The sequence below is a fragment of the Nyctibius grandis genome, chromosome 10 (genome assembly GCF_013368605.1).
Source record: "Nyctibius grandis isolate bNycGra1 chromosome 10, bNycGra1.pri, whole genome shotgun sequence".
Taxonomy (NCBI): domain Eukaryota; kingdom Metazoa; phylum Chordata; class Aves; order Nyctibiiformes; family Nyctibiidae; genus Nyctibius; species Nyctibius grandis.
Genome location: NC_090667.1, coordinates 16709535 through 16778645, shown reverse-complemented (window position 1 = coordinate 16778645; position 69111 = coordinate 16709535). Strand labels below are relative to the sequence as shown.

The 69111-nt window shown below is 49.6% G+C and overlaps 4 protein-coding genes across 4 annotated transcripts; 2 read left to right on the top strand and 2 right to left on the bottom strand.

Moving 5' to 3' along the window:
* The first annotated feature begins 2312 nt into the window (after positions 1–2312).
* Positions 2313–12211, top strand: LOC137668042 (endothelin receptor type B-like). The gene is made up of 8 exons (XM_068409335.1): positions 2313–2362; positions 5647–6174; positions 7927–8039; positions 8499–8703; positions 9421–9570; positions 10337–10470; positions 11125–11233; positions 12062–12211. The coding sequence occupies exons 1-8, from the start codon at positions 2348–2350 to the stop codon at positions 12209–12211; spliced, it is 1404 nt and encodes a 467-aa protein (XP_068265436.1). The 5' UTR covers positions 2313–2347.
* Positions 12212–17025: 4814 nt separating this feature from the next.
* On the bottom strand, positions 17026–23735 carry LOC137668195 (DNA-directed RNA polymerases I and III subunit RPAC2-like). The gene is made up of 5 exons (XM_068409529.1): positions 23628–23735; positions 19800–19897; positions 18238–18314; positions 17566–17648; positions 17026–17225 (listed from the first exon to the last, which is right to left on the bottom strand). Exons 1-5 carry the CDS (start codon positions 23664–23666, stop codon positions 17178–17180), a joined length of 345 nt encoding a protein of 114 aa, XP_068265630.1. The 5' UTR covers positions 23667–23735; the 3' UTR covers positions 17026–17177.
* A 4-nt stretch (positions 23736–23739) lies between these two features.
* Positions 23740–39395, top strand: VAMP7 (vesicle associated membrane protein 7). Its single transcript, XM_068409527.1, has 8 exons — positions 23740–23860; positions 31218–31376; positions 32276–32333; positions 32925–33062; positions 35108–35198; positions 35766–35833; positions 36900–36992; positions 37388–39395. The coding sequence occupies exons 2-8, from the start codon at positions 31231–31233 to the stop codon at positions 37454–37456; spliced, it is 663 nt and encodes a 220-aa protein (XP_068265628.1). The 5' UTR covers positions 23740–23860; positions 31218–31230; the 3' UTR covers positions 37457–39395.
* A 3112-nt stretch (positions 39396–42507) lies between these two features.
* Positions 42508–65023, bottom strand: LOC137668127 (SLAIN motif-containing protein-like). The gene is made up of 8 exons (XM_068409427.1): positions 64956–65023; positions 61988–62715; positions 52007–52143; positions 46495–46635; positions 44595–44912; positions 44226–44363; positions 43751–44069; positions 42508–42565 (listed from the first exon to the last, which is right to left on the bottom strand). Exons 2-8 carry the CDS (start codon positions 62695–62697, stop codon positions 42508–42510), a joined length of 1821 nt encoding a protein of 606 aa, XP_068265528.1. The 5' UTR covers positions 62698–62715; positions 64956–65023.
* Positions 65024–69111: the final 4088 nt, after the last annotated feature.

Below are 69111 nucleotides of genomic sequence, written 5' to 3'. Positions count from 1 at the left end.
CGAATCTTAGCTCCAGGCTGCAAATCAATCCATCAGGCTTAAAGGTAGCATGAAGACAAAGTATCAGTCTCCTTCTCATCTGATATATCAATGAGGAGTTGGTGTTTTTCTGAGCTATGGCTCTTGACATGTCATCTTTAAGATGGAAAGATCGTCTGTGCAAAATGGACCCCATGAAGCTGTTGCTTGCCTGCACGATGCTGCATTGCTGGTTGCTGCAGGATTGTACCACGGCTTAATTCAGGAGCAGCTTCTTCATTCTGACAATTTAAGTGACCCTTGACATCAGCCCTGGAACTGAATTGTGTTTGAAGGACACTAGCTGACTGTACAAGAAGATTGCTGTTCTCCTGGGGGTCTCCGAAGGGGGCTGGAGCTGCCCGCTGTCTCCAGCAGAACAGACAGACCCATTCATCCCTCTGTCACATGCAGAAACATGACTGTCCCAGAATAGGACTGCAGGATACCTCCTCAGCGGGGTCGGGAGGAGAGGTGCCGTGCGGACGCGTGTGCTCCAGGAAGGGAGCCAAGGAGAAGCTGCAGCTCTCCAAAAGGAGGCTTCGACCCAGGGATGAGCTATTTGAGGTGCAGATTTCCTGATCTCTCTGGGGAGTGTAAGAGTGCAGAGGGGCAGAGTCACTCGGAACAATGGAGGTCATCTCCCGATGCCCTTCAAAGATACCAGCCGGTAATGGACTTGTTCGCTCCCACCCTGGCCCAGACCAAAGCCTCAGTGTCACAGGCACCCATCAGGGTATAGAAACACTGCACTGAGGTCCAGCAAAAAGACAACTTGAGTAGAAAGGAACAAACATCTTATCTGACATTTCCAATGCCAGGCACACTCTACTGGCAATTACATTTTGAAGACTGGTAATCAAAAACGTAGTAAGAAAAGAGGTTAGACCAGATCATGGCTTGCAGATAAAACAATACACAAATACCATGATACAACTGAGAAAAGTTCAGAGATGGACAACGCGGGTGGGCAAGGCTGCGAGATCGCTTCCTACAAGAGATCTACATTATTCCTCCCCAGGGGCAAGACTTGGTGCTTCCCTCTGTTGAACTTCAGGAGGTTCCTGTCAGCCCCTTTCTCCAGCCTGTTCAGGACCCTCTGGACAGCAGCATGACCCTCTAGTATGTCAGAGAATCAGAGAATCACAGAATGGTTTGGGTTGGAAGGGACCTTAAAGATCACCTAGTTCCAGCCCCCCTGACATGGGCATGGACACCTTCCACTAGACCAGGTTGCTCAAAGCTTCATCCAACCTGACCTTAAACACAACATGATCTCCTTCCATTTGAGATGCCTTCAGTTGGGGAAGGGGCCTGAACCTATTCTTGCTGTCCTTGTTTTGGGGCTAAAAGGGCAAGGGGATTCCTGCATCGAAGTGAAACCACCTTGACTTAGCATAGCTGCACCATGCCAACGTGTTTGTGAGCCATCGAGGACCCCAGAGCAAGGGGATTCGGTGTTTGTGTAAACAAACAGCCTGCCACACACCAAATGAATCTCCCGTTCCTGAGAACAGTGGGTCCACTGCATGGTGAGGAAAGAAACTTTCCTCTCCAAGCAGGTGAGCCGAGGAGGTTGGGAGAGGCTTTGACCCCCTAGGGAAAGAGGCTGATCTGAAACCTGTTCCCAGCCTGCTTCACTAGACCAAGGCTCAGGGAGACCATGTTAGAGGGGCAAGTGAGGCTTGTCCTTCCCCAGCACCTCCGTAAGGGCTTCTTACACTCTTTCCTCTCGGCTAGAAGGAAACTGTCAGGCCCATCTGCCTTGCTTGGACTCGTCTTGCTCCTGAACACCTCCTCAAAAGCTCCAGGTGGAGCAGGTGGCTTTGTACACCTTGGGCAGAGGACTTTGATGTCACTTTTCCCCAAAGATGGTCTGGGCTGCATCTTCCTTCGCCAAAGCCCAGCCACGAGGCTCCTCTGAGCCCATCTACAAGGTGTCGAGCCGGCACGCTGCTCTGCAGTCAGCAGCCTCCCCCCCGCTCCCTCCCTCCCCTCAAGCTTTATTTGTTTATTATTTTCATCTCCTTCCCAAAGCCGTACCGCGTTCCTCCTGCTTCGCCCTCCTCCTCCTCCATCCCAGTCCCTATTGGCTGCAGGGCTGCACTCGGGGGGAGCCCTGGCATCGTCTATATAACCAACCCCTCCGCTCAGAGAGACCTCGGCAAGTCACCAGAGGGGAGGGACATTCCCCGGAGCACCAGCCCGCGCACAACAGCCAACTCCAGGATCTACAACGCTGCAGCTCTCCCAGGGCCCACAGGACATGCCCAGCTGCCCATGGAGCTGTGAGAGGGAAAGACACTGATCCCGGGAGCATCCCAAGTTCATGGTTACGAGGAAGGTAACTTAACTCCAATGAAAAGCTTTGCTGTTCCGTGCACTAATTTGCAAACAAAATGATTTCCAGCTCCGGGGTGAGTTTTTGCACGTTTTTCAGATCCCCCCCCACCGGCCCCCACGCTGGGGGAGGCATTGAAGGGACCACGATGCCTGAGCAACGTCTGACTGGTGGGCAGGGAGAAGAAATCCAACACAGCCCTGGGGGAAGGTCCCTCTGCTTGTGGGCCAGGCTGGGTTCAGGCCAGGGAAGCAGCTGGGGACGCGGCCTCTTCTCCCAGGCAACTAGCGATAGGACAAGAGGACACAGCCTCAAGCTTCACCAGGGGAGGTTCAGGTTGGACATTAGGAAGCATTTCTTCTCAGCAAGGGTCATTAGCCATTGGAAGGGGCTGCCCAGGGAGGTGGTGGAGTCACCATCTCTGGAGGGGTTTAAGAAAAGCCTGGCCATGGCACTTAGTGCCATGGTCTAGTTGCCATGGTGGTGTCAGGGCAATGGTTGGACTCGATGATCCCAGAGGGCTCTTCCAACCTCATTGATTCTGGGATTCTGTGATTCTGTGGTGTTATCATCTGCCTTCCTCTCCCCTTTCCCCCTCCCGTGGCATTTTTGCTGCAAGAGATGTTTACCCGCAGAAAAGGTCCGGTTTGCGTTGGGCGAGGTTGGTCTGGCAGTGGAGCTGCTCTGGAAGGCAGCCTGCCCTGCTGCAGGCAGGAGAGCGGGCAGCGTGCCGTGGAGGGGAGAGGCTGGCTCGAGGTGACGACTCTGCCTGGGCTGTGGTGGGCTCTCCTGGGCTCCCAGGCAAGTGGCGTCCTGAGCCCCCAGCCCGCACGTGGCACCTTCCAGGCAGGCACAGGCTGTGCAGGGTTGTGGCAGTGGTTTTCAGTCTCCTCTCCTCCCTGGGAATCATTCTCTGATGTCTGTGTCACGACTCCAGTGGTCTCAGCTGCGATTCGGACTCAGCACAGCGTAAAGGACATTGCCACTTCCATGTACCTCATTTATCTGCTATCTGAAGAGCCCCAGCTGGGCAGATGGGACGGGGATGGCCCCTTCAGGCACCAGGTCACTTCCCCATGATCAGCAACATGAGCAAAGCTCAGAGGATTTTGGGTCAAGCAATGCTGGCACTGAACAAGCTCCTTGGTGTTCCCATGCCTCAGTTTCCCCCCAATGAGAAAAGGTTATGCTTTCAAGCCCTCTGAGATGTGAGAGGCAGCATGGAGGGCAAGAAGTAAACGGGCTGTTGAGCAGGAGAAAACAATGCTTCCCTTTTAACAAGCTGCTGGATTTTAAGGCAAGATGGGGGAGAAATGCTTTTTTTTCCCCCAGTGCTTTGCAGCTGCACTGTGGAGGGGACGGGCAGGATGCAGTGAGTGTGTCCTGTGATCCTCCCTCACATGAGCTCTTCTGCCCGGTCCCCAGGCGCTGAACAGCCGCACCAGGCTCTATAGTCAGGGAGAGCGTCTGGTTCCCCTCTGTCAGCTCCTGACTCCAGGAGCAACCACCTACCTCCAGCCCCAAGAAGCCCCGAGGGGCAGACATTCATCTGGGCCACCCAAAGCTGCTCCCTGTGAGCTGCCCAGACCCTCAGGGACCCCAGGCAGGACTTGTGAGTGGGATCTACCCTCTCCTACGAGCTGCAATCCTGTGGGCATCACAGGGAGGAGAGGAGGGCGTTGGGGGGGACTCACCCATGAGGCAGCTGCCCCTGGGGTAGCTTGGGGCAGGATGGGGAGCTGAGGACCTTGGCAAGGGTGCAGGCTCAAGTCCCTGCACCAAGGGTTTGTGCCCACTTCTCCAGCGAGGCAGGTTTGTGCTGACTGTGACCCTGTCTGGGGCACAGAGGGTGCTGGGGCACAGGCTGATGGGGGGCTCACACCTTCTACTCCCTCTCTGTGCTCACTTCCCACTGGTGGCCATATCTGAATCATCCAGAAGCCCCTTCTCCAAGCTCACATCATGCCAGGACAGTGCTAGAGCCACCCTCAGCTTCCTCACACAGTTGTGGAGTGGCAGCTGAGCTAGTCCAGCCTGAGGTGTTGGAGCGAGTCCGGAGGAGGGCGACCAAGCTGGGGAACGGTCTGGAGGGTCTGACCTACGAGGAACGGCTGAGGGAGCTGGGGGTGTTTAGCCTGGAGAAGAGGAGGCTCAGAGGTGACCTTGGTGCAGTCTACAACTACCTGAAGGGAGGTTGTAGCAGAGTGGGAGTCGGCCTCTTCTCCCAGGCAACCAGAGATAGGACAAGAGGACACAGCCTCAAGCTTCGCCAGGGGAGGTTCAGGTTGGCCATTAGGAAGCATTTCTTCTCAGCAAGGGTCATTAGCCATTGGAAGGGGCTGCCCAGGGAGGTGGTGGAGTCACCATCTCTGGAGGTGTTTAAGAAAAGCCTGGCCATGGCACTTAGTGCCATGGTCTAGTTGCCATGGTGGTGTCAGGGCAATGGTTGGACTCGATGATCCCAGAGGGCTCTTCCAACCTGGTTGATTCTGTCATTCTGTGAAGGCATCGCCTGAGATTTGCAAAGCAGAACCCCCTCCGGTGATATTTATTAGTAGTGCTCCAGCCTTGGTGAGCTTGAGAGACCTTTTACTGTGCTCAGCAGTGAAAACTGCAAACGGCACAGGGAGATTTATATCCTGGAATATCGAGTTGAAGGGGCACGGTGGATCTGGAAAGGAAGTGGTTCAATTAACAACGATGAGGATGGAGCAGGAGGGGCTGTTCTGCTCACACATAAATTGGAATAAGATGTCAGGTGTCGATAGAGCATTTCTGGAAAAAACCTTGTAGTATTTTCCCATCACAGTTCCCAGCAAGACTGTGCTGAGTCTTTTCGTTGTGTACAGAAAGACGGCGTAGGGCAGCCATGGGATCTGCTGGACAGGGGGATGTTAGTGTGGCTCCAGTTTGCCCATGGCACAAACTGGAAGAAAAGAGGCATAAGAGGCATAAGAGACTGCTTGTTTTCCTCTGAGGTTGTGTTTCTGTAGAGGCATGCTTAATTTTGGCAGCAGAGACTCCCACCCACGGGGGCCAGCTGCTGTGACTAGATGGGATCTAACCTGGCATTATTTCTGACTACTCTGATGATGGCCTTTCTCCAGCAACTGCTTTCATTCAGTCCCGTCTTGTTCCTCCTTCCTCTGCCAACTGAGTTTCAATTTCAATTTCAATCAATCAGGTTGGAAGAGCCCTCTGGGATCATCGAGTCCAACCATTGCCCTGACACCACCATGTCAACTAGATCATGGAGTTCTCTCCTTTGTCCCTTTCTGCATCTACAGGTCCAACCAAGACCCAGGCCAGGGCATCCCATGAGCACTGTGAGGACTTCTGCACCCAGCTCTGCCATTCGGTCCTCAATGGCGAGGATCCCAGCTCCCACCACTCTCACCATTTTCCTGACTTGCCTCTTCTCCGGGGCACACAGCCAGACCCCAAGGGCTTTCCAGGAGAGCACCATCCCCTTGGAGGTGCTTAGCCAAGAGCAGGCTTACAGTCTGGTCCAGCCCAGCCTGTTCCAGGATGCCCAGTTGTCGAACCGCTCGGAGAACCTCCCCGGGAGCACCAGCTCGGAGCCACCCTTGCTGCCCGTGTGTGTGAAGCCTGCAGATATCAGACACATCTTCAAGTACATCAACACCATCGTGTCCTGCACCATCTTCATAGTAGGTATCATCGGGAACTCCACGCTCCTGAGGATCATTTACAAGAACAAGTGCATGAGGAACGGGCCGAACGTCCTCATCGCCAGCTTGGCGCTCGGAGACCTCCTCTACATCCTCATTGCTCTGCCCATCAACGTGTACAAGGTAGGGTCCATACGGCACGAGCGCTGGTGCAGCCTGGCGATTGCAGGGGTGGCATCTGCTCCCTCCTGCCCCGGTGCCCTGGGGAATATCTACCCTCTGCTCTTTACCACAGGCTCCACTTTTGCAGGGGAGAGGGGAAGGGTGTTTCTGCTCTCGAAAGGATGAGAAAAACACAAACAGACAAAAAGCTCCGAGTACATTCACAGAATCACAGAATGTTGGGGATTGGAAGGGACCTCGAAAGATCATCTAGTCCAATCCCCCTGCCGGAGCAGGATTACCTAGATCATGTCACACAGGAACGCGTCCAGGCGGGTTTTGAATGTCTCCAGAGAAGGAGACTCCACAACCTCTCTGGGCAGCCTCTGCCAGTGTTCGGTCACCCTCACTGGAAAGAAGTTCTCCTCATATTTATGTGGAACCTCCTGTGTTCCAGCTTGCACCCATTGCCCCTTGTCCTGTCAAGGGATGTCACTGAGAAGAGCCTGGCTCCATCCTCATGACACTTGCCCTTTACATATTTATAAACATTAATGAGGTCACCCCTCAGTCTCCTCCAAGCTAAAGAGACCCAGCTCCCTCAGCCTCTCCTCATAAGGGAGATGTTCCACCCCCTTAATCATCTTCGTGGCTCTGCGCTGGACTCTCTCTAGCAGTTCCCTGTCCTTCTTGAACTGAGGGGCCCAGAACTGGACACAATATTCCAGATGCGGCCTCACCAGGGCAGAGTAGAGGGGGAGGAGAACCTCTCTTGACCTATAACCAGCCCCCTTCTAATACACCCCAGGATGCCATTGGCCTTCTTGGCCACAAGGGCACATTGCTGGCTCATGGCCATCCTGCTGTCCACTAGGACCCCCAGGTCCCTTTCCCCTACGCTGCTCTCCAACAGGTCTGTCCCCAACTTGTACTGGTACATGGGGTTGTTCTTGCCCAGATGCAGGACTCTACACTTGCCCTTGTTATATCTCATTAAGTTTCTCCCCGCCCAACTCTCCAGCCTGTCCAGGTCTCTCTGAATGGCTGCGCAGCCTTCCGGTGTGTCAGCCACTCCTCCCAGTTTGGTGTCATCAGCGAACTTGCTGACAGTGCACTCTATTCCCTCATCCAAGTCATTAATGAATATATTGAATAGAACTGGTCCCAGTACCGACCCTTGAGGGACTCCACTAGATACAGGCCTCCAACTGGACTCTGTCCCATTGACCACCACTCTCTGGCTTCTTTCCCTAAGCCAGTTCACAATCCACCTCACTACCCTATTATGTTATGACACCTGTGAGATGTGTCTGGGCTGTTGCAGCTCGCTCTTGCCCACTGCTTGAGATGGGTTTTGGTGGGCTGGAGGCAGAGGTTTCTGTGAAGGGTTGGAAGGGATGCCATGGGGTGAAGGACTTGGAGCTCAGCCAGGTTGGTTTGTCAAAGGGAAGCTTTACTCTGAAATTGAGTGTCAGAGGGGTCCTGGATTGAGCAGGCTGGGTGGCAGGGAGAGAAGGCAGGGAAATTGGAAGTGGGAAGGAGGTCCATGTAATCTGACAGTGAGAACAACCAGATGTGGCTGGCAGGGGGTCTCAAATCACTGCGATCAGATACGCTTTAAGCTCACACTGCGTAACCCCAGCGGAGGTGGCCTCAGAGTGCTTTCAACTGCTCTTTGTGGGCTTCTCACACCTTGTGGGTAACCACCTGCTGTGGTGGGAAGCCGGACATGCTTCTCTGAAGCAGCCTGTTAACCCTGCGGTTCTTCCCCAGCTCTTGGCAAAGGACTGGCCCTTCGGTGTGCAGGTGTGCAAGCTGGTCCCCTTCATCCAGAAGGCCTCGGTGGGCATCACAGTCCTCAGCCTTTGTGCTCTCAGCATCGACAGGTAAGAGACAACTTCTGCAGCTGCACTGCTCAGCCTGACCCGTGTTTGACTGTAGCATGTCCCTTCATTGTAACCGAGAGGCAGACTGCGGGGCAGATCGGTCCCAGGCCAAGTTCAGAGATGGGGACAGGGTGATGTCATGGAGAGTTGAAATCCAACAGGAATTGACTGTGGTGACAGAGTTTAAATCCTGCTGGAAAAGGTTGAGGGGAGGATCATGATATGCTGGGATGGTGGGGAAGAGTGGCACCTCCCCAATGGCAGGTAGACATTGGCCAAGGATAGCTACCATCACATTCATCCCTGATTCTCATCTTTCCCATTCCACTGAAGGAGAAGGTTCAGGGGTGGAGGAAGGGGCCCTTGGGGTCAACTCTAATCTGCACCTTCTCAGCCCCTTCCTGACCGTTGCTTTTCTCATTCCGCTCTGCTCCTGTTGCGTTCCCACGCGTTGGGCAGGTACCGAGCAGTGGCGTCTTGGAGTCGGATCCAGGGCATCGGCATCCCCATGTGGAAGGCAGTGGAGGTGATGCTGATCTGGGCAGTGGCCATTGTGCTTGCAGTCCCCGAAGCTATAGCCTTTGACATGGTGGAGCTCAGCTACTGGGAACGGCACCTCTGGGTGTGCATGCTTGCCTCCGAACAGAAATCCAGCTTCATGATGGTACGTACTCCATCCCACCAGCTTCATGATTCTTGGACTGTAAACCAGCCTTTACTTCTTCAGGTTAAACATGTGCGCCAGCCTTGGGGGAAGATAATCCCATGTGCACTTAGCACAGGAGCTGTTACACCTTTGCGCATCAGAAGTGTCTGATACAGGCCAGCATTGGTGTCAGGGATCACAGAATCCCAGAATCAATGAGGTTGGAAGAGCCCCCTGGGGTCATCGAGTCCAACCATTGCCCTGACACCACCATGGCAACTAGACCAGGGCACTAAGTGCCATGTCCAGGCTTTTCTTAAACCCCTCCAGAGATGGGGACTCCACCACCTCCCTGGGCAGCCCCTTCCAATGGCTAATGACCCTTGCTGAGAAGAAATGCTTCCTAATGTCCAACCTGAACCTCCCCTGGCGAAGCTTGAGGCTGTGTCCTCTTGTCCTATCGCTGGTTGCCTGGGAGAAGAGGCCAACTCCCACTCTGCTACAACCTCCCTTCAGGTAGTTGCAGAGAGTGATAAGGTCTCCCCTCAGCCTCCCCCTCTCCAGGCTAAACAACACGAGCTCCCCCAGACGCTCCCCACAGGACATACCCTCTAGACCCTTCACCAGCTTCATTGCCCTCCTCTGGACTCGCTCCAGCACCTCAATGTCCCTCCTGAAGTGCCCCAGTTACCCCCCCTTTCCCCAGTTTCCAGTTGCTCTTTCTTTTACGTGCAGTTCTACCGTGATGTGAAGGACTGGTGGCTTTTTGGCTTCTATTTCTGCCTCCCCTTGGTATGCACTGGCATCTTCTACACCCTCATGTCATGCGAGATGTTGAGCAAGAGAAATGGCATGAGAATTGCTCTGAATGACCACATGAAACGGGTAAGCAAACCAGGAGGGCAGAAACTCTTGTACTTCCCAAAAGAGGAGGGAGTGCTGCCGAAGGGGAGCACACACACGTGTCCCCGTGAAGGACACGCAGGAGCTGACATAGCCCCACAGCGGATACTGGCGCAGGGGTGCAGGCGCATGGATGAAACCAGGGAGATGGGCCCTCAGCTCTACCATCTCCAGTCTCAGGGACAACCCAAACCACTAGCCTTATGGCCACGGACCAGCTTGATTTTCATTTTCTATGGTCATTTATCTCTGGCTGTACTGTGCCAGCCCAGATCACATCAAACCGGACCAAACACTGAATGTGCCATATCACAGACAAAAGGTGCAGGGAAAAGAAGAGTTTACTGTCCCCTCCCACACTTTGAGGAATGATCCCTTGAGGCAGACCAGCTGGTTGTCACAATGACATAGTGTGAAGGGTGGATGGACGAGGCCCCCATGTCCCAGGGAGCATCACCCCAGCAAAGTCACCACGAGCAATGATGGGAAGGGGGGTGAAGGAGTCTGGTCCATATTGTGCTGCTGGTACCCTGCCCCTTTCTGCAGCCTGGATCTCAGAGTCCTCATGATGCAGAAGCTGGGACCTGCAGGTTGTGGTTTGGACTCAAAAGGGGTGCCCAGCCCTCATCAGATTACAGAAATTACTTGAAGGGCCCTTGCTCAGCATGGGGAGATGGTGCTTTGCCCCACCTGCTCTGCAGTGCTCAGCCAGACCACCCCTTCTCCCCTGCCCACCCTCTCTTTGCAGCGCCGGGAGGTGGCCAAGACCGTGTTCTGCCTCGTGGTGATCTTCGCGCTCTGCTGGCTGCCGCTCCACCTCAGCCGCATCCTCAAAAAGACCATCTACGACCAGACGGACCCCAACAGATGTGAACTGCTCAGGTAGGGGCAGCAGCAGGAGAAGGCAGCGTGGTGGGAGCCCCTGCGGGCACCGGCAGAGGCTCTGCTGGGCTCGTTATGGGCTGGTGGAGTCGCCTTCCAAACACCTTGTTCCAACAGCTGCTTTTCTAGCTGGCATTGCTCTCCTGATAGGCACAGAGAAAGGGTGTGGGGGACCATAAGAAGAGAAGAAATTAAATTTTGAAATGCCTCTATAAAGTTATATTAGGGTCAAAGAGGTCTCCTGGGTAGAGAAATATTCCCTGCAGGGCTAATTAGGGACTGCAGCACGTCTAGGGGCTGTGCACACTTTCTGCCATGTGGTAGGTGCCCGTCTTCCCCTCTCCTCTCTACCCACCATGCCAAAACCCAGTTCAGGCCAGACACTGCTACTGTGCTCCAGTTTGAGAACATCAAGGTCACCAGGGGAAATCAGATCTCACGCTTTTGGTTTCCTCAGGAAATGCTCTTCGCAAGGAAAGCTTTGGGCAATTGCCCAGCTGCAGGAGGGACTGTTTCGTGCCCACCTCTGTGTTATCAGGCACTGGCCCCCCATGGAAGCAGCTTCCCGGGCCAGGCAGTTTGGAAACCCTCCCTCAGGTCTCTGCTCAGTGAGCTTCCAACACGTCCACCCTCTTCTCTCCCCTCCTGCCTCAGCTTCCTCCTGGTGATGGATTACTTCGGGATCAACATGGCCTCCCTCAACTCCTGCATCAACCCTGTGGCCCTCTACTTCGTCAGCCGGAAATTCAAGAACTGCTTCCAGGTAGGGTTGTCCCCTCCAGAGCTCCTGGCTACAGTGACCCTTCCCAGACGTTGGCCCCAGGGGCACGAGCTCCCACGGACCAGGCACGGTGCAGCCAGAGGCACCCCCGTTGCAGTGGGCTTCTGTGCTTACGAGATGAGGGGAAAGGTGGAGAGTGGTTTGGCAAACACACCCAGCAAGCAGCAGCAGGACAGGTCTGGACCTCACAGCTCCTGGCTCCCAGGCAAATGCCCCATCAGGGACACGCCGGGGCTGCCAGCAGCCCACAGGGTTCCCATATTTGCTCATATACTGATCATATTTCTCCTCCCAAATTTTCCCCCTGCTTGGTGCCTCTCTTCCGAGCTTCAAGTACACCAGAGCTTGCTGCCCTGCTACGGGGAGGCTTTTGCCAGTGCAGGACCTAGGATGAGCCAAAAAAGTCCCTGTTGTTCTGGATCAGAAGCATCCCCGTGAACCATTAGACCAGGGACTGGGGCTGCTTTAAACTTTGAGCCCAAGTTATTCGGAGATGATATTCAGGAGTAGTGGAGTCCTGAGAAAGGAAGGGGATGGGATGGGATGGGATGGGATGGGATGGGATGGGATGGGATGGGATGGGATGGGATGGGATGGGTTCTCCCAGATCTCTGCTGGGAGATCTTCAGGATCATCCTGGAGATCTCCCAGCAGATCTGCAGGACAGCAAGGCTCAGAAGTGCAGGCTGTGATTCCCAGCCTGGCACTGTGCAGGTTGACTTGCCACCATGAGTGAGGGAATATTTCCTCCTCCTTTACCCTGTAGCCCACGCTTGTAACCTCTCTCTTCACCCTCTTGTCTCCTCGCAGTCCTGCCTGTGCTGCTGGTGCCAGAGACCGGCTCTGAGCATCACGCCGACAGACGAGAAGGGCTCTGTTGGGAAGTGGAAAGCCAACGGGCAGGACCTTGGGCTGGACCGGAGCAGCTCCCGCTTGAGTAACAAGTACAGCTCTTCCTAAAGCCACACCACCACGGGGCCGAGAGGAGAAGGCACTGTGCCAAGACGGCAGGACCCCTCCATTTCTCTCGCACAGCCGTTTCCTGGCTGGGCCTGAATTGTTTTTGCCTTCATGTCATAACTCACCTGGAAGGAGCCACAGCATTTCACGGACCCCTGGGACTAGCTCTGAACGACGCCAATCTGTCCCCCGGTCCGAGTCACCTCTGGAGGAGGGGGAAGGGGATTCAGATCCTTGTAGGATTTTTCATTTCCTTGCAGGAAAACCAAGTGACTTATGGCCGTTCATCTCGGGTAGAAATGTGGGGTGGGGAGATGTGTGTGAAAAGGGAAGGAAGGTTGAGATGTGGTCACTTTGAGATGGACGTGGGGTGAGGAGGAGAGGGAGACAACCATGTGTGACAATTTCCAGCTGAAAAAGCCAAAGAAAAGCTTTGATAACATCCCTTATCATCTCCCTGGGACAGTTTGTCCCCGGGCAGACAGCCACGATAACATCCAGGCACCATGTATGTCTGGAAGACCATCAATGGCATGAAATCTCCTCCTGCTCATGGCAGGGAGAGATGGGCAGTAACTTGGCTTCATTGTCTGACCAACCTGACCCGGGGAGCCCTAAAAGCCCCTCTCCTCTTCACCTTTTCCTGGGCAATCCGCCCCAGGCTCCCCAGCCAGGGATGACGTTCACCCCAGCTGTGTATGGCACAGGAAAGCGACTGTACGTGGCTGCAGGGCTTAGGGGACCAGCTACCCTGGGCAGAAGCCAGTGACAGCATCCAGCCAAATCAGCGGCTCCAGCTTCCCCCTCCCCAGGGCAGGTGAGCTGCTGGCTCACCGGGCACCGTTGCTGGCCCAAGGGACTGTCCTTCCAGGGAAGAGTTTGTAAGCCCAGGAAGGAGAAGGCAGAGATGGCTCAAATCCGGACGAGGCTGGGACCAAGGAACCAGCCCTCACCTTTCCAACTCCCTGCGTAACCTGGGAGCAGCTGATTCTCTCCCTGACATAGGATGCAAGGGAGAAGATCCAGATGTGCCCTGCTAGAAAAGCATCCAGCCTTCAACCCATGGTCTTCAGCAGCTGGGAAGTCCACAGCCCCCTTCAGCTGCTGGCTCCTGGGAGGGGGATCACCTGCGAGACCACAGCTCTGAAGGGAAAAAAGGGGTGCCCTGCATTTTGATGCCTGTAATTCATCTTCCCTCTGCCAACAAGGCCGAGCCCCAGCGGGGCAGTGGGGTTGGACCCCGATGTGTCCTGGCCACAGCACCATGACAGCGAGGTTCATGCCATTTGTAAGGGAGACAGAGATGCTCGTCCTCATGGTCAAACTAAGGCAGAAAAGGCAACGGGGAAGGTCCCATCTCAGCGGAAAGAGCTGCTGGAGCTGACCGAAATATGGCAAAGAGCTTTCACAAATTTACTATTTAAAATAACTAACCCCCGAGTGCTTTTCCAGCATGTTTTTCTAAAAAAAATCATGCTTGCACCTCTTGCCAAAACTTTTAAGAAAACCGATATGAGAAAGTTTTATTTATCAAGTTTTGATGATTTTTCTGCTGTTTTTTCCTCTCTCGTTTACCTCTCTCTCTTTCTTCTTTTCCCTTTTCATCTTGTCATGGAAAAAAAAAAAAGGAGAGAGGAAAAAAGGGAGAAAAAGCCTGCAAATAAAGCCAAACCTTTTCCAGGCGTTGGGGTTTTTTTAGCTTAGCTTTCACTGAAATAGGAAATGTTTTACAAACAAATCACATTTCTGAAAAACAAATGGGTTTTAACAAAAGCAGAAAGACTGAGCTGCACTTCTGGGTGACAGTGAGTGCAGCCTCCTTCGGTACAGCTTCCCCCTTGTGTTTTCCTCCCAGATGCCTCCTATTAAAACCAACATCACAAAATTTGACCAAGTGTGAGAGAGGAGGAAGAGGAGAAGAGAGCTGAGATATCAGCAGGAAACAGTTCCCTTTTAAAGCTCTTCTATCGCACTGGCATCCAAATGGCACTTTCCCAGCCCTAGAAGGACTCCCTTAGGCTACAACAAAGACCAGGACCAGCAAGGTTCAGCTCAAAGGGAAAGTAACTATCAGAAAAGGAGCGGCCTGGTTTTAGCTGCTCATGGAAATGCAAATGCAAAGACAGCTCCCTGCTGCCGGCCCCTCTTGCCCTTCACAGGGCAGAGCTGCACAGTTACAGGCACGCACATCCTTCCCTTGCTTCCCCAGGCCGGGCAGGTTCAGAAACAGAGTGGTCCTTGCAGCCCAGCCCAGCCAACATGCAACTGGCCCCCAGCATCTCCTGGGTGCTGGAGGAGGTGACCAGCAGGTCAATAACGAGCTAGGTTTCAAGACCTTTTTAGAAAGCTGTTCTCCATGACACATGGGCTGAGTTTGAGCCCAGGTGCCTGAGTCAGCTCCTGGCTTATTCACCCCTTCACCCTCTCCCCCCTCCCCTGGGCAAACTGCTTTTGTGATTTTTTTATGTCTCCCTCTTGCTTGGGCTGGGGAATTCTCCAACCAGAAAGCCCCCAGGCCTCTGCTTGCTCCTACGCAGCGGGGTAAAAGGGTCATTAGCCATTGGAAGGGGCTGCCCAGGGAGGTGGTGGAGTCACCATCTCTGGAGGGGTTTAAGAAAAGACTCGACATGGCACTTAGTGCCATGGTCTAGTTGCCATGGTGGTGTCAGGGCAACGGTTGGACTCGATGATCCCAGAGGGCTCTTCCAACCTGGTTGATTCTGTGATTCTGTGAAACACCCCCCAGCACCCACCGGGCACAGCCCCTCTTCCCCATGCGCCCCTGCTGCGTCCCAAGCCCTGTGGGAAAGCACGCTTTAAGGTTTCAGCATGAAGAAACCAAACCAGACAGGACTAACCAAAAGCAAAGCCACAGCAGCTGCCCACTATAGATGTGGGACCATGTTGGCATGGGCAGGATGAATCCACTGCAGCAAACTGAGAGGCAAAGGAGCCTTATTATGAAACACAGGGTTCAGCTGGGTGCCTGCCCCAATGCCTGTGAACACAAACCCACCGCCGGCCTGGCAGAGAGACCAAGTCTGTCAATTTGTATCTGAAAGAATAATTTTATAGAGAAAACCTGACATTTTACATCCTCCCTCTTATTCCTCTGTATGTTAATAAAACATGTCGGTGTTTGAAAGGAAAATCTCTGGGTGTTTCTTATTAAGCAGCAGGGGGGCTGCAAAGTCTGCTAAATACTTAATTGAGTGTCAGCAGGTTCCTTTGGTAACTGCAGACCTCCACTGGAGAGACAAGCGGTGTCCCCCCTGCGCAGGGCAAACTGGAGAGGTTCACAATCCTACACCCAGCACGGAGCAGAAAAAACCCTGCAATTTCATGCCCCGTTACACTCAACAAAAGGCCTTCACTCGGCTAGCTGCCAGCAGATCCCACCAAGGCCAGGGTTGCAGTTTAAACCTGCTCACGAGGAGTGGTCTGGGCTTGCCTTTGCCTGCGTGCTTCAGGGGGTTAAAAAAGGCAAGTGGTTTTTTACTCCTCTCACCCCCCAAATGAGCAGAGTATCACTTTATAGTGATTTGTTTAAAAAGGAAGGCTGGCCTTAACTGCTGAAGTTAACTGCACTGGTGCCAGTAACAGAAAGATTTAAATGTGTTTAATATCGTTATAGATGATTTAGACGTAGGGATTGAGTGCACCCTCAGTAAATTTGCAGGTGACACCTAGCTGGGTGGGAGTGTCGACCTGCTGGAGGGCAGGAAGGCCCGACAGAGGGATCTGGACAGGTTGGATAGATGGGCCGAGACCAATGGCATGAGGTTCAACAAGAACAAGTGCTGGGTCTTACACTTGGGCCACAACAACCCCCTGCAGCGCTACAGGCTGGGGGAAGAGTGGTTAGAAAGCGGCTCGGCGGAAAGAGACCTGGGGGTGCTGATCGACAGCCGGCTAAACATGAGCCAGCAGTGTGCCCAGGTGGCCAAGAAGGCCAATGGCATCCTGGCCTCTATTGGGAATAGTGTAGCCAGCTGGTCTGGGGAAGGGATCGTCCCTCTGTACTCGGCACTGGTGAGGCCGCACCTTGAATCCTCTGTCCAGTTCTGGGCCCTGCACTTCAAGAGAGATGTTGAGGTGTTGGAGCGAGTCCAGAGGAGGGCGACCAAGCTGGGGAAGGGCCTGGAGGGTCTGACCTACGAGGAACGGCTGAGGGAGCTGGGGGTGTTTAGCCTGGAGAAGAGGAGGCTCAGAGGTGACCTTAGTGCAGTCTACAACTACCTGAAGGGAGGTTGCAGTGCAGTGGGAGTCGGCCTCTTCTCCCAGGCAACCAGCGATAGGACAAGAGGACACAGCCTCAAGCTTCACCAGGGGAGGTTCAGGTTGGACATTAGGAAGCGTTTCTTCTCAGCAAGGGTCATTAGACATCGGAAGGGGCTGCCCAGGGAGGTGGTGGAGTCACCATCTCTGGAGGGGTTTAAGAAAAGCCTGGCCATGGCACTTAGTGCCATGGTCTAGTTGCCATGGTGGTGTCAGGGCAATGGTTGGACTCGATGATCCAAGAGGGCTCTTCCAACCTGGTTGATTCTGTGATTCTGCGATTCTGTGAAATTGGGAGAGGGTGCTGCCTCTCTAAAAGCTTGATTTCACACAGCACTGATCCCCTTTGCTCCCTGTGGACTCTGCGGCAGACTAATTCCGTGCACCAGACTACTTGCAAACTCTGTGATCTGAAAAACCTGGGCAGGAAACTGCAACACCACCTGGAAAGGGAAATAAATCAGATGGAAGAGTGAAAGAGCTGCCTTCTAGCTGTCACGTTTGGTACCTGTGTTGAGCTGATGCAGTGTCACCTCTGCAGCATCAAACTTCATAAACTTTATTATTAGAGAAAATACAGGATTGTATCAAAGCAGTCATAAAAAAACCAACCAAATAAAAACTCTTGACACAGGGAATTCAACACGCAGATGTTACACACACCCATGGGGACTGCCATCCCCAACTACTACTGCATCTCTTCCTCCCTCTGGGCCCTGTATTCCTTCATACTCCTCTGCAAACAAGAGCAAAGGACAAATGTTAACAGCATATACTCGAGTGACTCAAATACCACAGTGCCACCACCCTGGGCTGTGCGGTGACTTCTCTGTCCAGTGCCTGGAAAGGACCTGAGAAGCTCTGAGAGCTCCAGGTACGTTCAGAAGTGGCTGAGCTTTACAGTCACTCCAAGGGAAAGGAAGCCAGGCCCTGCTGCAAGTCAGGCAGAGAATGTCTGAAAAAGCTATCAGGTTTTTCATGTCAAAAGTGCCTACCACACAGATCTCAGCCCATCCCTCTCCCCTCTGAGACCAAGAGATAGAAAAGGCCCCTGAGCTCTTCAGGAATAGCCTCACCTCAAAGGTGTTGAGCACGTGTTGGCAAACACCCATCAGGTCGTTCAGCCCTTTCCGGAACGGCTCAACAGCAGGAAGGGTCCCTTCAGGAAAGAAGATACGTTAGTGAAGTGGGAGGTGGCTTCCAGAGGGGTTGGTAGCCTTCTCCCTCGCCACTCTGAGGCAGCATGGCTGTTACCACCACGCCCAAGGGCTGTCCCCGTGACGCGGAGAGGCCCTTATACCAGGTATGGGCCCACACACTTCCCTCCTACCAGCCCACCACCAGCAGCCGGAGAGCTGAGCTCAGCGTCGTGGTGCAGGCGATGGCGCGGGAGCAGCAGATGGAGCACCCACCACCTCTGACAGTGAGTAGCACCATCTACTCTACCCGGGCACTAGTTTGGTTCCTGCTGCCAGCCAACCCAGATACCTGGGACCAGGCAAGGCTGTGGGCTCCTCGGGCCTCAGCTGGCTCAGCCCTACAGCTGGGAAACAAAAGGGCTGTAGCCTAATGGCTCAGAGGAGCCTTTCTGGCTGAGCAACAGGGCAGAGCGGTTGCAGGTGGCTAGCAGAGAAGAGGGAGAAAAGTGCTTTCTTTATTTAAATGACTCATGGGGGAAACCTGACATGAGCAGGGGTAATTGCACAAAAGAAGGGCCCTGGACACAAAGGGAACGCGCACGCCCATACCTCTGGTCTGGATCCGGAAGTTGATCTTGCTTTCAGAGGGGTGTGTGATGCAGTAGCCACAGAATTCCACATCAGGGCTGCAGGAGAGGGAGAGAGGAGAAGAGAGCAGTAAAACCCAGGCCAATCCACAGCAAATCTCAGGACAGTCAGAGGCTCAGGTCACCCCAGCCCTGCTGGGGCTCAGGATGTTTCTAAAATGATTGAGGGTCTTATGGGAGGGATATGCTGAAGGGAAACTACCTGTGTAACCTTACTCATGCCCCCATCTGTCCCTGAGCTGCAGCTGGAGCTTTGCAGAGGAAGGACGTGGCTGGCATGATCGTAGGTACCATCCTGGCATCACTGGCAGATCTGCAGAGTTCAAACAGGGGATCCTGGATGCTTGGAAACCTCCCTGTACACAAACCTGTTGCAGTTCTGCTGGGCAAAAGAGGCTGATGGGTCTAGGGCACTGGAAGGATTTACTGAGAGGGTTTGCAGGCTGCACAACATCTGCCTTCACAAGCTGAGGCGGTTGCTAGAACATTTGTGTGCCCAGCAGAAAGAACAGCCGCTTGCAAGCAGCCTGCTGGTTTTCCTGTCATGGTGATTTATCAGAGGAATTCACATGACATTTGCAATGCAACTGTCATCTGAGATGATGCACTGAACTTCCTGCAGTAATTCTTCTGAGGCTCACCAGTAGATAGTCACAAACCCTCAGCGCTGCTCAGTTCAATAAAATCAGGCAACCAGAGTGAACCCATTTGTACAGTTTGATGGGGGCAGGATCATAAATTTCCTCCGTAACTAACCACGAAGGAGCAGTGAGGGCTGGCTGTTCCCTAAGGGATGGGGAGCTGGGAGCCATGAATAGTAAGACAGCTGACAGGGCAGAGGCCTCACTAGCTGGCCCTGTCCCACAGCACCCAAGCAAGGGAGCAGGGTAGGTGCAAAGCTGGTAGCCAGGGTCAGTGAAGGGTCTAGATCATCAGGGATGTTTGTGGGGATGAAGCAGAGCCAAGGTCAGGCCAGGAAGTCGATCTGCAGGTCAGTGTCAGGTCAGGTGAGGATAATGACGGTCAGACACTGCCCAGTCATCACCAAGCAGGTGTCCAATGATGAAGGGCTGCTGTTGGGTCAAGAAGTCAGTCTGTGGGTCAGCATCCAGGTCAATGGAGTCCACAGGCCAGTACAGGCTGAGCTGCAGACCCATACTCCTACAACATTGCTCAGGAGGGGCTGAAACCCTGAGCTGAGCTTAAATGGGGCTCCTGGCCTGTGGGCACAGTGTGGCTGGAGGCCCCAGGCGTGGCTTCTCGGGTCCATTAAGGCCTATTAGTGCTCACAGGGTCCTGGCACTAACAGCACAAGGAAAAAGTTAATCCTGTGAAGGGAGGTAGTAGATAAGGAGTCTTTGGCACCATGTTTGATATAAAGACCCTAACAGGCACCCACAGAGGTAGTTTCTGATCGTTTCCCTTGTTCCAGCAACAAGTGAGATGTAGATCAGTAGGGAGAAGGCCAGAGTAGGAGACAGAGGCACCCTCAGCGATGTCAGGCACCAGAGAGGCTCCACTTACTTCTTCATGACCATGTATCGAAGGGAGTTGCCGAGTGTGTGGTCCTCATCGTGCAACACAAACGTGACGCAGGTTCCATCTGTCCCGTCTGCCTGGACCTGCCACAAACAGAGAAAGAACAGATGCTGTAAGGCTCTTTGAGGTAATGAACACCAGGCCGAGGGTGAAGAATAAATTATTGTGTCCAGCTGAATTAGCTGCACCAGCATAACTGGGAGGGTTTGTAGGTCTGGCTGGGCCATCTCCACAGCTCATGTCTTGGGTGACCAAAAGCACCTTCGCAGTGGAGGAAAAAGGTGCAAAATTACAGACCTCAGAGAACTCTCCCTGGTTGTCAAAGTGCCTGTGCATCCTTCCTCTTCACAGGAGAGAAGAGGAGCCCTAAAAAAGCTGTGGCTTCAGGACCCAGGGTGGAAAGAAGCTGAGAGCGACTGTTCAGGCTGGTGTGATCCCAGGTCCCAGCACTGGCATGTGGGGCCAGACAGGAATGAGAGGGACAGTCAAAACATCCCCAGGGAGGACTGCTGCCTGTCAGCAGGGAAACCTCATCCCAGCTCAAAACCAAAAGGAGCTGTAAACCCAAATTCCCACACTGAGCATGAGCCCACTGGTGAGCCTCAGGCTGCTGATGCCCACGTGTAATGAACCCCTTCTGAGGAGACTGGTTTGGGATCCCCTCCAGAGCCAACAAGTCACCCAATTAATCGCTTAGCTGTCAGAGGGCTGCTGAGCCTCTGACCTTTCCCCAGGCTCTGCGTAGCCATCGTGGAGCCTGGCGTGCCCAGACAGCCCCCAACTGCTTCCTCTCTCAGCAGCAGAGAGGTTTCAAGGTTAAGTGCAGTGCCAGGCCAAGACAAGTGCTCATCTCTGCATCCTGCCTGCGGCCAAACCCTCAAACTGCTCCAGGGGTTTTGTAACCCCTTATGTTTCCCCTTGGGTAGCAATACCCCCCTAGCAGTCCCATTCCTCCTCCTGCAGGTATGGCATCACGGGGAATTGACTCAGCAGCTCAGAAGGGAAGCACAGACTGATTTCTGCAGAGGGGAGATCACCCAGACCTGCAGCACGAGGCAGGGGCAGGCTCCTCGCTCACCAGCTGCCGCAGAAGGGTAGGTGCGACGCAGCAACATCACATCAGCAAGGGGGATGCTGGTCTGATAGCGTCTCCCTCACCTCCCAGCATCTCACAATCTACAGCCAAAGCAGTGAGTCTTGCTGAGTGATTAAAGTCAGTAAGTGGCAAAACCACCTTCCCTTGGTGTGGAAGGACAATGCCTAAGCGACTTGCCACAGGTCACTCGTGCAGCCAGTGGCGTGGATGGAATGCCTTGCCTGCTCTCCTGCTTGCTGGACCCAGCACCCTCTTCCCAAACGTAGCTGCTGGCCTCAGCCTCCCCTACTGTGAGGCCTTGCAAGGAAGTATTTATTAAAATTATTAGCACCAGTCACACTCAAGAGCTCTTTTTTTACAAAGACTACAGGCTCAAACAAGAGCAGACTAACTCAGGAGGCACCTGCATGCCAGGACAGGTTGCCCAGCCCCCAGTTTGCTCCCTGCATCCAGCCATGGGATTAGATGTGTGCCCAGGTGCCAAAATCCCAAGGGCCACCCCCCTGCACGAGACAGGTACAGCTCTGCTCCTTGGGACAGTGACACCCTTGCAATTTGGTTACCAACAGGAGTTACACCTTAGCTCAGGCATAGCTCTGCACACACAGGGCCAAAGAGATGCTTTTCCAGAGTTGAGTCTGTGCCCTGAGGCAGAAGGCTGAGATTTCTCAGGGTGTTTCTGTACCTCGTCTAAGAGGTGCCCAGGTATCAAACTATTCATCACAAGAAAACTTGTTCTCCTATGAGCCAACTTGTACACAAAGCCCCGATGCCCTGGAGTAGGGAATTCTGCTCCTCTGGAGTTTTTCCTCTTTGGTTACACACGGATTCACTAGTCTCTTGACCAAAATGTCCCTGTTCTTACATTATGGTAGAGGCAGAAGGAAGAGCTGATGAGATCTTGAGGCAGCTTTAGGTTTGATCAAATTCACTTGACCCTCTCAGAGACAACAGGAATGGAAAAGCCTGCACCTGCCCCATGATGATCTGGGGTGCACCCTCCCAGCAAGGTCAGGACACGGCCCCTGTGACCCAGTCACCTGCACACTGGACACCCTCCTCCTCTACTGGCTACACAAGCCTAAGAGCTGCAATCTCACCTAATCCAGAAGCTCTCCCGCTTAGAGGGGCTGTGATTTATGATGATGAATTATTTAACGTTGTATTTGGTGCCTAGGTAGAGCCGTGGTGGATACATTAGCCCAGCGCTGAGATAAAATGGGATCAGCTAGATATGAAGTGGGTGGGGAACAGTCCTACAACTCACTTGTTCCTACACTCACTGCAGTTTACGCATAACTTGTCTTTTGTGTCAGAATATACAACGCTTTGCTGGTCTGCACAAGCCAGTATCGCTTTCTCCACGTCCTCCCACGTTTTCTGTACAGTACTGCATCCCTCACAGAGGAATCTGCTGGTTTGTTGCCAAGGGCCTCTCTAGTAACTGCAGCTCTTCAAAGATAATTCCATTCATCATGTCAGACCTGAAGGATTAGGATCAGGCTTCCTGGTGCAATCGCGACTCTCAGCCGTTGGCCTGCACAACTGGAGACAAGAACGTGGCTCTACAGAGCCTGAAAAAGGCAACTAGCAGAAACCAGGCTATTGCTAAGGGACTCTAGGGTCTGTTGTGGCTGGGTCTCTTTAGCTTGGAGAAGAGGAGACTGAGGGGTGACCTCATTAATGTTTATAAATATGCAAAGGGCAAGTGTCATGAGGATGGAGCCAGGTTCTTCTCAGTGACATCCATTGACAGGACAAGGGGCAATGGGTGCAAGCTGGAACACAGGAGGTTCCACATAAATATGAGGAAAAACTTCTTTACAGTGAGGGTGACTGAACACTGGCACAGGCTGCCCAGAGAGGTTGTGGAGTCTCCTTCTCTGGAGACATTCAAAACCCGCCTGGACGCGTTCCTGTGTGATATGATCCAGGTAATCCTGCTCCGGCAGGGGGATTGGACTAGATGATCTTTCGAGGTCCCTTCCAATCCCCGACATTCTGTGATTCTGTGATTCTGTTATGCGGTGCTGAGCAGTGCATCTTTAAAAAGCAAGGCTCGTTGTAAAAAATATTCGTCATAACTAATTTTAAAATCGCTTAGTCCTGACCTCGAGCTGCTTCTGTTCCCCAGAGGACACTCTCAAACGCCTAAACTTCAAGAAATTTAACCAAAAGGCGCATTCCTCCCTGTCCCTCCTGTTTCAGCAAACACTGCTCGCTTTCCTCAGCGTCTTTCTCCCTCTGCTGTTCACACACGCGGTGACAGAGCAGCCGCTCCATGTCGGGTAAAGCCAAACCTTTCACGGGTGGACAGGAGCCGGGCAGGGCGGTGCGGGGCTCCGAGGGGCGGCATCTGAGGGGGAGTTACACGGGACACGGGAGGGAAGGCGAGGGGAGGCTGTACCGCGGCCGGGCCGCAGCACGGGGCCGGTTTGCGAAGGGATCTTTGCTGTTCCCCGCTGCCGGGACGAAGCAGCAGCCCGGGGACGCGGCCGAGGGCGACCTGCGGAGGCGGCTTTCCCTTGGAGCTACCCTCACTGTCGCGATTTATCCCGACACCAACGCCGCGCCCCCCGCTGCTCCTCCTCCTCCTCAGCGGGCCCGTGCTGAGGGGGCCCCCCCGCTGAGCCGGCACCCGCCAGGCGGGGGAGGCCCCGGCTGCCGCTGCCAGCGGAGAGCAGCGCCGGCCCCTGCCCCGTCCCTCGTTCCCTCACCGTCTCCAGCGCCGCCTTCCTCGGGGCCTCCTCCGCCATGGCCGCCGCACTGCAGCTCCCGGCAGGCCCCGCGCGGCGGGGACCACCGCTCCCAGCGGCCCCCGCGGCGCCGCCCCCGCCGGAAGCGCGTCACGGCGGCCCGGGGCCGGGGGGCGGTGAAGGAGAGCGGCGGGCGGCGGCCCCTCCTGCCGCGGCGGCCCCTGCGAGTGGTGCCTCCTGCCGCGGCGGCCACGGTGAGCGGCGGCGGGGAGGCGGGAGAGCCGCTGGTCGCGCTCCAGCGAGCGGCCCTGTCTCCGGTCCCCCCGGGGGCGGCAGGCCGCAGCGGGGCCGGGGCTGGCTGGCTGGGCCCGCCAGGCCCGGAGCTGTTGCGGTGGGGGAGCGGGGCACCGGCGGCGCCTCCCTGCAGGTGGAGGGGCCTGGCTGGGCGTCCCGCCCCGGGCTGGGCCGCTGCCCGAGACGCGCCGGTGCCGCCGGCGGTCAGAGGCCTCGTTCGGTGTCCGCGGGGGGAGGCGCGGCGTGGGGTTGGGCTGGGGGAACGTGGGGAGCGGGCGGCTGGAGGGCATGGGGGGGGGGAAAGGCTGTAGCTGCTGTGCTGCGGTTAACCCCGCGGCGTCGTGGCGTTGGTGTGACTGGGAGCGAAGGGTTGCGTGGGCTTTAAAGCCTGGGCAGCGATAAATGATTAGTGATGGAACCACAGAACGGTTTGGGTTGGAGGGACCTTACAGACCATCTAGTCCCAACCCCCTGCCACGGGCAGGGACACCTCCCACCAGACCAGGTTGCTCCAAGCCCCATCCAACCTGGCCTTGAACACTGCCAGGGAGGGGGCAGCCACAGCTTCTCTGGGCAGCCTGGGCCAGGGTCTCACAGTAAATAATTTCTTCCTAATATCTCATCTAAATCTCCCCTTTTTCAGTTTAAAACCATCCCCCCTCATCCTGCTCGCGACAGGGGCACTAGGGGGGTGCTCTGAGTACGCGTGCTTTAGGGTGTACGTGTTACCTCTCTAGAGAGCTGCTTATTCGATAGCCAGCATATTCTGTTTCTTTACCTCCTCTTCTAAAACATGTTGCACTGCCTTCCAGAAAAGGCGATGGGCCTGGAGGAGAAACTGGATTAATTTATCTAGTGCTTTGTTTCCATTACGGTGAAGCGGAGGAATCCGAAGTGAGCTGTGCAGGCAGAGAGGAAGCTAAACTCCTGTTAAGTTGGTGCACAAATGTTCATGCTTCTCAGGCTTAACGCGAACAAATAAACTACAGGGCTTAACGCTGGAATATCTTTTAAAAAATAATAACTTGCAGATGCCAAGGGAAAGGTTAAAGGGAAGTCTAGGCTGCTTTCTGCTGAAGTCACCATACTTAAACGATCTTATTGCAGTTGGCAGTTTGGAGCTTGCAGGGTTGCAACACCTGCGCTTGTTTCATGTGTAAAGCCAGTAGTAATGTGGTGGCCCTTGCCTTCTGTCAAGAGGATTTCTAGGAACGTAAGCAATCACCTCCTCCATTGCTTGTTGGCACTGAGGTGTGAATCCTCTGGTCAAGAAGAACTGATGAGTTAAAACTGGACATGGCACATAGTGCCCTGGTCTAGTTGCCGTGGTGGTGTCAGGGCAATGGTTGGACTCGATGAGCTCAGAGGGCTCTTCCAACCTCCTTGATTGTGTGTGAGTCCCCCTTGGCTGGCAGGGGCAGTACTGCTGATAGAGGATGGGCACAGTTTTCTGGGTTCACTTCTTGCCCCAGCTGTCTTAACTGTCATCCGTTTATTTTAGATCTTCAGTGAAATCAGAGCAACCACCAAGTTGTTTTGTATCTCACTTGAAAATAACACATCATCCCTAGTGAGGTTTTAAACATCACGTTGAAGGCTGAACCTGTGTTTCTGACATCCTTTAAGATGCTGCAGGTTTTTCTGTGCCCTCCTGCCGTGAGAGCTTGTAGACAGCAGCACGCTGCATCTTGTGGGGTGACTTGCAGTGAGTAAATAGTCGTTGTGATACAAATGCAATACTCGACTCACCTCTGTTAGCTGCCAGGTGTTTTCTGGGTGGCTGAGAAATGCAGCCTTTTCCCCCCCTTAACCTCCTGATTTGGAGCCTTTCTGTGCAAGGCCTACCTGATCTCTCTGAGTGGGTTTTTCTTTTAGGAAGATTTGCTCTTGGTTATTTCCAGCTGTTCAATATTGTAAGTTTGGATAGAAAACAGTTGTGATCCCTAGGTTGGATGAAGGGACAAAGGGGTTGGTTTTAATGGATTTAACTCCTGACTCTCTTGTAACTTCCGAGGAGAGATGTTCTCTAGCAGTTTAATAGATCTGTGTTACTAACACAAGTAATATGTGGGTTTTACAGGGCTGCATGAGACACTGCTTAGAGAGAGAAATATGCTCCGTGTTAATCTGTTTTACTTCATGTAATCCATTCTGCTCAAAGCTGGGGGCAGGTGTCATCACAGAGTACATGGCTATGGTCTACTAAGGCTGAGGACTGTGACTTCAGGGAGTTGATGTCCTCGCTGTCCCAGGACAGTGTCAGCGAGTGTCACCTTACTTGTGGTGCTGTTGAACTCTCACCTCACTGATGAGTTCTGCAAATATCCAATATTAACAGAGACTTTTAGAAGTTGTCTAAACCACTTCTTGAACCTGGAGCTCTTCTGCTCTGGGAATTAAGGTCTCTTTGCTTGTGTGGGCTTTGTAGTTCTGAGGTTAGTCGCTCACTGCCTTGCAGGCTGCTGATCTTTTGCAATGTGTGTGGCAAGGGGAAGGTTTGTGGATGGTTTTTCTTTTATAACTGCTCCTTTGTATTGGTCCTGTTTGTTGAATGACTGCAATGTGAAGAGATTGGTGTCTTGATACTTGGCAGTCACCTGACTGCTCAAGAGGCTTAGTCGTGTTTGTTTATTCCTGGCTGTGACCTGGTGGTGTACCACGCACCCACATGGTTCTGGTTCAGTTGCTGGACCAGCCAAAACACTGCAGATGGCTGTATCTTGGTGGATCTGAAGGGACATGACTGTATAATAAATTCTTCTTGGTTTAGTTTGTATTGCTGCAGATCAGTGTGCTCTTGTAACTGTTCTCAAATTCCTTGACTTGTGCTGCTCAGCAGTTCCTCGTTAGGAAACCCAGGGTTGGTAGCACCTGAAGGGATCAGGTGAGTGGGTAGAAAACAGAATTAGTTTGTGTAGTTTGCATCTTCTGGCTAAATTAGTCAAAGCTGAGGTGTAGGGTAGGGGATGAGGTTGAGTGTGTAGAGAATCACTTGTGAAGGACTGGACAGTTGATTTTTTTAATTTTTGTTTTCTTGGCCACAGATGTTTTTGCAGGGAAAATATTTTTGCTCTCTCTGTAGCCTTGTCAGACAGGAGTGAGCTGCTGTCTCTTTAAGCAGGAGAAACTAGGAACAGTTGCATGGCAGTTAATCATTTATCTTTACAAGATCAGCATCAGCTGTGTGGCTGCCCTTGTCGCTGGTGTGATAAGCATTTAACTTGAGTTATCCAAGGTTTACTTGTGTTTCATCCTTGTAAACATGTTGGGTCTGGTTTTTGTGTTTGCTTCTCTTCTGTTACAGCTTCTTCAGGTGGAGGTAGTGGCTGCTGCAGGAAGGTCCAAGGAGTTGCTTATTCCTTTATGTTTGAGTAATCTCTGCTTCTGCTCAATGTCAGGTCCAAATGCTCCTATTTTAAATAATGCTGTGAGCATCAGGCTCAGGCTTTTGGTCTCTTCAGGTCCATGGAGGGGGGGACTTGTGATTAGTAACTTACTCAGCTTTCGTTTAACCAGAGGTAGGTGAGTCTTGACTCAGAGCACTAGAGTCTTGCTCTGTGACCCTCAGACTTCCACGCCTGTAGCATTGTGCTTTGAAGAGCTGATAGTAGCTTTTTAAGGTCAGAGGCAGCAAAATATCGCTGGAATCTGTGACTACTTTTCCTGCTCTAATGCAATCAATGTGTGGTTGATGCAGCAATTTAAAGATGGTTTAAAAACCAAACCAAACTGCTAGGTTGGTCACTTAAGTCTTCTGAGGCAGGGTGTCAGAGCGCTCAGTGCTGCGTACACAGACTGTTCAGGGCTTGTGTGTGTGCAGGCTGACCAGTCTGTGAGCTTTTCTAGTAGAGCTTTCTGGAAGGCAGTTTGCATTTTCTGTAGTGGGGCAGCTCTGAAACACCTGGGGAGGTGTGATCTGGCAGGCTGGTTCAGTGATGCTGGAAGGAAAAGGTTGTGGTCGGGCCTCTAAGAGGCTTTGCAAATGACTTGGCTGGCTGCTTGTCATGTGATGTTCTTGGTAGCTCAAGTGTTGCAAGAGATGATAGGATGCCTTGGAAGCCTGTTTTTAAACTCCTTTAAGGCATTTGCTCTAGACTGGGAGTGCTGGGACTTCGCAGGCCTTTGTATAACTCTTGTTTCTGTCAGAGAAGAGCAGTGTGGTGAGCAGGAGCAGCCCTAAAGCTCGAGTACTGTGAGAGTCGTAACCTGGGCTGGGCCATGGATCTGTCCTGGCAGTCACCTGCTTTGCTGCTTGAAGGTATTACTTGCTCTTCAGAGCATTTCTCCCTGGAAAAAAAAATCCTGGACTTCTGTGGAGTGATTCTTAGTGTTATGAATGGCTGTATTGAGTCAGAGCGAAGGTGGGTCTGGCTCTGTGGTGGCTGGTGGAAGAGTGGGAGAACAGAAGAAACTCATGATAAACTCTTAGGCTCCTGTGAGTGGCTGCCTGGGTGATATTTGTTTAATAGTGATACTTTTCCTCCATAAACTTGTCAATTTCTGAACTCCTGTGAACTCTTTTCCTCTGTGATAACATGTGGGAACAAACTTCAGAGGCTGTGTTGTGTGAAGAACTGCTTCCTTCTGCTGGAACCTGTTCTTGAACTTTCTTTTCATTTTATGTTACAGATAGTGAGGAATCATAACTTTCTTCTGTGCTTTATATTCTTTCTACTTGGATATCTTTGCATTGAGGAATTCCCTTAAAAAGTGTGTAAGGGGGAAAAACTGTTACTGGTACTTTCCCATATTCTGTAACTTCCATAATCTTCTTCAGGTGGACATAGACAGTACTTAATTGAGCACAATAGACACCCCCTGTCCTTATGTTTAAAGATCATCTCAGATGTAAAAGAACTTGTTTTTTTTTCTGCAGTGCTGACAGACTGGATGTCAGAGAGCAGCTGGGAGCCTGCAAGCCAGCATACCTGTGACTGTGGGAGGGAACAAAACCAACCCTAACTGTTTGTCACCTCTTTGTACCCACATTTTCAAGTGAGCTGGAGCTTGCTTGCTTTGGTCTGGAAGCGAGGGGGACAAGGCAGGGGAACAGCTATTTGCAAACCCCAGTTCCTTCACCAGTAGTGAAAGGGGGTCTGCTGGTCTGGGCACTCTTCATCTCCCTTCTTGCTAACGGATTTTGCACAAGCACGTCAGCTGGATGTAAATCCTGCTGGTTAAATCCCTGAGCCATGTCCAGATGAGGTTGGCACCTAGGTGGGAGCAGTGGGTGGGAAACAAGTGGTGCATGAGTACTTGGACACAGTAAGTGAGGACAAGGAAACTGTCACATCAAAAAGAGCAGCAGGTAAACAACAAGTTGCCTTTGTTCTGAAAACAGGTCTTGCTCTGTGACTGGGTAAACGAGAAGCAAGCTGTGCAAAGCAGCACAAGGGCCTTCCCCCGTGCCCTTGGTGCAAGTGGAGGGGCACGGATACGGGTCGGAGGAGTGCCAGCTTTAGGGCAGGAGGAAGTGAGAGCAGCAAATCTGTTTGGGGGAGCTGCTGCTGGGGGCTTTGGTGCTTCCTCCCCATTTCAGTTATTGATGCCTTTTTGGTGTGTTACTGGTCAGGAAAAGTGAAGAACAGCTTATCTGGGACTCGTGTCTGCATGGTGTGAGGCTTTGTCTGCCTTCCCCATTACTGGCGCTATGAATTCTCTTGGGTTTTCTAGGGTGCACTCTGGGTGCTCTGCTCCGAAGCAGTCCCCGTTGAGACCTCTTACTGTTCTTCTTTCTGCTTTCCTTGCTGCGGCCCCTTGTCAGACTCATCCTTTGCCTTCAGTTCCCTTCAGCAGCGCAGGCTCTGAATACCTCAGTGCTCCCAGGTGGTTGTAGCTTAGCTGTGGAGTGTATTCTCTGAGTAAATCCACGCGTCTATTCTTTTTCCCCTCCAATGTTGACCTCTTAAAACTGACACAGGAAAGATCGATGGGTCACTTCAGTCAGTGCCAGAGGGATGGAAAGTCTGGCTGGGCATAGCCTGTGTTCAGTCTTGCTGCCTGTGGTCTTCGGATCCTGCAGCTAAACCACTGCTGCTCTGCTGTTGTACCTGTTTCTGGAGACATCTCCAAGCTCCTTGGTTGCATTGCAATAGGGGTGTGATCTTTCCAGCCAGACGTTTCTAGACACAAACCAAGGCAGGCAATGTGAGGGCAGCCAAGTGCAAAGTGAAAAATAAGATTTTTGGGTTTTGCAGGGTCAAATATCTTCCTAAGTCTTTCCAAAGCAGAAAAGAGGCTTATGGATGTACTGTATCAGCTGAGCAGATGTCACACCTGTGGTCTGACATGTGGTTTCACATGTTAGATCTTGGATCTGTCAGTAGATTAATGTGATGATACTTGAGCTGATTAAATGTGTCCCTTTAAATGACAGCAGGCTGTTTTTCCAACTCTGGCGACTTCACAGAAGTCTGGCCCTCAAACACTTGCACACTGTAACCTGTCCACTTTGACGTGTATGCAAGAATGTTGACTTGTAGAGATGGTGCGTTGCTGAGGGTGATTGGTTTGCAAATCACAGAATCGGTCAGGTTGGAAGAGCCCTCTGGGATCATCGAGTCCAACCGTTGCCCTGACACCACCATGGCATCTAGACCATGGCACTAAGTGCCATGTCCAGACTTTTCTTAAACCCCTCCAGAGATGGTGACTCCACCCCCTCCCTGGGCAGCCCCTTCCAATGGCTAATGACCCTTGCTGAGAAGAAATGCTTCCTAATGTCCAACCTGAACCTCCCCTGGCGAAGCTTGAGGCTGTGTCCTCTTGTCCTATCTTTGAGAAGCACAGATGATGTGCTTTTACAGGCAGCTTGGGCCAACATACGCTTAGTGAGTGTCTCTAGAGCAATAAAAGGGGATGTGTGTGGGGTGTGACTCTAAGCAAGCGGCAGTTTTACCACTTCAGTTTGATAGCGATCAAAGCCAAGGCCTCACCCCTCAACAGTCATGCGTTACGGACGGTGGGCTTGGTCTGTATAATGAGCTGCTGTTAACATAGCTGCAAGACACTTACTTCCTTTCTGAACTGGAGCTTGCTGGCCACAGGCAGGTTTTTTTCAATAACAAGCAAGAAAAAACTTAAGGGTCAGTTGAAGAGCAAAAAAATGTACTAATAGTTAGAAGTCTAGGTGTAAACAAGGTAGGCAAAACTCATTATGGAACCACTGACTGTAGGACACCATGCAGTTGCAATAAGAAAAACCTTCTAGAGGTTATTGTAGTCTTGGTGGTGTTCTGAACAGAACCTAAAAGGGGAATTATGATGCTTTCTCTGCCAAAGAATGCGAGTCTAATTCTTGGGGTGTTTAATTTCCAGGTAGTGTGAAGTCATGGCTATCCTGTTCGCTGTTGTGGCGAGGGGCACAACCATCCTTGCCAAACATGCCTGGTGTGGAGGAAACTTCCTGGAGGTGACAGAGCAGATCCTGGCAAAAATACCATCTGAAAACAACAAACTGACCTATTCACATGGGAAGTGAGTAAATGCTTCTCTTCTGGGTGTGGGAGGAGAGACTAGTGAACATGCACGAGGGTAGGAGTAAATGGGGTGTAGCCACATTCGTATTGGATGTGTTAGTGTGCTCATTGAATGTGCAGTCAGCTCAATAGCGACTTTTCTCCCCCAGAACTTTGCAGCCTAGCCAGGATTTGAATTTAGCTTAAGCAAGAAGTACCAAGGCAGTTGATAGGAAATCAGGTTTTCTATTTTTATACAACTCCAGAGTGAGTTGGAGGGTGCTCAGCATCTTTACATGAACAGTTAACCTCGCCACGTGATTCAGCCCGTTGAGCCTGATTATTGTTCTGATTTTCTGCTGTGGTTGCTTTGTCTCTCAGCCTTTGCGATGAAAACCAAAGGCAGTGCAACCCAGTGGTCATACAGACAAGGCTAAAGCAAGTCACTGTACCAGTGAGGTTCACCAAAGTGTTCTTTTACTGGTCACTTCAATTAACTGCAGCTCGTGTCACAGGTGAACTAGTGCGTGGATGCTCATTGATTAGGATTAGACATAAATCTTACCCCTGGGTGTCCTGTCAAGGCTTTGTTTTTACAAGTAAGTAGCTGGAAGAACGTGGAACTGAAGTTTTTTGGCAACTAGATGTCCCACAGAGTTACTGCTAAGCACGGAGTGCTGTGAAGTACGTGAGGCCAGGGGTTCTTTAGCATGTAGGTGGTCTCTGATTCAGTGTAGCTTGTAGGAACGGAGCCACTTACCTCAGGCATCTGTGTGTTTTCCTGTAGAGTAACTGGAATTGGCTCTCCTACTTCTCCAGCCCTTGAAGGCCCCACAGGCAGGAGTGTCTTCTAGAAGATAAATCCTGTGGCAGCTCCAAATGACCTTTTTTTTTTTTTCTTTTTTTTCTTCTCTGCAGTTATCTGTTTCATTACATCTGCCAAGACAGGATTATATACCTCTGCATCACGGATGATGTAAGTATTTTGGTTACAGCTATTGCAGAGACAGGCTCTTTGCAGGTTTTGGCTCTTTTGTATCTGTATGTCAAAGAAAATCAATAGTGGGTGCTAATCTGAGGTGCCTTTTTTTCCCATTGGAGCTGCTGCTTGTGTTCTCAACCACATCGGTTACAGCTTTGAAGTCTAAGCCTGGAACTCAAAAGCATGTGAATAGTTCTGAGGTTAAGTTCTTGCTTTTGCCTAGTTTTTTTCTTGGCAGCCCCAGTGCAGTAGGATCTAGATGTAGAGGCAGCCTTTAATTGTCAGTGAATATGCATAATACTCCTCAGTTCTGGAAGTGTTGAAGCAAAAACTTCTCCCTCGCTGGAAAAAGGTACCTGGCACAGAATTGGAACTGTGGATACCCCAGTGAAGTCTGCTGCCAACCAGTGTCCAGACTGGAATCTGGCTGCTGTTCAAACCCCAGGATAACCAGTCAAATCCCAGTGTTGTGTGCAGCACGTCTGTTAAGAACTGATAATTAGTTTCTCTGCAACTGGCTCCGTTATTCCTTTGTTATTCCTGACTTGACACAGCTCTGGACATGGTCTGCTCTCTTTCTTCCAGGACTTTGAACGATCCAGAGCCTTCACCTTCCTGAATGAAATCAAGAAGAGGTTTCAGACCACATACGGCTCCAGAGCACAGACAGCCCTTCCCTATGCAATGAACAGCGAGTTCTCGAGTGTCTTAGCTGCGCAGCTGGTGAGATCTGGTGCTAAATGGGATTTCCCTGGCGAGCCAAACTTCTCCCCACCTTGTATTTTCTCACTCAGAACTGAAGCGCTGTGCTGAGTCTGGGTATAAAGCCAGGGGAGCTGGCTGTTCTCCCCACGCTTACCCCGCAGCTGGGTGCTTCGCTACTTCGGTGGTAAAAAGGGGTTGGGGTTAATAGTGATGCATTGACTGTTTGTACCAGGTGGCTGCACTGGAGATTAGATCTTAATGGTAACATTTGAAATGTCAAACCTAGCTCCAGTTGACCACCCAGTGCAAGCAAACGTCACTGTCACTAAGAGCAGGACAAACGTGTGTTACTCCATTTCTGTTAAACTAAACTTCAGAGTTTCAGTATGTAGTAATCCCTAACGGCCTCTCACTGCTCTCCACTTCACGGGGATTTCAGTGGCACACTGCTGGAGTGTGACAGGGTACTGTGTCCTTGTCAGGAGGAAAGAAAACTGGGCTTGGATTACAGTGAAGTGCTGTATGCAGAACCGTGGTAGACTCTCCAGCTAGCTTGCACAGAGGCTCCTGGGGCTTCCTGCCTGGGGAAAGCACAGGCCTGTTGCTAGATGTAAAGTCAAATTAAATTAATGAAGTCAGATGGAAAATAGAGAAGGAGTAAATAACTGCCCTGTGATTCATATAATCAATAGCCTTATTAGTGCACAAACCCTCAGGCTACAGCTATATATAGGCTATACTACAAGGAAAGTGTTTTGAATCTTCTGTTGAAGACACTTGGAGTCCTTAATTGACTACAAACAACTACATAACCTGAGCAATGTTGGTTTGTTCTTATTCAGAAGAAAATTGGGATTTAAGTCATGAAGTAGCGTGATCATGATGTAGTCCTGGCCTCTGCTGTTGGTCTCCTTAGATGGTCTCTTATTAGAGATACTTCGTGAAGGTCTTCAGATGTGAGTGCAACGGCTACAAGTTTTTACAGGGAAAACAACAATTATGAGTTTTGCTGTAGAGACCTGGGTGAAGGTGACTTAAGGGGAGTGGGGTAATAGGAGCTGTGTCTACCAGTGCTTGACTGCAAAGGACCTGCGATGAGAGCAGTGACTTAAAATCAGTCCGGGAGCAGCAGAACTCAGTTATTCGATGCTGACTTCACCTCAGTTTCCCTACTTTGGTTCTGCAAACACCGTGACACTCCTTTTAACCTGGGAACGTTGGCTAGCGCTTCTCTCACCTACCAGCCTGAACTGTGCCATCGCCAGAGGTTCACTTGTGATCCCCAGACTGGGAAGAACAGTCTTTGAGTGAAGTCCCTGTAACACATCAGAGGGATTCAGTATCAGCAAAGCTGTCGGCAAGTGCCAGAGTGTAGCTAGGAGGTGGCATGTGAAATCCTCCTAGGTGGATCTAGTACACAGCAGGCTGGCTCCTGGCTGCTTGTATCTGCTCTACAGGAAGAGCAGTCAGGCAACTCAAACTGGCCATCTTCAACACCTCCTGGTGTGGTGTTTCCAGTTCACAGGCCCTCCTTGTCTTTGCTGGAGCTCCCTCTGATGCTCACAGAGATGGCTGCATGCTCTCTTGCTTCTGAAGTTGCAGGGCTCTCTTGATGTGTTCTAGAGATAAGCAGAGAAGGTCATGAAAGTTGTTGCCTTCATAAATACTTTAGAAATGATTTGTGGGAGTGGGACCAACGATAGTAGTAGCCCAGGCACTTAGTGAACTGTATCTCACAGATTCTTGTCTTAACTTTCCTTTCTTGTGGCCAGTTGTTTCGACTTTCAAAAGGGGCTGTTATTTGTGGGCACTCTGGAGGTTGCAGGCACCTGGCTGCCTTGCAGGTCCTGCAGCGCAGGAGCAGATGGGCATGTGTGATCTGTAAGTGGCTGAGAAGGTCAGATTTTGATCCACTACCCGCTTATAAATGTCTCGGGCAACTTGAAAACTCAGATTTATGTCTGTGTTGTTCTGTAGTGACCAGGAGGTTCCTTTTTTTGTCTTAAGGAACTGAAGTGCAATGTTGTAGGTCCCTGCTTTCACTGACTATCCATTTGTTACAGAAATACCACTCGGAGAGCAAGGGCACTGACCAGGTGGCAGAGACGCAAGCTCAAATCGATGAACTTAAAGGAATCATGGTTCGAAACATAGGTACGGGCCTTCCCTCGGTGCCCTGCGTGCAGGGTCCCTCTGGGCCAGCCTGGCAGGGAGTTACCGAGAGGGAAGCCCGTGGTGGGGTGGCTTCTCTTGACAGAGTGAAGTGGTGAGAAGGGGCTGGGGGAGCTCTGAGTTTGCAAGCTGTCACTTGCATTGGATTTGGTTGAGGGTGGCAGGTGGGTGTGAGGAGCCCTGGCACAGCCTGTGATGGAGCGAAGCGTGCTCTGCTTTCGGTCTGTTTGTCCCTGCTGGGAGGAAAATGCTCCTCAGTAGCTTACAGGGGTTTTTTGTGTCAGGCTGTTTTAGGTTTTGACAAATCTGACCACTTAAAATACAGTGTTAGATCTGGAATTGACTAAAATTGACTCAGGTCAATCCCAAAACGTAGCCTGTGTGATGTGAGACTATTCCTTAAGTAGTGGCCTGGCAATCTCTGGAAGGCTGAGAATTACCTGATGTCACTGCCAAGAGCTCCTGGCTCGCAGCTGGGCTTGGGTATTGGAAGCAGCTTTTTGCACTGGGATTCCACCCACAGATTTGGGTTTTTGTCTCTTTCTCCAGACCTTGTGGCACAAAGAGGGGAGAAGCTGGAGTTGCTGATCGATAAAACAGAGAATCTTGTGGATTCGGTAAGTCTGGGGAAGAACTCAGCAGTGGGGAAATAGTGTGATGGCATCAGTTGTGCTCACTGAGGAGCAGTGGAGGTGAAGACCAGCGTCTAGAGACACTTTTAAACAGACACTGAGCACGGGAATTGGCTTAAAGTCAAAATTCCAGTTGGGAGGGATGGGGTTCTGGCTGGTGTCACCTTATCTGGAGAAGTTTGGGGGATTTGTGGGGAAAACCTGAAAATAACCAGCAGGGTGTGCTGCTGGGTTGGGATGTTGTGGGTGCTGTGGCCTTTCTCTGGGCAGGCGTGTCCATGTGGGAGCTGTTTGGGGAAAGCCTGTGAAAACAGTTGCACTAATACAGCCTGGGGGGTGTTTGAGGTCATTTGGTGACCAAAACCTGTTCTGGATGGGTGGAATTGCAAGATACAGGGAGGAGACTTGGACCAGGGCAACCACAAGTTTTCCATAAAATGCAGCAAGCCCAAATACTGGAGGAAAGTTCTAGCATTGAAGGACTTGGCAGCAGTTCCACAGGGGCTAGACAAGAGTAGCAATATGGGTTGTCTCGTTTTGGCAGGTGTATTTATGTAATAAGGTTGGTGATTAGATCAGTTGTTTTGGGTTGGACTAAATGATCTTTGAAGGTCCCTTCCAACCCAGACCACTCTGTGACTCTATGATAACAATTTTGGAGCACCTCAATTGCCAGAAGGTTGCAGGTCAAATGAGAACCCAACCAGAAGTACTCTAAAGTAAACTAGTCCCTGTGGGCAGCCTACAGACCCGGTGATGTTCTGGGTTTAATGTGCCTGAGCTGAGTGTGGGAAGGCCCAACCCTGAGCTGGTTCTGGACCAGACTTACACTTTATCTTGCCCCTGAAGTAGTGTGGGAGAGTTTTCTCTTGATGCCCGTTCAGTATTAGTCTAACTGGAGGAGTTAAATGGCTCGGGAGGAGCTAACTGCAGTGGTTTGGATTATTGGGGAAGTGGGAGCTGGGAAAAGCCTCTTCATCTGCTTTCTTGGGACGCAGCTTCCCTTGCAGCAGGCTCAGGAATTAATGAGTTGTTTTACTTTCTCTTGTAGTCAGTCACTTTCAAAACTACCAGCAGGAACCTTGCTAGAGCCATGTGTATGAAGAACCTCAAGCTTACCATCGTCATCATCCTTGTATCAATTGTAAGTATGGAGCAGGAGAACCTTGAGCTCTTAAGTCAGGCTTTGCTGCTGGGCAGTGCCAGTAGCACATCACTGCCTTCAGACCCGCGTGTGCTCGTGCAAACGGCGCTAACCTGAGGCTGCTGCAGTGTCACTGCAGGGTAGATGTAGGAAGTACTTTGTCACCAGCGGCCCCTTGTTCATGTTCTGCTGGAGGACGGTTCCCATCCCCACGTTGCTGCGAGGACGTGGAGGGAGAGGCCCTGGCACAGAGTCCTGGGGGGCGTTTGACAAGTTGTTTTGGGTGTTGATACCCCGGGGTTTCCACGCGTGTGTGTTGGTTGCCAGGGCGAGTCAGTGCTGACTGAGCGGTGGAGGCGCCGTTCTGTGCTGAAGGGGCCGGTTTCTTCCCCCAGGTTATCATCTACATCATCCTGTCGGCCGCCTGCGGGGGCCTCGCCTGGCCGAGCTGCGTGCAGAAGTAACTGGAGGCCGTGGGTGCTGGTCACTTGGAGATGAGAATCACAGGAGTGTGAAGAAGCAACCTACAGAATCACTCGTAATCTCTCACTACTGACACCTCCTCATTCTTCCATCCCTCCAGGACTTCTTTGCCTTATCACCCCGAACAGGCCCAGCTGGTCACTGCTCCTGCGCAGCTGTAACCTCAAGAATGGGCTGGTTTAAATTACTTGAAGGGATTTTTTTTGTTCCTATTTCTGTCCCAATTCCAACCTTCTCAGCTGGGCGGAGGGCACGGCCAGCCCTGGAGGGTTACGTGCATGCTCGCCCGTGTAGCTTTGCACTTCCACGTGAGCGTGCAAGTGGAGCAGAGCACTGCGAGCAGCTGCCCTGCCCCCGGGGCTGGGGCTGGAGGGCGTTGTGGGGTGGGCTGAGCCGAACTAATTGGTGGGGACAAGATGGGTGAGTGTGAATTTCCACTTTGTACCCGCAGTGGAGATGCTGGTGCCTCTCCCTGCTCATCCTCCTCACGCGGTTCTGTGGTTCAGCACGTAGAGGGTGCGAGCGTTAATACTGGTAGTAACACGAAGAGCAGCTCTGGGCCAGGGCTGTGCGCTGGGAGGTGTAGGTGCTGCGTCCATATGGAATCTCCCTTTGCCTGGAGACCTTCCTGCAGGTGGTAGGAGAGGGTGTTGGGTCACCTCAGCAGTGTGAAACGGCTGCCTCTTCATCCTCACTTCTTCCTCGTCTCCCCCCCCTTAATTTGTGGCTAAATCAAGACAGTAACGGAGATGCCTGCGTGTCGTTAACGGTTGCAGCAATGTATCTGCTTTCTCACATGTTATTTCTTCTCCTGCTCTTTTGAGGGTGGACTAAAATGAATACTAATGTTAGCACTTGCTAAGGTGAAATTGGGGGCCAACCTATGGATCTGGCTTGAGAAGGTGTCAGCTCTCTGCTGCTTGTGCTTCTACGCTGGAGGCGTGGGCTAAAAACAGGACAGAGAAGGGACAGAAGGTGGGAGGTGATGGATGGCTGCTTGCCCCGGGGTCAGAAGAAGAAAGGCTCTTTCAGAAGGGGTGGTAACGTGTCCTCTGCTGAAAAAGAAAAAAGCCAAACCTGAGGCTAATAACCAACCGTAGGATGTGCTGCTGTCGGGGGACAGGGACTGCGCTGCGGGGAGCTGTGTCCCCGCTTCTGTCCCCGCGGGGCAGCTTAACCCTCAGGCCAGCTGGAGCTGCAGCTGCTGCTGCTGGGGTGGGGGCATGGGGGCTTCTGCCTTGGGTCCTCTGGGCTGACATGGACACAACTGAGATCTCCTCAAAGCATTGGCTGGTCTGTGAGGGAAGCGGCAGCTTTTTGGCCCAGGGAAGTGGCTTCTAACAGCAGGTGGAAGCTGTTGGGGTGTGGGAAGGGGAGGCTGGGTTTGGTGACTGAGCTGGAGGACGCGGTTGGTGCCGTGGGTTCCCTGTGACACAGGCTGGCTGTAGGCAGGGCAACGGCCCGAAACTGCTGCTCCAGCACCTGCGTGTCTTGGTGTTTGTGACACTGACCTTGGCGTTTCCCAGCAGGTGCCACATAAAGGGTTCTCCCATGAATTTGTGGCTGGCTTGGATTTGTCTTCTGTGAGGCTGAAATGTACCCAAGGGGGCCCAGAGCTTGGGACCCAGAACGGGTCGGTGGTTCCGATCAGGACTGGGGTCACCGGCGTCTGCTTCTAATTATGTTAATCGAATGTAAAGCTTAGAGCTTGCCTTCCTCTGACCTCCTCCTCCTCCGGCAGCCGACGCGGGTCAGGGTACAACTGCGCGTGTTTTAGGGTTGTTACCGTGTTCATTTCTATGATTTGTTGTCTTATGTACAAAATACTTTTTAATGAAAAGATTTCCTTCCCTTTGAAAGGACGCACTGAGGCATTAGTGTACAAAGTTAACTCGATTGAAATAAAATTACTGTCCAGAACACCGAGTTCTTCAGTTTGTGGAAGGTGGGGCTGGCACTTGGCTGGTGGTAGGAACAACTCGGTGAGACCAGCGTGTGCCTGGGGCTGGGGGTCACGCTGTGGGTCACCCCACGCAGGAATCCTGCTGGGAAGTAGTTTCTGTGGTGCTGTGTAAAACCTGTTGGCTCTGGAAGGATTTTGGCTCGTTGTGATGCCGGTGCTCGAGCCTGCCGTGGCTTGTTTCTGGTGGGGGAAAGAACCTGCTGCTCCCCGTGGTGAACTGGGAGGGTCTGTGGGTACCTGGGACACAAGGATGCTGAGGGACGGGGGACAAGGTGTCCCCTTGCTCAGAGCACTTGTTGGGGAGAGAATACAAAAGGCAGAGTGATGCCAGTGGCAGCGTGGGGTTACGTGGAAGCAAAATGGAATTGTGGAATTTTTAAGGCCATTTTCAGTGATCTAAAACCCCAGTGGCTCGAGGGAAAGCCCCAGGAGCGGGTGCCTTTCTACCCACTACTTCTAGCAGAGTTTCCCGTGTGCAGTGATGGACTGTTTGCCTCCTCTTGTGCACTAGAGCCTCTCTGTAAAAGCGCTGTTGCCTTCATCAGCGTGAGGGGGTTGGATTTCCTCTTCAACTTGTAGAAACTGTTTGAGTTCAGTTGATTGTTACCTTGGTCTGAGGCAAAGCTGCGTTCTAGTGATCCCTGCTGGGGCTCGGGAAGATGCAGAATATAAAAACCTGAAGGAAGATCACTCGGTGTGGAACAGCTTAGAAAAATGAAAGGGTAATCTTAAATTAACATCTCATTAGTGTGAGAGTTCTTACAGAGCTGGGTTTTGTGCTTAATGTTCCTGATGTCTGGCCCAAAAGTAAAGAGCTGGCCCTCTCCTGCACTGGTATCAGATGGGTATTTAAATGCCCCTGAATTGAAGCAGAATAAGGCTCTGGTTCACCTTCCTGTTCTCAGCCTCTGCAGGCAGCAGCTCTGGAGTTCTTCATAGAAACAGTATCACGTGCCTGGTAAGCTTTAAGTAGAATATAACCTTAAACTATCAGAACACTTTACTTTTCCAGAAAGTTTTTGTTCTTTACCTCGCATTAAATATCTGTTACGTATCCATGAAATAGCAGCAGCTGTCTTGCCTTCGGAGGAATGCAGTGCCTGGAAAATGCAGGCACGCTCTTCCCTTTGGAACACAGTCCCCAGTAAAGACGAGATGAGAATTCCCAACCAACAGAGAATCGCCCTGCAGCCCGGCTCCTCTTCGCTCTGTGCTCGGGGAAGGTAAGGCAGTGCACTGGGACCTGCCTTTCTGCCCTTCCACCAAGGTGGAACTGGCTCTGGGATGTACAAAGCTGCGCTGAAGTAGAAGAGGGTCATTTGTCATAGGACAAGAGGACACAGCCTCAAGCTTCGCCAGGGGAGGGTCAGGTTGGACATTAGGAAGCATTTCTTCTCAGCAAGGGTCATTAGCCATTGGAAGGGGCTGCCCAGGGAGGTGGGGGAGTCACCATCTCTGGAGGGGTTTAAGAAAAGCCTGGACATGGCACTTAGTGCCCTGGTCTAGTTGACATGGTGGTGTCAGGGCAATGGTTGGACTCGATGATCCCAGAGGGCTCTTCCAACCTGATTGATTCTGGGATTCTGTGATTTCAGCTTCAAGAAAATAATGGTATCCAGCTCTGGCTTAAGGTTATGGTAAAACATCACTGTTCATTAGAATGAGCACATGGAGAGAAGCCCTTGCTACTTCTCAGTTACTGGCTTAAAGATGCATCTCCAGAGGAGCCAAACCCAACCTTGCTCTCAAAGCTTCCACCCCTGATGCCAAAAGCTCCTGTCCTGGGAGCGCTTTGTCAGCCCCTCGTGCAGAAGAGCATCAGCTGGTCACAAGGTCAGTCCTGCACGAGCGTCACCTTCCCAGGGGAAGCGACTGGGGGATACAGGAACGTGCACACGGTCTGGTCTGAAACAGCATCCAAGGGGATTACAGGTAAATATCAATACTTGCAGTGTAAGAGATGTCCTCTGGAGAGCTGCAGAGCTTTAAGGGCAGCAGCAGGCTGCTGTGGGGCTGGGCCTGTCCTGAGAAGCCCCATTCCTAGTGCAAAAACCACTCACGAGTCAGGCCCAGTGTTTGAATAAAGCAGATCTATTTCAGCACCATAACATTTTATTAAACTACACTATCAAAATCACATTGATGGCAGGGAGAACATTGCTATCAGTGCATGTTTTCTGTATTAAGACTGTACTCATAGCATCCAGCACTTGCAGAGGAAGAGGAAACAATCCTTTTGTAGCCAAAGAGACAGTAGAAAAAACTCTTCTACAAAACTCAGGGCAGTGAGGGGCTGGCTGAAGGATCAAAGGGAAACACTTCAAGTCACAGCAGTCAGGGAGGGGTATTTTTAAAAAGTTTAACTGGTGTTTAACTTCCTCCCCAGAGGTATGAAGATGCTGATAAACAGCAGTTTTTAAATAGCATCCCCCATCCCTGCGACTGCCTGTTCACAAACCCACACAAATATTGTGTACTGCTCCTTCACTTGTGACCTGTGCTGCACACACCTGACTACAACAGCTTGAAGTGTACTACAGTTATAAAAACCTGCTTCGTTTTCTAGAACAAACAATTAAAAAGTAGCAGAAATACATTCTATACAGAAGTAAAAAAAAAACAAATAAAACCAAACAGTTGGTGTTTCAGACAAAGAGAACAGCAGGTTGAATTTAAAAAGTCTTACTGCTAACGTCTAGATCGCTCCACCTCCAGAGCTGCTTTCTGGACAGCCAGCAGCCTTTCAAAGCAAGTGTCCTCAGGAGCAGGTCACCTAAGAAAGGTTTTGTGATGAGCCTTCCTGCAAGGAGAGGTTGATGTGAAATAAGGCTATTCTCAGTCTTCCTGGGAAGACCTGTATTTCAGTGCTGTTCTGACCAGTGGAAATGCAGTAAAAGCAGTTGTCTGTTCCACTACCCAGAGGTCAGGCTCATGGCAGAACAGCAGAAGGTGAGGACAGTCAGCCTTCAAGAGGAGAGGAACTATTTACACCAGGGTGAGGGGCTCTGGAGTGTTGGTTCCCCCCCCAGCCAGCTGGGGGTCTGCTCCAGCGGGGTGGCCGGCGCTGGGTCAGTAACACCCCTCCTTCCAGGAATCGTCCTCAGGGGCCTGCGCTGACTGAAGGAATCTGCTTGAGAGACAAAAATCCAAAGGTCACTGACAGCTCCAGGCAGCAAAGTCCCCAGCGAGGTGGTGATGGACACAGGAAGGGGTGTGGGAGGTTTCACTTTGCATTGGGCTTCTGCAACATCTGTCCTCTGGCCCTGGCAACATCTGCCTGCCCCAGGTAAGCTGCTGCGGGCTCACACGTCACCAGGAGGGCAGCAGGACAGACACAGCAGGCAGCTCAGGGACACCAGTGACTTACTGGGTACAACAGGGACATATTTATCCATCTCTGCTAAGTTATTAACACTGGTGGGGGTTTTTCCCATGACCCAGTCCAAGAGAAATATTTTTTCCCCTGTAGGTGTGACTAAATAATCAGGTTGTATTTAGAGTACTTCTACAAATTAAGAGTTTAAAAATTCCCTTTTGAGTATTTATTTTTAAATTAAGTAGGTGCAGTTCAATTTAAGGCTACACCAGGACATTAAAAAGCAACAAGTACTTATTGCTGATTGGTCTGATACTGAATCAACACCCACTTCGAGTCCTAGGCTAAAGACTAAGGAAGAAAAAAAACCACCCAAATACCAAACTTACTTATTTTGCCAGTAGCAAAGTTACAGAGGCACCAAAGTGGGTCATCAAGAAGATTATTATATGAACAGTGACAGTGTATTAGTCTGTTGGAAGAGTTTTTTCCCTTCCCCAAACCAGATGTATGCACCAACTATGTGCCATAATGTGCATTTCTTACACAAATAAGTTTGAGCCTCAGCCTCTTTGTTGTCCTGGATAATTAGTTTTGTTTAAACAAAGCACTTGTTTTTTTTACACAGATGGAATAGTGAACTGTGGACTGGTTTGGTCCCAGATTCCGTGGTACAAAGGGTACCTCACCCAGCAGCTGCTGAGTCCCAGCCTGGCAGCTCCCACATACACACACACAATTTTATGTGGGAGGTATGTACAGGAGCTGCAACCCTTTGCTGCTTGACTGGGGGCAAAGTACTTAACGGCCATGAATCTTCCAGCTCTGTCCTGCCCTCTCCTTCAGGGCTCCCCAACCCTCCACCTGACGTTCATCAGTAGCCCTGACCCAACTCTACACCCATGTCACACTTCAAAATCCCAGATGAACATCGTTTATTTCACAGATCAGAAAGGCACACGTTCAAGTCCGTGAGGCTGGAAGTCTCACACGTACCTCTTGGAGGGTGGTGTGGGCTTGCTCTTGGGCACCGAGATTCCTCCAACAGACCCACGTGCTTTCATGGGTGAATTTTTCGCCACAGTGACCATATTGCTGCTTCTGGTAGTGCAGGTGCTGCTGGCAGAGCCTGTATTCAGCGAGGACGCTGGTGGTTTTCGAACTCCACTACCAGGGCTTGTGTAACTGCAGGCTTTTACGGGCTGCCTGGGTGTTAGCAGGGAGTTTGTGCCTGACCCTGCCTTCAGGGGCTGTCGCACTGTTAAGGGAGGCTGCCCAGCACCGGAGGAATACCTGAGCTTACTGGGAGCCAGACCTAGAAACGGAATAACAAGAGGAAAGAAAACACAGTTAAGAGTATTTTAAGAACCCTTCAGGGTCAATGGCCTTCTAAGGGCCTTGGGTTTAGTCCAGTTGTTCAAAGGCACCCGGGAGTGACCCCCAGCGGGGTGGCAGCAGGCGCCGCACTGACCTGCCGACCGCTGCTGCGTCCTGGGGATGCGGCTGCTCAGCCCCTGCAGGTCTGACTCCAAGCTCCGACTGCTCCGCACAGACTCCAAGGCTCGAAGGCTCGTCCTGGCCAGGTTGGGCATGCTGTGGCGCATCTCCTCTGAAAGCAAGAGCAAATTCTCTTATTTGCTGCTTCTGGCGGTGATGGAGATGTAGAAGGGTTTAGGCTATCACTTGAAAAACACACCCACTTAAAGTAGGCAGTGTGTAACTAATTCTTAGCTGCCATTAAATAACTAATAACTAATTCTTAGCTTCCATATGCACTTTTGAAGTGTATATGTCAAAATTATTTTCACTGGCTCACATCAAAAGCTCACAACTCGCTCACCTTCGCTGTTTGCATACTTGAGCCGGTCTTGCATGGGGCTTTGCACAGCTCTCCTCGGGGGTCGGATGCGGGAAGCAGATGACCTGCCGTGATCTGCGCTGGAGGAAGGGGACTGACACCGGGGTGAACTGAGCGGGGATGGCGAGTATCTGTGAGCGCTGCGGTAGGACAGGGAACAGTCGTACTCGTCCTCGTCCTCGAGGCTGTACGTGTCGAACTCCTGGTCGCTGTAGGTACCTCTGCGCAGAGAGTGAAGGGAGGCGCTGGAACTGCGCCGGGAGACAGAAGCGGAGCTGGAGGCACAATCCTGACGCAGGCCTGGGGGTAGAGGGCAACACGGCTCACAGTCACCCTGCTTCAAACCAGACAGTCCTTACCCAGCTGCAACACGAGCTCAGAAAAAGTGCTTTTATCAGTGATTCATTTCACCTTGGAAGGAGTCAGGTTAATAACTCCCTTTACTGAAGACACTCCCAGCATATGGAATCTCTAAACTGGAATGGTGTCACCCGTATCAGTACTGTTTAATTAGAGCAAAGAGTTAATATTCAAACTGACCTGAATTACCCTGTCTGTCACATACACAAGCAGCTGTCACTGTGGACTATATATTGCCACACAAACTTGGTTAGGATAACGAGGTATAGGGGCTAATTTACAGTGTGTTTTAGTTCAGTGAATGACGCACCCACCAGCATTTCAACAGGTTAAAACAAAGATCTGAACTTCTGCCTCCAAGTGAAGAAAACATCTGATTTTTATTGGCATCTACAGTGCCTCTGTCTGGTTTACTTACAGATCCTCCCCCATCTTACGCCTTTATTTAACTCTTCTTGCCTAACAAAATAGAAGCAACTTCCTACCAAGAAGTAATTTAGCAAAGTTGAAGGGACTTTTGAGAAAGGCGTCAGTTAAAGTTCTGAAAAACCCTCTTCTCCGTGCACTCCTTTCATGGCAAGGATTAAAAAAAAGCAAGCGTTCCTCATTCTTCTCCCTTCACAATACAAATATGAAAAGCTTCCATCGTTCTGGGGATGAAGCACTTTCCATATTTCACTGGAAACTTTGTAACGTGACAGGATTTCCTTGACATTTTTTTTTGAAGTGATCACAAAGCATAAGAAAATATTCAAGTTTAGAGAATAAAAAAAGGCTGTTGGGTGCTTTATTCACTGTAATCCAACTGTGCTCAGGTGTAATAAAGTGATAACAGCATTTGTCTTTTGCTCTTTTTGGTTTCATATTGCAATTCCTGTATCACAGTATATTTTACAAAGGCACAGTACTAAAAGTAAGTAAATGTTCTCCAGAAGAGACACACAGAACTTCATTCTCTATTGCCTGTAAATCAAATTAATGATTAATCTGCACAGAGCAACAGATCCAACCACTTTGTTCCACCTTGCTCTTCAATTAGGACCTCTTCCAACTCACACAAATTTTCAAGCAAAAGGTTTTTCTGGGTTATTTTTTCAGCTGTGTCAGTCACACAGCTGCTCGTGTTTGCTCAAGTGAGGGGACAGCAACCACATGGGCAACTGTGAGCTGCTGCTGTTTAAACTGCCACCATTATGAACCTGCTGCACGTGAAACATCACCTGTACTTCAGAGACAAGCTGGATGGAAGAGTTTTGAGGATTTAACAAAGTGGGGCTTTGGATACTACCTCCAAGACTATCCTCTGCTTTAAGAGGTGTAATCTTAAGAACGTTACACAACTGCTAAGTTTAAGTGGCAGTTTGGGTCTGTAGATTTTTAAAGGAAGCCCCTGCAAATCACAAACATTTCAAACGATCCATTCTTTTTGTTGGGGAAAGAGGGGAGAGAAGAACAGCTGGAATCCATCGACATTTCTCTCCAATCCTAAAACTGTAACGCAAAGGAGACGGCTGTCACATACTTTCCTCCTGAAGGCGTGCCATAACCTGGACGTCGGTCAGGTCCTGCAGTTTGTACCCCATGGAGATGGAGTCGTCAGACGTGCTCAGCTCGCTGTCCACGGACGACTGGGAGCTCAGGGCAGAATGCATGCTCAGATAACCTTTGGGACGGAAGGACAGGAACAGAAAAAGCATTCAGACATCCACATCCAAAGCAAGGATGAGCAGCAGAGTGTTTATTCCGGTAATAAAGTCAGCGCAGTTGTGAAGTTGGGGTATGGCTGCTAGAAATAATAATTAAGAAGTTGGAAATTACTTGAGAACACAACGCTCAGTGTTTTAACCTGCAGTTTTCTGCAGACAGTGTCTCTGTGCACAGAAAATATTGTGGACTTCTGTCCAGAAGGTGGCAAAGGGATGCTTGGTAATTCTGAGCTTAGAAACATCCTTCCAAAGCTCAGTATTATTTCTGCTTATTTGAGAAAGGGGCAACTATTGATCTAGATATTAAGCAGCAAAATTATACAAAGTGTTTACTAGGGTGTTGGTGACAAAGGAGTAAAAGGATCCAACTGGCTTTCACAGCACAGTACCTCAAAAATCAGTCCTGCAATCTGCTTATGCAAAGTAGAGTTTACACTAGATTCCCTCCTCCCCATTCCTCAGGTTTATCCATTTTTTTTCTCCTCTCATCATAAACCAAACTCTCTCTTACAGGGAAGGACGTAGCTTGGTCATACAAGCAGGTCATAAAAAACAAGCTGGAAGGATCGTTCCACCAGGGGAGTTTTTCCAGGCATTAGGAAGAGCAATAAATAATTTTCCTTTTGAAGAATAATAATAAAGATATCATCACAATCATCATTAGAGTGCAAACTTTTACCTGTTAGTGCTTTTTCTTAAGTCAAGCAAGTCAGTATTTTCCATGGCAGGAGAATACTACTACTTGCTACTGAAACAGAGAGACGAGAACAACAAAAAACCCACCATTGCTAGAAAAATTTTTGGAAGCACAGAAAGATTCAGGAATGTAAAACCTCTACATGGCAAATGTGCTTATCTAGGCTACACGGTACAAAATACCATAATATTTTGAATTTTATATTCATTACTAATTACTAACCCTTGAACACAGACACCTACTACGATGTAACTTACAGAGCTATTTTAGGAGAGTACATCACGACCTTAACATAATTCCAAGACAAGGTTGCAATTAGTGCTATATAGATCCAGACCTGCTAAAAAAAACAAATTAAACCCCCTGATCTGGCAGAGGATCAGATAAAGCCAGTAGATATGCAAGAGTCTAAGAGCACTTAGCATCACTTTCAGCTAGAGCAGGCTTAAGAAATACAAATCCTGCTCAAGCAGGGATTCGAGATCATCACTTAAATAAAAAGCAACAAGCAACCCTTGCAAAGAATGGTTAATTCCAGCCAGGCAGGAAAAAGCAGCAGGTTGCCAACATTATTTCTTCAACCAGATTTGAAGAGTAATAACTGATGAGACAGAAAACACACGTTTGAAGTCCAGGCGTAAAACAAATTTCTTACACAGACACTGAGCAAACTGCTTTGTACCAGTAAAGCCTCAGATTCCTAAACTGGAAGTTTTTCCAGTTTAAGGTGCTTACATGATACAGCGACAGAAATGTGACTGTAGTGTAGGGGCGTGTGTGTGTGTTACACAAATACACACTCCACGTCAAGACCCTCCACAGCTGTAAAACATAATCCCATTTCTTTCCTTCTGTGTCAGGAAAAGACGTCGTAAGCAGCTGAAATAAAGCCAACGTGAGAGCAGGGATTGCACCTGTAGGATGCAGTATGATGGATAAGCAGGTTTCCTGCTGTAACTAACACCTTCTTTAATATAAAATGCTGTATTTTTAATACAGCTTTTTAAAAAGCAAAGCTCCCAATTCAGCTGTGAGTGTTTAGTTTGGTTGTTGCATTTCAAATTGCAGGTCTGCTTAAAAACAGCCAAGGAGGGGAAGAAAAACATTCACGTGCTTTCATCAGTAAAAACTGGTGTGGCTCAACATTGCAAGATGAACTGATTATGGTTTTCATTACAGAAACTTCAAAATACACATCTGGATTTTGTAAAAGGGTTTTGTTTAGTTTTCAAGGGAAGTGACTGTTAAACATTTTTCATTTGAACGGTAGGGAAGCTCCATTCTTCTTAGAAATAAAATTAGATTGGAGTCACCCAAGTTGACAGTGAACTTTAAACTCATGTCAGCACTTACACAAGTCACATGGGAAGAGCCACCAAAGAGATGAAGTGAACTCCTGTGTACAATCCCACACGGACAAAGCCTGTTCTATACTTGGCTTTTTACTGGGTACCCTTGACAGCTTCAGGAGATCTGCAGAGTGAATGAAGAAGTCTAGAAGTTGCCCAGACACTTTGGGTTTACATACCACTAACTGTTTCTGTGTGAAGAGGTGGTCAGACATCTCGACTGCCAACCAACCTCATATTAAAAACAAGAACTTGATGTAGAGATTTTTCCCTGCAGAATTCAGCTTGCAAAAATAACCAGTCCTCCGTGCATCTCTCTGTTTGCAAGAGAGATAAGTGTTAATTTCTATTTACAGCAGAAAACCAGATCTCAAAAGCTACCTGCAGCTGTGAGAACATCCAGGCTCACAGACTAAATGCAAAGCCAGACTTAGGGCCAAGCCATTTAGGAGCAGCTTCATTACCATACCCTCAAATACAGGCTTCTAACAAGAACTTTGTGTAAGTTGCCTCTAAGGTAGGAAATCTTACTCCAAACACAATTCAGTCTGGTGGAAAGCTTTTGTTATTTTGTGTTTAGCTGCATGCTCAGCCAGTTAAAGGCATATCCTGGAGACTCCATCTTTTATCGTAAAGCACGAGGCTGCTTTCCTGTTTGCCTACATTAATCAGTATTTTCAAAAGAAACTTCAGAAACTCTCAAGCCAGAAAACTGAATCCAAGTAACTTCATAAAGTTAACACCTACATATGATAACATTATATTTTTTTGCCTCAACAGCTGTTTTCTAAGTCACTTAAAATTAGAACAATTTATAAATATATAGAAAGTTATAAAAACAAAACCATGAAATAACTACAAGACATTTAGAATGCAAGGAGGTTTTCTCCCCCGTAACAGATAAAACCTGGGTCAGTAAGTGACCAAATTAAAAGGAGAAAACCCCATGGGCGGACTCGCATCTCTTGACAACTTTTCCCTGTGTCAATTAGTAATACTCCTTGCATTTTACACACTACAGGTTTGCACTGCTCTACTGACATGCCATACCTGAGCTGCCACAGGTTAGTAGTGCTTTGTTAGTCGATTTGAGATGCCCGGGAGAGTTTAGTGCATTGCTACAGGAGCCTGTCTCTGTATTCAAGTTATGAGCGCTTGGTGATGCCAGTGGACTGCAATACAGGTTTTTCCATCTACTGGGCTAGAAGGAAAAATACAAAAACAGCCATAAAGGTTATCAAATTATTTTTAAAAACAAAGAGCATAAGATTAAAGAAAGGCATAAGATCAAACAAGATTAAATATTGTAACAGATGTACTTCAAATAAGACATCTTGGTGGTGTCAGTTACAAGATGTAGGAAGGCAAAGGCAGCGCCTGTTCCCTTGCTCACGCTCCCCTTTAACTTGTTTTGTCACTTCTGAAGGATTCCAAGAATAACTACTGACAAAGCTGGCTTTAAAGAAGCCACACGTTTCTGAAAGCTTCAGTGTTGGTCTTCAAAGACAACTTTTTTCATAAATATCTGTCCCTTCTACACCCCATCTTCATTTTAAAGAACTCCACGGAACTTTGTTTACACACGTGTTACTTTGAATTTTTACTGATGGAATCAAAGCAGCATTAACACACAAAAGCCACGCCTTTCCACTAAAAGGAGAGCAAATCACTATGAGAAACAACCGTTCTGAAATATTTATTCAGCACGCAGACTCATTTATGAGTTAATGAAGCCATCAAAACGAAGCCAGGCAGCAAAACGTCGTGCATCTGTGCTTACTGAACCTGGAATAAGCAGCTCCAAACGCTAAGGAATGACTCTGTCTGTGATCTGTGTGTATTCAAGGGGCTGCTGAATTGCCCACCGAACACTTACCACTAAGAGTAGCTAAGAAAATAATGAAGACTCACTACATAAATAGTCTTATTTCCCCCACAAATACAAGGTCAGACTATTCTGCTTAAAAAGGAGTGATAGAGTACAACTACAGCCTGATACAGACAGAAAGCAAAGAGTTAATCAAATGAATCTTCATTCAGATTTTTAAGCACAGAGGGTTTATAAAAGTAAATAAACTTCCAGTTATCTCAAATCAGGAATTTCAAGGCTAAACTCAAAATAAGCCTGATTACAAGCAGTGCCAAAACACTGTTAGTATGTAAACTTAAAACAAAACCAAACCACCAAACCAAACTGAAACAAACCAGCGGCCCCTCAGACTTCAGATCACCGAGGTCAAATTGAAGACAAACCCAGGCAGACAACAGCTCTCGTACCAAACCTGGGGATGTGTTTTCAGCAGTTAAGAACATCACTGAACTTGAAAACATTAATTCTCCCAGAAACTGCACTTTTTCAAACATTAACCACAGCTTTTGCGTTTAGATGTTCTCGAGTCAAACGAGACAGAGGAGGTTGCAGCATGTCCTGCTCTGCAGCGCTCCTCAGTGACGAGTTGTTAGAAAATGAGGGAACGAGTCAGCCCTCCAGCTGCAGGGTCAGCCTCGGAGCGCTGTGTGATACAGAAAGCTACACAATACAGCACAGGATTAGTCACTCCAGACCCCTCAGCCTTGGCTATCAGCAGTTCAGCCCAGGACTCGCACATTTTGCCTGCAAACCCAGAATGCTTTGAAAAGCCAAAGGCAGGATGTCCACTGGGTGGATTCCAGGTGATGTGCTACAGATAGGTAGAAACAGAGTCACCGACTCAATCAGGTTGGAAGAGCCCTCTGGGCTCATCGAGTCCAACCATTGCCCTGACACCACCATGGCAACTAGACCAGGGCACTAAGTGCCATGTCCAGGCTTTTCTTAAACCCCTCCAGAGATGGTGACTCCACCACCTCCCTGGGCAGCCCCCTTCCAATGGCTAATGACCCTTGCTGAGAAGAAATGCTTCCTAATGTCCAACCTGACCCTCCCCTGGCGAATGTTTGTGTCTTAAAAAAACCACAGACAAAACATCACAGTTCAGTGTGTTTCGTCTATTCCTTGTAATCAGCACCGTTTTCTCAACGTTTACAGAACGATCTCTTACCTCCACCAGCTGAGGCATCACCAGTGTAAACCAAGAGCAGGGAGGATTTTGTACAATAACAAACACGGCTGTACAAGCAGGCCCCAAGAGCACAACATCTGATGTGCTGCCTCTGCAGATATTCCCCACTCCAGCAACCGCAAACTTCGTGTCTCCTTCACTTTTACTGTTTCTCAATAATGCAAAGCACACAACTGGAAATGAAAGACACTGGGAGCAGCAATGCTCATGGTTTACACACCTTGGTCCAGTCTGTTCAGAAGAGTTCGGCAGGCTGCTTCTGTCTCGGGGCTGGGATTGTCCAACACCTGTCGGCACCACTTTAAAGGCGAGTCCGTCTTCGGATCTTGGGTAGATTTTCTTGGGGACACATAGAGCCTTTGCAAGGATGGAAAGGAGAGAGTAAAAAAAAAAGGAGACAGTAAAATTGCTCATTAACTCAAAGCATACAGCCTCCGACGTAGCATCTACTAAAGCATGCCTAACAGTAAGGGATAGGAAAGTTACCCAAATTAAACACAGGGGAAAAAAATCAAGTTTAAGTTGTATACTGTGACCCTTATGTCCTATCCACGAAAGCAATGTTTAGCTAAAATAAAACATACAAACAACTGGGATATTTAAAGTATTGTACCAGTATCAAAATGTCCGTCTAACACACAGAATCAATGAGGTTGGAAGAGCCCTCTGGGATCATCGAGTCCAACCATTGCCCTGACACCACCATGGCAACTAGACAGGGCACTAAGTGCCATGTCCAGGCTTTTCTTAAACCCCTCCAGAGATGGTGACTCCACCACCTCCCTGGGCAGCCCCTTCCAATGGCTAATGACCCTTGCTGAGAAGAAATGCTTCCTCATGGCCAACCTGACCCTCCCCTGGCCAAGCTTGAGGCTGTGTCCTCTTGTCCTATCGCTAGTTGCCTGGGAGAAGAGGCCGACTCCCACTGCGCTACAACCTCCCTTCAGGTAGTTGTAGACTGCACTAAGGTCACCTCTGAGCCTCCTCTTCTCCAGGCTAAACACCCCCAGCTCCCTCAGCCGTTCCTCGGAGGTCAGACCCTCCAGACCCTTCCCCAGCCTATCACCCTGTTTCCCATCCTGTACCCAGGTAAGGGCGAGTATAGAAATAATCGACCCCAAAGCTGTACCGACGCAGAAAGCTGTCCCAGACCCCCAAGATTTTGCAATTTTAGGCTATCAGATTGAGAAGCTCTGTATGTAACAGCTCTCAAAACGATATTTTTCAGTGATTTTACAGCACCCTACTGCGATGACTCCCACAAGGCACCACAACCCCCTCCCCGTGCTCGCTCTGCGAAGGTCGCCTGCGATGTACTCCTGATACTGTCTGGGTCCTGGGGGATGGCATACAGGCAGAAGGTAATTATTCTCCATTGCTTCTTGACATGCCACTCATGACTTCACCGATCTTAATAATATCCCTGCCCCTGGCCAGACCCATCTTCTTCAGGGAGTAGAGATTCAGTCTCTTCAGTCACATCTCATACAGAAGCTTTTTCATGCCAAGCTTTACACAAAGCCACACGCAAATAAGAAAATCCAAAAGCTAATTTGCTACTGACAAAATAAATGCTGAGAAACACGAACACAAATATTCCTGAATGCACAACGTTATCTTTTCTGAAAGACCCCACAAGCCTCTCTCGCTGCATTTCTGCACGGTAAATGAGCATTACAGCCACTCAGACCCAATAAGAGGCAGCAAAGTGCTCTCTCTCTGGATTTATTTTCCAGTTCAGACCAAAAAAGCAGCAATAAAACCATCAAACAAAAAAGAGGCCAACAGCCTCCTTAGGGCAGGTCACGCTGTTCTTCACGTATTTTAGGTTAAGGGAGAAAATCCTGCTCTACTTCTGCCCAGCTCCTTCCATGCTTCTAATCATGTTTCTACCCAGGACTGTGTCAGCTGAAAACGATAACACTTGTTTGATGGCCAGAACCCTTTCCACGTGGAGGAGGGCAGGGTGTCCGTGTCCTCTGCAGCCTGCCAGAGCACTCCCATCTTCCAGCTGACAAGTCTATTGGCAAGCAATGGTCTCACTAAACTCAATTAAATCAGCACAACTCAATTTTTCAGAGCACTGACAAGCAACTTACAAAAAAAAGAGGAATTCTGGTTTGATTTCACAGCACCAGGTTTACTATTTGCCTTTTTAAGTAGCTTTGGGGAAGGGTTCAACATACTTCATGAGATAACTTCTCAAAATCTGCTGGCAGAGCTTATTCTCCTGGAGCGCTGCACCCCACCAGCTGAGAAGCTAAACCAGAAGTGAATATTTTTCTGGACATAATATTAAGAACCAAAAGCCACCTTTCACCAGGGGCTATCCCCACCCAGCGCCATCATCCATGAGCCACCTGGCCACTGCAAGCGCCCAGGTTAATGCAGCATCACATTTCTAGCTGGACTAAAACTGCCTTTCATCTGCAAGAGGTTTTTACAGAATCACAGAATCAATGAGGTTGGAAGAGCCCTCTGGGATCAACGAGTCCAGCCATTGCCCTGACACCACCATGGCAACTAGACCAGGGCACTAAGTGCCATGTCCAGGCTTTTCTTAAACCCCTCCAGAGATGGTGACTCCACCACCTCCCTGGGCAGCCCCTTCCAATGGCTAATGACCCTTGCTGAGAAGAAATGCTTCCTGATGTCCAGCCTGAACCTCCCCTGGCGAAGCTTGAGGCTGTGTGATAAGCTGAACTCACCCTGCTCTATTTAAAAATATGCAGAATTTTATTTCTGGTAGTTTTATCCTCTAAGGCTGTTTGATTTGTCAGGTTAACTTAATCCAATAAGCACTGGAAAAAATGTTCTCAGGCATGCCATTAAGGACATATTTGACTGCCAGTTTGCAAGTCAGCCAAAGTCTTTTGGGTTTAACAAATCCCTCATCACTGAACAAGCTTTACCTTGCATTTTGCGCCTATAGCTCAGCGGTTTGGGTGTGAAGCATGTTCTGTTTAAAGGGCAAAAGGTTCGGCTTTGAATATTTTCTATTGTCAAATCACAAATGACAAGTTATTTAGATAGTTACAGGGGCTAAACCAAGATGCAGAAAGTAAACATTTGGGCATATATTCTCAATTTGATGTATTGGGGTGTTGCTGCATAATATTAAATAAGATTTTCTTCGGCTTCTGTGAGGAAACCCTTAGATAAAGCATCTCTAGTTTTGCTTACTAGTGTATGTGTTTCACTTCCCCATATAAAGTGTTTTCTGAAATGCACCTCTGGTCAGAGCCAAGTAGTTTTAGTTGTGCAGCAAGCACAACATGAGTTTTCTTCCTTTAAGAATGCAGGCACTCAAAAATAAATTTGTGGGATTCTTCACGCTTTATTCTGACATATTCCAATGTACTGAAAGCAGAGCATCTTCTAGAGATACTATTTTTCTTTTGGGGTCAGTGTCACAGGAGGATTAATGGGAGTTAATGGCCACTATTGTCTGATTTTGAAAATGCTGCTTTAAATAAAAACCCCCAAGAATCTAGAAAATACTAGGACAACTTTCTCAGCTTGCACTGAAAAAAAAGCATCTTCACAATGTAGTAACACCTCAGATCAATTGGAAGAGTGCAAGCCAGTACTGCCTGAGAATTTAAGATCCTGATCATGCAGAATATTTGCACTTAGTAAATCTATAGATCTTAAGAAGAGAATTCAGGCTGCAGAAAGCTCTGTAACTAATACATTAGTAAATTAAACTGAAAATAAAATGAAGCTCAGTTTTTAAGACACATGCTTGGTTTATTACACATCGTCCACAGCACTTAGCACCAGTAGCGACAGCGGTCCCAAAAATGGCAGACATTACACTGATTTTCAGACCTTTGAGTTGCAAGGAGAAAGAGACCTGGGGTAGCTAAATATGTTTGAACAATTCAGGTTTATAAGATATGTCTCCATAAAGTGCTAAGAAGGCAGCTAATTCTTCTATAAAGCGTGGATTTCTTCTCAGCAAGGGTCATTAGCCATTGGAAGGGGCTGCCCAGGGAGGTGGGGGAGTCACCATCTCTGAAGGTGTTCAAGAAAAGCCTGGACATGGCACTTAGTGCCCTGGTCTAGTTGCCATGGTGGTGTCAGGGCAATGGTTGGACTCGATCATCCCAGAGGGCTCTTCCAACCTCATTGACTCTGTGATTTCAAAGAGATAATGCATTCATTTTCCTTTCCTTTATATATCAGACTTCAGAGAGTTGATTTTCAGATTTATTACTGTGCCTATGCTGTTCTAATCTCAAATCTAAACACTCCTGTTGAACACAAATATCAATATTGACAATATAGCGTTGTGAAAAGCAACAGTGAAACAACACTGTCCAGGTCTTGAAATGCCAAGACGTACAAGGAGAAATCCTGTGGAATACACTCCACACAAAACCATGACAGCATTAGCCCAAGGAGAGGTTTGAGCCTTTATTCCCAAGAAACAGAAATTGGAAAGAGAGGAAAAATATTGTACTGCAAAGCCCAGAAGAGGCACCACTGTCTCGTGTCTCTCTAGTGCCTAATCCTGCTGAATGCAACACCAAAACTCCAGTCACTAAGTCACAGCAGCTCTAAACATCGCATTAGCTTAATCTCATGACACAGCCCAGAGCCTGTAAGATGATCAAAAGGCACCTCGTGGGACAAGGTAAGAGCTGTATTACACACGCCCTGCACCGGGGTGCTGAGCAGCAGCTGTAGCAGTCTTGCAGCGACACAACAAGGCTTTTCCCCCTCGCTCTGGCAGCACAATTGAGCTCACACATTACCGGGCCCACACCTCATTTTACAGGAGGAACCGTGAGCCAACACCTCAAGCACTTCATTAAGAGCTCAGTCGCTTTAAGCCTCCACCATCAGTTTAACCCGAAGGGTCGTGTTTTGCACACAAGCCTCAGACAAGCAGGTGGATTTTTCCTTTCCGATTACTCCGGCACTGGTTACTGGCAACAAAGCTGATGGCAATTGTCTCCATTTAGCCTGCACCCAGGGCTAAACAATACCCAAGTTGTTCTATCACTCAACACCCGTCCCCAACCAAGAAAGGGAACTGGGAAAAGGAGGGAGACTCGTGGGTTGAAGTTTAAACAGAATCACAGACTCAGTGAGGTTGGAAGAGCCCTCTGGGATCATCGAGTCCAACCATTGCCCTGACACCACCATGGCAACTAGACCAGGGCACTAAGTGCCATGTCCAGTCTTTTCTTAAAGACCTCCAGAGATGGTGACTCCACCACCTCCCTGGGCAGCCCCTTCCAATGGCTAATGACCCTTGCTGAGAAGAAATGCTTCCTAATGTCCAACCTGAGGATTTAATAAAATAAGAAAACCAATATTGATGCTAATACAAAAGACACAAAGTTATACTTAGCTCATAGAGTGGTGGCAAGTTCCTCCAGGGATAGCAACCGTTGAGGACAAGGATGGAGAAGAGAGCAGAGCCAAGAGCCCCCATGCCCAGCAGCTTCCCCATTTATAGTGACCCTGAGGTCAATGTCCCAGCACACACCTGGGGGCCAGCCTGGGGCAGCTGCCCTGGGTTTAAGTGCTCATGGCCTCGATCACCAGCCCACTGCTGGGCACAGACTGGAACAACATGGAACAGAAAAGTGATTCTATAATTTTATCCCCACGAAACCAGGACAGTAATGCTATCTCAAAGCTGCGCAGAAGGGTTTTGAAGGAGCCCACCTATGCAGAGGTTGGGCACAGCGAGACACATCACCCAGACCACGGTAAGAGCGAGCTGCCGCCAGCACAAACGGGTAACACACTATCAAACCACCGAGACAATCAGGAAATGTTTCTGATGAGTCATCTGTATGTTATTTAATGCATATTTAATGCACATTTAATGCACGGAGCTAACTGATCCATTGTTAAAAATACCTCTAGAAGGTTTCCATAAGATGTCTGAGAAATGAAGACCTTGCAAACTACTGCGTGGCCCCTGTGGAAATGTACAAATTGATTATACAGAGAGTTAAAGTTCTCCCCCAAATTAGAAGCACAAGATGCCCTATTTTTCCTGATGCTATATTGGTATAACACCTGAACTTTGGGCAGAAGCACATCCTCCCTTGATGGAACTTCTCTGGAAACTTTGGTCCTATCTGTGGTGGTACAAGCAGCTAACAAGGATGATACCCTGCAGTAATTGAATTAAATGCCTTAAGACATTAATACAGAAGGCCACTGGACATGGGGCTAGGGCTGAAACACACACTCCCAGGAAATTCCTAAATAGTAATTTATTTGAGCAAACTATGCTCCTTCTTCCTACAAAGACTATTTAAGGGCACCCTGCTTGCTGCCTTGAACTTGGGGATTCAAGCAGGAGACAACACGAAGGTCAAGGCAGCACAACCTGTTTGCAGTTGAAAGACAGGCTTTTGGGAAGGAAAACTGTGAGGCGTGGATATAGCAGCAACATAGGGATTCACCTGAGTGATGTATGGATTCCTTCTCCTCACTCCACAAAAAAACAGGACCACGTTAGGCTGAGTAACCTGTACACCGTGGATGCACCCATCATATTTCACATATTGTCCCAAAAGGAACTCAGCAACTTAAAAGAAAGGTAAAGAAATGGCTCTGTGACATGGATTTGCTTGATTGTTATGTTTTTTTTTTAAAAAGCAGAACAACATACATAAAAGTTTATCTGAAGCCCCGTGTTGAACCGCTGGCAGTTTTACCACTGGGATCAAGATCTTAAGCAGCAGCAATACTGAGGAGACGTGTCCAAGGGCCTCTGTCCTTCCGTCAAGGAGAAAACCTGAAGTTGTTCCAGGTGAGGCATGGACAGAAAGTTTGGTGTTCCTTCATCAAAGGAGATGGAGGCAAAAATGGTCTAATCCAGCAAAAAGGAGAAAGAGCGTTGGAAAAGTTTAAGGCTTTTCACTTCTGCCATTTCTTTCTCTCTCCCTCTTTCATCCAGTGACACATTAATAAGAACTTTACAGTTCAGAGAGGGTTGGAATTTGAATCATTTCATCGTAATTCCAAGTCAAAATTCTCTCTCCCAAGTCTTACCAGGAAAAATAACTGACAACCAGCAAAACACAAATCACGGCACGACGAACAATAAACTAAACACACAGAAACCCACAACTTAATTCTTGTATACAGGGAGTATCTAAGGATGACAAACGCTAAGGAAGACAAACGAGGTCACAGAGTCACAGAGTCAACCAGGTTGGAAGAGCCCTCAGGGATCATCGAGTCCAACCGTTGCCCTGACACCACCATGGCAACTAGACCAGGGCACTAAGTGCCATATCCAGGCTTTTCTTAAACCCCTCCAGAGATGGGGACTCCACCACCTCCCTGGGCAGCCCCTTCCAATGGCTAATGACCCCTTCTGTAAAGAAATTCTTCCTGATGTCCAACCTGAACCTCCCCTGGCGAAGCTTGAGGCTGTGTCCTCTTGTCCTATCGCTAGTTGCCCGGGAGAAGAGGCCAGCTCCCACTTCACTACAACCTCCCTTCAGGTAGTTGTAGACTGACGTCTGCGCTACACATCACACCGAGCTCAAACAGCACAGAAAGTCGACTTTCACTTGATTGGGTCTGGAGGAGATTTACAATTTTGAACAGCTATTTGAGAAAGTGACCTAAGAAAGCAAGTCAAGGGACAGGCACCAAAGGAGTACAGAGTTACAGCTGCTGCAGGTGAGGCAGTGCCTCATGTTTCACACAAGCTCAGCCACTGCAATATTGTTTTTAAAAAAAAAAACCTTACCCCACGCAAATCCTGCTGAAGCCAAGGGAAGCAGCACAGAAACATCTGCAAGTTGGACCCAAATAAAACCAATAATTTCAAAACAGCGCAGAAACTGAGAGTGTCTGCACCTGCAGAGAGCAGTGACAAATCCTCTGACCCACTCCTTCACGGTTCTGCCTCTGCCCTCCTGGGGCAAGGGGGTTTGCAGACTTAACTGGAGGTTTCAAACCTACTCAGAAGTCATGGGGCACAAGCATAACACCACAATAGAAATTACCCTGAAGTTTGGACCTGTTCTTAAAACTAGAATGACATGAAGATATAAAAACTAAAACTTCTCTTTTTGCAGGCTTCCTGCTCCCCACCTCCCGTTTTAAACACTTTCACACTCTAAAAGAATAAAAAATGAGTTCTTAGTGTTCTTTAAGGTATAAAGCATCACCCCCTCTGCTAGATGATATTAAGGGAAAGGTCAGCAGACCAAAAGGATCAATTCAGCAGTGGCAGGAAAAAACAAAGCCACTGGGAATTTCTCAGAAATTGCCAAAAATCCTCAGTATCACAGTACACACGATGTGTTCCAATCTTAGCTACATTTTTTTTTTTCCTACTGTGTAACATTAAAAAAGGCCTGCAAATATAACAACATAGCGAGCTGTTCGCTTTGACCAACACACTGCTTAACACATTGAGATATTACTTCCACCCAGGCAGTACAAAATTCCCCCCCATCAGCAAAGCCACCGTATTAAAGTTGATGCCAAATCCATACAGCATTACGGTTTTTGTTTGTTTTTTTTTAAAAACCCCACACCACCACTGTGTTCTGGTTACTGCTGACAGAACGCATGATCAAAGGTAATTTATGATAACAGTGCTTGCACAAGAGCTCTGTAATACCACCTTTATTTAAGCTCCTTGGGGTGCCTCTTTCTAATCTGTTAGCCTTCATTAACCAAATTTGACAAGAAAACAGAAGTCTCAAAACCAGGAAGATCCTATAAGGTCTAGTGAGAAGGGTACCTGGCAAAGAAGAACCACCTTATCAGCCACCACTCAAGGAAAGGTTGATAAACGGAGCCCCTGGGTGCAGAATCTCTCCTGACTGCATTGGACAATATTCACTGCCCCTGTAAATCTCAGACACCGTCTGGTTTCTTTACCAAGTCAATATAATTTGAAGAATCTCTCATGTCACAGGCTACATAAACACAAATATAAAACTAGCTGTTTTCACTGACATGGAAATAATGAAGCCTGTCTTCCAAATTCAACTTGTTAAATATATTCCTTTTTTTTTTTGTTTGCTTGTTTTTGTTTGGGGTTTTGGGGTTGTTTTTTTTAAGAAATCTCAAAATGCTCATTAGGTATGTTTCAGTGATCAAGTTAGAGGCAGTATTTGGGGTTTAAAAGAATGCTTGCAAAGAAAAACAAACCAAAGGTGACTGGCAGTAGGAGTTAAAAACAAACGAGAAGTCACTTGTACCACGTGCAGCCAGGAGAGGCGAGTGAATGGACTTTCTGAATGCCCAAGAAAGCACATGAAGAAACTCAGTTTTGAGGAACACTTCTAACTTTATACATTCCTTTCCAAAACTAATGCTGAAAATCAGTCTTCCCTCGTTTGTCATCTCAAAAATGCTTTCCCCCTGTTTTTAATATAAGCTTGAATTTAGACCTGAGCTGACGTCATTACGTTATTGAGCTCCGGTCCATTAACACAGAGAAGTTTACCTTCACTTATAACAGCTAATGAATTTTCAGTTTAAAATCTGTTTTGTATCCAGCAACCACTCTGCAATGCTGTCTTTGCTGCCAGATTAATCTCTAGCTACACAATTTTGAAACACAAGTTTCAGATCCCTGAGGCCATCCTACAAATTAAGAACTCCAGGTAAAACCTCAAGTCATCGCTGTTGCACGAGCTGGAATTAGCCTCGAACTTTAACTAGCTTTGGAAGGGCAAGGGAAATTAATCTGCTGATTTATAAAACAAGTTCTAAACCAGGCTGCTGGTGAAGTGGGAAGTCCTACAAAGTAAGGTCAGTTGAGGATTACACCACTGATCTGTTTCAGTTCATGTCTCTAAACAAAAGAGACGGGTTAACTGCAAAGAAACAGTACTCAGGAAATGGAAATGATTTGTTGTCTTAGATGCTAGCAAAAGCCACAAATTCCAGCTGGTCTAAGGTCTCAGCCTGTGTTTTACATAAGTTTTCTGTGCTTGCTGCAGCAGTATCAGGAAGAAAAGGGGAAATACAAGCCTTAAACAGATTTTTTTTTTTAAAAAATAATGCTCTGGCACAACGGACTTAAATGTAATAGATAATGATATGATAATAAGATAATGAGAACTGCATTCTTGCTGCTAAAAATCAAAGCACTGCATAGAAATCACTTTATACCCTTAAAAATTATTGCACAGCTCAACACAGAAACTCCCAACAGCAGCAGCGTATATTACTGAAGTTCTGAAATACATACCAGCAATCTTCTTCTTCACTGCCAGTTTCAAGTTCCAACACTTTCACTTCATCCAGACCTGCGTTATTCGGAAGACTTTCTAGATCTCCACATTTTTCATTGGGGTTTTGTTCGTTTATTTTAACTGAGGAATCAATCCCTGCAATGACCAAGCTTCCCACGAGCTCTGTGCTGTTACTTGTATCCATACATGAAGAACATCTAAGGTTATCATCCGGCTTCATTTCTGCGTTACACAGGCTGGAAGACAATTCCTCAGCAGCACTGTTGCAACTATACTGCGTTCGGACCCCTAAGTGTTTTTTTAAGCAGTTGTTCTCTCCTTCCTCTTGTCTTATTTTGCTTAACTGGTTGTGCAGATCTGCCATTATCTGCAATTCTTCCTTCTCAGTTATCGCGTTGATGCTGTTGTTAATTTCCATCCCATTAAGACCAGCGTCGTGGTTACCCACACCAGGATGGATCTCACTTTGCACGTTTGTCCCAAGCACGCCCCTGCTACCCTTCGTTCTCGGGTGCTGGTTCTGGATCTCCAGTCTCCTCACCAGCTCCCGCAGCTTTCGCACCTCCTCGAGCTCTGAGCCAACCTCCTCGGGTGCCGGCTCCGTGTCAGGGCCCATGGCAGAGTTCTCCGTGGAGTCTCGTCCTAAGTCAGGCTCCAGAGCGTGATCCTGCTGTATGAGCGGGGCATTTCCAGGCACTACCATCATCCACAACGCACAGTTTCACTGCAAGACATGAAAGACATATAAAAGCTCCACAAAGATGCACAATATTTTAAGCAAACTGGAATTAAACACCAAAAATTCTGACTTTTATAAGCATAAACTCATTAGATGGGGGTACAAGGTGACTGATTTTAATCAAAATCTATTGAAAAAGAACAACTGAAATGAGTAGAAACATTTCAGCAAACACAAATTACTCATTTTGAACAGCCAGGGGGTGCAACTATTATGCTACAAATTAGACTGTATAAAAGGAAGCTGATTTAATCACACACAATAGTTTAGTTTCCACCTGTTTACAAACAAAACACACGAGCAAAGCACTGATGGAGCAAAGTCAGGAAACATCATTAGCAAGGTGCTGACGTCAGACAACGACAGCATTAAGAAAATGGTAAAAACATCCTTTGTTCACTACCAGGTTTATCCTGGAAAAGCAGAAAAAAAACCCTTGAAAACATTCCTGTATCAACTGATACCAAAGATTAACGACAATGACTAACGATGGGAACTGCAGCTACTGTGGTACGTGGAAAGAAGCACAACTAATGTCTTCAGGGGCATATTTTCCTGTTACAACTGAAGAGAGAGGCAAGCAAACCCAGCAAAAAACAGGAAAAAAAGAAAGATATCACATCACAGATGACATATCCCAGTAAGCTTCATAAAATGAAGCCATCTCTCTGCTTTTCCCGTCTCAAGAGCTACCATCCCTCCTGGTGACACAGCCAATTCGAAGTTTAAAAGACTTGATGCAGGCATTACCGCTGCATTTGAACCCAGATGTTCTGCCCTCCTCCCTTTGCTGCCTCAAAATTTGTCCCGTTTTTAAGGCCTAACTGCCCGCAGGTAGAGGAAACCAAGAAAATTAAACGTCACACAAAGTACACAAGGTTAAAAACACAGACACCCCCTCACACACACCTTATACTTAGTTACTTGTCACAGCAGTGGCTGAGCACATTTCCTACAAAATACAGTTTTGTTTTTTACTTGACAGGTTGGTTGTTTTTATTTGGTCCTCTACGTGCAAGATGAAAATTTTAGGCTTACATTTTAATTACTAATGACCACGAACAGCGCTTACAAAGAGCTGTAAGTGCACAGAGCTGACTGCAGCGTGCTGTAAACCCGGCTTTCAAAATCACGCCTGTAAGAAGCATCGCTGAAGTCATTCTGACTCGGGGAAAAAGAAATTTAATTTGTAGTTACCAAGCAATCCGATTCCTACTTATATGCCCACTTCAAAAACCTCCCTGCATACATTCTCACTAAATCATCCGATCCCTCAACGAGTAACAAAACCAGGTTGATTTCCAAAGATGTTTCAAAGCTGCTGCTCAGCAACTCGCCGAGGATGCGAGTGGGGAGTTTAAGAGTTCTCCTGTCAAAGCAAAACACAACGACCCAAGGGGGGAAAAGCGACGAGATCCGTCACCCGAAACATCAGCTCCACGGCTGAGGAGCACCAAAAACTGCATCTTCATTCAGGGATTAAAACCATTTAGCCTTTCCCACGAGTAGTAAGTCTAAAAAAATCATCCAAATAAAGCAGCAAGGATAAAGGAGGGGAAAAAATATAAATCTGCAAAACTTAATTGTATAATGGGCTAAAAAAAGAAAAAAAAAAAGAAAGAAAAAAGAAGGAAGGCGCCTTCCGAGCCGTTACTGCGCCGGAGACAATAATTTGGACTTTTTCAAGACATCCGGGTGTTCACCGGCAGGTTAACGGGCCCCGCTCCCCGCCCCTGCCCGCCGGGGGGCCAGCAGCCGCCTCCTGCGCCCCCAGCCCCGGCCGCGGCTCCCCCGGGCCCCGCTCCCCCCGCCGCGGGCCGGCTGCTACCCGAGGCGGCCCCGCTCCGGAGGAGGCTCCCCGCCGCCCGGCCCGGAGCCCCGCAGCGTGGACAGCTCCCGGTGCGCGGGCACGGAGCGGGGCCGGCCGCGCTGAGGGAGGCACCGGGCGGAGGAGGAGGAGGAGGGCGGGGAGAGGCTCGCAGCCGGCTACCGGGTGCTGTGGGGAGCCGGGGGCCGCTGGGAGGAGGCTGCGGCCCGGGTGGGAGCCCCACGGGGGTGGGGGTGTCCTGCGTGAGGAGCGGGGGGCGCCCGCGCTGGGAGGGAGCGGAGGGCTGAGGGCGCGACCCTCACGGGGCGCCGCGGGGGGCGCGGGCGCGGCCGGTCCCCGCCGAGCGGAGCGGAGGGCTCCGGCCGCCCTCGAGCCCACCCTTCCCCTCACGCGGTACCTGCCGCGGCCGCCGGTGGATGGTGCTGCCGGTAGACGGTGCCGCCCGCTCCGCCGCCGCCTTTCTCCGGCGATGCCCGGAGCGTCGCTCGCAAACGGCGGGAGGGAGCCGCCGCCGCCGCGCGCGCAGCCGGGCCCCGCCCCCTCCCTCGCGCGCGCCCGTTGCGGGGGGGGGCGGTGGCGGCGGCTCTGCGCGTGCGCGGCGGGAGCGGAGGCACCGGCGGGGCCCGGGGAGGCGATGGCGGCCCCGGACCCGCGCCCCCGCCAAGGGGACTCGGAGCTGCCCGGGCCGCGGCTCGGCTCCCCCCGGCACAGGGCTCCAGGCGCCGACGCCGCCCGTCACCGGGCGCGCCCCCTCGCCCCCCCCGGCCTCTCCCCGGGCCCCCCGCGGCCCGGCGCTGCCCTCCAGGGCCCTGTGTGGGCAGAGCGCCCCGCGCCGGGAGGGGAGGCTGCCGGCGGGGCTGTGGGCTGTTGCTGGGACTTGCTGAGGCCTTACTAAGGCTTTACGCTTTGGGGAAGAATCACAGAATCAATGAGGTTGGAAGAGCCCTCTGGGCTCATCGAGTCCAACCATTGCCCTGACACCACCATGTCAACTGGACCACGGCACTAAGTGCCATGGCCAGGCTTTTCTTAAACCCCTCCAGAGATGGTGACTCCACCACCTCCCTGGGCAGCCCCTTCCAACGGCTAATGACCCTTGCTGAGAAGAAATGCTTCCTAATGTCCAACCCGGACTGGGGAGGGAGGGGGGGAAGGCGTCTCTCCTTGTGCGTACAGCCCTGGAGAGAAATACACAACATGAAGGTTAGCCGGACCTTCCAAAGCTATGGTGAGCTTTCAGCAGGCAACAATAAAGCCACCGTCATCCTTTTCATGCTCTCCTTCGAAACGTGCGTGTTGTGGACACAAATACACCCTCTGGCATCTTTTGGTAAGTGTTAGGTGTGTTCCTGCAGTCATCAAGGACAAGTGCTATGAGCAGAATCTATTTTTTCTATGGGAAAAAAAGCAATCGAACCCTTTGTGATGATGCTACACGCAGGTGTCAGCAGGACGGCCCTTCTCCTCAGCCTGACCCCAGGAAATGTGTGAAGAAGGGAGAGGTAGGACCTCTGGCCAGACCTCGCTCTGGTCACAGGGCTGATTCCTCACACTGGGGCCCACTGGCCTGTCATCTGGTTTTGCTGGGGTGGAATCATAGAATCAATTTTCTGTTCAGAAAAGCTGCGTTTTTGAGAAAACCGCAGCGCCCGAGATGGTGGGAACAAAGTTGATAAGAGACTTTGTTTTAGTTGGTGGCCAGCCATGGCATGTGGGCTCCCACACTGATCAAGGCCATCAGCAGTTTCGAGTTAGCCAGGTGCTAAAGCCAGGAGGAGCAACCCAGGCTGGCCAAGAGCAGTGTTCTCCACCATAAATAAACTATACCATTATAAATTGGAAAGTTTGCTGAGGACAGCTCTCTCTCTCCACTGGTCACCATCCCTTGAGGGTCTTGCCCATCATCCTGCTCCCGAGGCTGATCTCCTGTTCCTTGCGACTGTCGTGCTCTCGCTGGAGCTGTTTGCAGTGTTTGACACTGGCATTCACTGCTGGGAGCACGCAGCTCGCAGCCACTGTATGGTCTGAGAATAACTCCGTGTACTTTATACTAATGTTACTATTGGTGTGAGTTTTATTTTATTAAATGTCTCCATTTCAACCCACGAGCCTCCTTTCCTTTTCCCCATTCCCTTTCTCTGCTGGGGAGGGGTCACTAGGCTGTAGAAGAGCTGGTTATTATTTAGCCCTGGCTCTGGGCTAATCGCAGCCACCTGCTTAGCTTGGTGCGCTGGGGATCAAGGCTCCCTTTTGCCCAGGTTTTTAGAGCAACCAGACTTAAATTGCGTGAAGAATCTCAGAGCAGGTATTTGCTGAGCCAGTTTGCTCAACCCACCCCCTCCTTTGAGAACACCCTTTCTCAGCTGTACCGTTTCTCTCATCACCACATCCTCCAACAAAGCATTCACTGACTTTACTGGTGGGTCATGCCTGTAGGCCACTGAGAAGCAAAAAAACTGAGACACCATCAGGTCCAAGAGGAGCAGGCTACGCGGGGACGCAGGTGAGGAAGCTGCACGTGAGCTAGGACTGTTTATTAGAGCTGTGTACTGAGGTTAAACAATTGCTACAGGGAAACGCAGTGCTGAGCAGAGACGGTGCAAAACGTGTGATGCACAAATCCTGTTCCCCGTAAGGCCACGTACCCACCAGGAACTCTGGAATCAGGGAGTAAGTTATGGCTGCAGATCATCTCAAAGTGCATCTGGAGCTACAGGCCTGTCTGTTTTGGTGTTTTAAACAATCCCCCTTCGACCATGGTCAGAAATGAGTGATTTGGGGAGATGAGATGCGTTGTGACCCTCTTCTGCTCAGAATGGAACATCTCTTCAACATCTCGGTGACTTAGAAGTGTAGGCAGCCAAAAGCAGTAGTAATTTTTGAAAAGCATTGTCTGTGTGACTGCTGGGTTTTCAGGGGGTTGTTGGTCCCTGGTTGTACCACGCGTGCTCGAAGTGGAGCTTCCTGATCCCCTATCGCAGACACGGCTTTAAGGTCTCAACCTGAAACTTGCCAGTAGCAGAGTCGTTACTGCTTTCAAGGGGAGTTCCCCTCACGGAGTTGCTTCTAAGGTCATGCCTGTAGTTGGGTTAAATAACTGGTACAGTGGCCTAAAAAAAGCGAAGTAGCACTTGTGCTGTGAAACACTAACTTGCTAAGCTTTGGCATGCACGGCAGCTTCCACCGCTGAGCGGATAAAGAATTACCTGGCTAACGACAGTCTGCGTTAGGGCTTTTGCCATCACCTGTTCCCATGTGAGAGCTACTACGGAACTGACAGAATCAACCAGGTTGGAAGAGCCCTCTGGGATCATCGAGTCCAACCATTGCCCTGACACCACCATGGCAACTAGACCAGGGCACTAAGTGCCATGTCCAGGCTTTTCTTAAACACCTCCAGAGATGGTGACTCCACCACCTCCCTGGGCAGCCCCTTCCAATGGCTAATGACCCTTGCTGAGAAGAAATGCTTCCTGATGTCCAACCTGAACCTCCCCTGGCAAAGCTTGAGGCTGTGTCCTCTTGTCCTATCGCTGGTTGCCTGGGAGAAGAGGCCGACTCCCACTGTGCTACAACCTCCCTTCAGGTAGTTGTAGACTGCACTAAGTTGTAGACTGAGAAGACCTCAGACCCGGGTGCTTTGCAGACACTCCTAATGCTGTCAAAGAGGAAGCAGTAACTGGGCACACTCAGAGCTGTACTTTTAAGGCACAGAGGCTGACTTTCAGGTTTTGGCATTCAGCTTTCTCAGCCTCTCAGCATCTGAATCAAGAGCTAAAATTATGCGATTCTGACTTTTAGTACGTACAGCATCTGCTGGAAGTTCAATTTTGTGAGGGAGCATTTGCGATGTAAATAATTTACAGCAATAAGAGGCATTAGAGCAAGCCTCGGCGAGGCGGGGGGAGACGCAGATCTCAGCCAAGCAGTGCTCCTTGTCAGGAGAGGCAATTGAGACACCCATTCTGGGGCACATTTTGTACGGCCACGAGACATCTACCATCAGAGGCCGAGTTAAAACTACCAGGTGAAAGAGAGTGTTATCTTCCCCAATAGCCAGCAGCCACACATGCTGCTGCAGCAATCCACTAGGGAGTAGGCAGGAAAGGGAAATTAAAGCTGACACACAATTAGAGTAAAGTGAGTCTGCAAGTGCTCCTGAAAGCCCATGGAAAGCAAATGGAAATCAGGCAGAAGCTATTTCTAGGCAGACTTTTGGGGTGAGAGAAGCAGAAATAGGCTTTTGCTAAGAACTAAATTCAAACCCTCCCAAAAATCCAGATTTAGTGTTTAACACTGCTCGTATCTGCTTGCTTTGTGCCAGCCCACGTGCACTAAGCTGCAGCCTGACTGCAGAAAGGAAAAAAAAAATCCAAAAAGGTTTCTTGCAATTAGCTTAGGTAGACCTAAGGAGCTCTGCCTGCCTTCCAACACAGGGAGCACTCTGGCATCTTAATGAAGTCAAAGCCAGGCAGAGGGGCTCAGCACCTTTGGAAAATCAGCCCACTTCTCTTTGTAGACGACACTACCTTATCTTGCTAGCATTGGCGTTT

Coding starts and splice junctions, on each gene's coding strand:
- LOC137668042 (XM_068409335.1), top strand. Junction 6,175..7,926: donor TGCCCATCAACGTGTACAAG/GTAGGGTCCATA, acceptor GTTCTTCCCCAG/CTCTTGGCAAAGGACTGGCC. Junction 8,040..8,498: donor TGTGCTCTCAGCATCGACAG/GTAAGAGACAAC, acceptor CGCGTTGGGCAG/GTACCGAGCAGTGGCGTCTT.
- LOC137668195 (XM_068409529.1), bottom strand. CDS start 23,666: ATGGCGGAGGAGGCCCCGAGGAAGGCGGCGCTGGAGACG. Junction 19,898..23,627: donor GGAAGGCGGCGCTGGAGACG/GTGAGGGAACGA, acceptor TGTTTGTGGCAG/GTCCAGGCAGACGGGACAGA. Junction 17,649..18,237: donor CTTCCGGATCCAGACCAGAG/GTATGGGCGTGC, acceptor TCTTTCCTGAAG/GGACCCTTCCTGCTGTTGAG.
- VAMP7 (XM_068409527.1), top strand. CDS start 31,231: ATGGCTATCCTGTTCGCTGTTGTGGCGAGGGGCACAACCATCCTTGCC. Junction 35,199..35,765: donor AATCATGGTTCGAAACATAG/GTACGGGCCTTC, acceptor CTCTTTCTCCAG/ACCTTGTGGCACAAAGAGGG. Junction 36,993..37,387: donor TCATCATCCTTGTATCAATT/GTAAGTATGGAG, acceptor TTCTTCCCCCAG/GTTATCATCTACATCATCCT.
- LOC137668127 (XM_068409427.1), bottom strand. CDS start 62,697: ATGATGGTAGTGCCTGGAAATGCCCCGCTCATACAGCAGGATCACGCT. Junction 44,364..44,594: donor CAAGTATGCAAACAGCGAAG/GTGAGCGAGTTG, acceptor TCTTGCTTTCAG/AGGAGATGCGCCACAGCATG. Junction 42,566..43,750: donor CCCACACCACCCTCCAAGAG/GTACGTGTGAGA, acceptor TCTCTCAAGCAG/ATTCCTTCAGTCAGCGCAGG.